The sequence below is a fragment of the Loxodonta africana genome, chromosome 23, assembly GCF_030014295.1.
Source record: "Loxodonta africana isolate mLoxAfr1 chromosome 23, mLoxAfr1.hap2, whole genome shotgun sequence".
NCBI classification, from domain to species: domain Eukaryota; kingdom Metazoa; phylum Chordata; class Mammalia; order Proboscidea; family Elephantidae; genus Loxodonta; species Loxodonta africana.
Window position 1 is genome coordinate 11,337,867 of NC_087364.1, and position 72,089 is coordinate 11,409,955.

Genomic DNA, 72,089 nt, shown 5'->3' on the forward strand with positions numbered 1-72,089 from the left:
TTATTTTCAAGAAAAATGTCATAATCACAGGATGTAGTGGCTAATGCCACAGGAATTTCTCGCCTTCTTCAGATATTCTGCCTACGTAAGCATCCATGATCCAGGGGCGGAGCCGAAACCTCTATAAGCCCATTTAAATATACAATACTTGATTTTACATTTTGTATGTATGTAATTAATGTATATGTGTGTGCCTAAGATTTGAGAGAGAGAGAAATAGTGATTTCCAAAATGAAATTATTCCATTTTCTTCTTTGCTTCATAAATACATATACAGTATCTATGACATAAACTAACCAGTTGGGGTAAATTGAAACACACCTCAAAAACAGCCACAAGCATCTACCTATGTAGGAATCTACAGCAGGTGGATGCTAAACCTCCTGTTCCTGTGTCTTAACAAACAGACCACCTGATGGATTAAGTGGAAGCTATAAAAATAAGCCGGCTTGCTGAAGGCTGAAGGAAGTAATAGTAACAGTTCTCCATACCAACTGCTCATGATGAGTAAGAAGAGAAAACTAAAGCTATTGGGCAGCTCCTCCCTGGAGTTAGCATCTCCCGTGGTGTGGCTAGTCATCCATACTAAAATAAAACTAAACAAAAAGGCCTAAGTAATTCTAATATGTAGCCAAAGTGGATGGTCACTAGTCTAGAATCTCTTCTTATTAAGTTGTTTCTTCTCTTTTCCAGATGTGACTTGAAATGAAGGGAAGTGGAAAGGTCAAGGTGGACAAATGTAGTATTTTTGTTTGTTGTGGCTGTTTTCTTTCTCCCTTACTTTCCTCTAAACCTGAATGATTCCTGATCTCAGAAGAGACAGTAAAGAAAATGGAAGTAAAAGGGAAAAGAAGTAAAATAGAGAAAAATGGTAAGTGAAAAAGAAAAAACAGTGTGCATCTACTGAAAGTTATATAGAAAAGAAAGCCCGTATATTTACCTTATGTCATAGAAAAAATAATGCAACCAGAAGTTGTCACTTTCTACCATCAAGTCAGGAAATTTTAAAAGAATTGATAATATCTAGTTTGGGTGAGGGAATGGGGAAATGGGAATTTAAACACTATGGGTTGGAACATGAATTGTTAATCCTTTATCCTGGCAATTTAGTGGCATCCACCAACTGCAAAATCCGCTTTCTCTGTAGTCCACCAGCTCTGTTTCTGAAAGGTCTGCCCTACAGAAACACCTCTCCATGTGCGCAAACACGTGTGCATAAAATACTCAACAGAACATTATCTCTAAATGAAAAAAAAAAAAAGAAAAACACTTGAAGCAACTCAAGTATCTATCAATATCAGAATAATTAAATAAATTGTCATACATTACTTCCATGGAATATTTTATAATCCATTATTAAAAATGAGATAACTTCATATGTAGTGCCGATAAAGATGGCTAAAATATAGAATTGGGGAAAATTATAAATTACAAGTTAATGCATACCATATGTTGTACTTGCCTAACATAAAATCTGCGTATATGTATATGTGTTTTATTGTGTATGCGTGTGTATTTATTTATGAACACACACACATATATAAATATAAATTTAGGTAAAATTGATTGGAAGGATGCACTCTGAAATGACAAAAAGTGGCTACCTCTGGGAAGGTCTAAGGGATTAGAGAGTGTATAATGGAGGATTTCAAGGGCAGTGGTAGTCCAGTGGTAGATCCACCCCTTCCGTGTGGGAGACCCAGATTGGATTCTTGCCCAACACACCTCAGAGCGCGACCACCACCCATCTCCTAGTGGAGCTTTACGTGTTGCTATGCTATGGAGCAGGTTTCAGTGGCACTTCTAGATTAAGATGGACTAGGAAGAAAAGCTTTGCAATCTACTTCTGAAGAATCAGTCAGTGAAAACCCTTTGAATCACAAGCTCACTGTACGTGGAGTCACCATGAGTCAGGGGCCTGACTCAATGGCAGCTAACAACATTCATGTACGACCTAAGTAATTAAAAAAAAGAAAGAAAGAAAAGTAAAAGCCTTCAAAGTTTAACTGTGACAAAATGTTTGTTTCTACCTTCCCTCACTGGGGTTAAGAAATTGTGTATTTGAACCGCCTAGGTTTCAGGGGTTACAGTTCCACATCACTTGCGGTAGGATCAATTAGCAATGCCTGTATATAGCCCATTGAAACGCTGGTGTGGTAGTGGTTAAGTGCTGCAGCTGCTAACCAAAAGGTCAGCAGTTCAAATCTGCCAGGTGCTCCCTGGAAACCCTGTGGGGCAGTTCTACTCTGTCCTATATAGGGTCACTATGAGTTCGAATCGACTCGACGGCACTGGATTTTGTATATAGCCCTGGCAGAGCAGTGGTTAAGAGCTCAGCGGCTAACCAACAGGCTGGCGACTGGAATCCACCTTGGAAACCCCATGGGGCAGTTCTGCTTTGTCATCTAGGGTCACTACAAGTTGGCATCAACTGCAGGGCAACAAGTTTGGTTTTTCGGTTTTGGTATATAGTTACCATGCCCTTTTTATGCTACGATTATGCAAATTTGATGTAACTATGACCAACTTTTCTGCTCCTTTTCTAAAAAAAATTAAGTGTTGTTTCATCAATTTCCTAATTTGCACTTCTTGCTTATGAATGTAATTCTGTTATTGCTGCCTACACAGAGAAAGTTGTCAAATAATTCTCTGGAAAATGTTTATAATTTCAAGCTTTTTGCACTTTTTGCATTTTTGCATTGTTTCTTTCTTCTAATTGTACATGTTCTCATGGTTGCTCTTCCATTATTATAATTGCTAGTCAGTAAAAGAAACAGAGAAACATCACATTATCCAATATCATCTTCCCATGTCTATTCCATTTGTATTCAGTGTTCTGAAAGGGACTGTTTATAGACAGCTCCACATTGAAATGAGCTTTGAAAGGAGTAAGTTTGTAAATGTTCATCATCTGGAAGGCATTTATTGAGCACCTTCCATATATATACATATGTTCTAATTGTTCCATGAAGGTTTTGAGTAAAGAAGCTCAATCTCTGACCTCAAGCAAGTTTCAATTCACTGAAAGACATAACATTACTGATAACTAAGAGGCAACCCTTTACTGAAATGTAATTGTTATTTACTTAAAAAATATTCCCTGCTCTCTCATGTGCTGCTAGACTCTCAGGATAAATCAGGGAGCAAAACAGAACAAGGACAACAACAACAAAAAAAAATCTGCATTCATGGAGCTCATGTTGTGCTGGGAAAGACAGACTATAAGAAATAAATAAATAGTAATAATATTTACATTGAGTAATACGTTGTTGTTAGGTGCCATCGAGTCAGTTCTGACTCATAGCAACCCTATGCCCGACAGACTGAAACACTGCCCGCTCCTGCGCCATCCTTACAATCGTTGTTATGCTTCAGCTAATTGTTGCAGCCACTGTGTCAATCTACCTTGTTGAGGGTCTTCCTCTTTTCTGCTGACCCTGTACTCTGCCAAGCATGATGTCCTTCTCCAGGGACTGATCCCTCCTGACAACATGTCCAAAGTATGTAAGACGTAGCCTCACCATCCTTGCCTCTAAGGAGCATTCTGACCGCACTTCTTCCAAGACAGATTTGTTTGTTCTTTCGGCAGCCCATGGTATATTCAATATTCTTCGCCAACACCACAATATAAGGCATCAACTCTTCTTTGGTCTTCCTTATTAATTGTCCAGCTTTTACATGCATATGATGTAATTGAACATACCATGGCTTGGGTCAGGTGCACCTTAGTCTTTGGGGTGACATCTTTGCTCTTCAACACTTTGAAGAGGTCCTTCGCAGCAGATTTGCCCAGTGCAGTGCGTGTTTTGATTTCTTGACTGCTGCTTCCATGGCTGTTGCTTGTGGATCCAAGTAAAATGAAATCCTTGACAACTTCAATCTTTTCTCCATTTATCATGATGTTGCTGATTGGTCCACTTGTGAGGATTTTTGTTTTCTTTATGTTGAGGTGTAATCCATACTGAAGGCTGTGGTCTTTGATCTTCATTAGTACACGCTTCAAGTCCTTTTCACTTTCAGCAAGCAAGGTTGTGTCATCTGGATAACGCAGGCTGTTAATGAGTCTTCCTCCAATCCTGATGCCCCGTTCTTCTTCATATAGTCCAGCTTCTCGGATTATTTGTTCAACATACAGTTTAAATAGGCATGGTGAAAGAATACAACCCTGACACACACCTTTCTTGACTTTAAACCAATCAGTATCCCCTTGTTCTGTCCAAACAACTGCCTCTTGATTTATGTATAGGTTCCTCATGAGCACAATTAAGTGTTCTGGAATTCCCATTCTTTGCAATGTTATCCATAGTTTGTTATGACCCACACAGTCGAATGCCTCTGCATAGTCAATAAAACACAAGTAAACATCCTTCTGGTATTCTCTGCTTTCAGCCAGGATCCATCTGACATTAGCAATGATATCCCTGGTTCCACGTCCTCTTCTGAAACCGGCTTGAATTTCTGGCAGTTCCCTGGCGATATACTGCTGCAGCTGTTTTTGAATGATCTTCAGCATAATTTTGCTTGCGTATGATATTAATCATATTGTTCTATAATTTCCACATTCGGTTGGATCACCTTTCTCGGGAATAGGCATATATATGGATCTCTTCCGGTCAGTTGGCCAGGAAGCTGTCTTCCATATTTCTTGGCATAGACAAGTGAGCACCTCCAGCGATGTATCTGTTTGTCCAAAAATCTCAATTGATATTCCATCAATTCCTGGAACCTTGTTTTTTGCCAATGCCTTCAGAGCAGTTTGGACTTCTTCCTTCAGTACCATCGGTTCCTGATTATATGCCACCTCTTGAAATTGTTGGACATCGACTTATTCTTTTGGTATAATGACTCTGTGTACTCCTTCCATCTTCTTTTGATGCTTTCTGTGTCTTTTAGTATTTTCCCGATGGAATCCTTCACTATTGCAACTCTAGGCTTGGATTTTTTCTTCAGTTCTTTCAGCTTGAGAAATGCCATGTGTGTTTTTCCCTTTTGGTTTTCCATCTCCAGCTCTTTGCACATGTCATTATAATACTTTACTTTGTCTTCTCGAGAGGTCCTTTGAAATCTTCTGTTCAGTTCTTTGACTTCATCAATTCTTCCTCTTGCTTTAGGTGCTCAATGCTCAAGAGCAAGTTTCAGAGTCCCCTCTGACACCCATCTTGGTCTTTTCTTTCTGTCTTGTCTTTTTAGTGACCTCTTGCTTTCTTCTTGGATGATGTCCTTGATGTCACTCCACAACTCGTCTGCTCTGCAGTCACTAGTGTTCAATGCGTCAAATCTATTCTTGAGATGGTTTCTAAATTCAGGTGGGATATACTCAAGGTCATATTTTGGCTCTCATGGACTTGCTCTGATTTTCTTCAGTTTCAGCTTGAACTTGCATTGGAGCAATTGATGGTGTGTGTGTTTTTTTTTTTTTTTTTTTTTTTCCCACAGTCAGTCCCTGGCCTTGTTCTGACTGATGATATTGAGCTTTTCCATCGTCTCTTTCCACAGATGTAGTCAATTTGATTTCTGTGTGTTCTGTCTGGCGAGGTCCATGTGTATAGTCACGGTTTATGTTGGTGAAGGAACATATTTGCAATGAAGAAATTATTGGTCTTGCAAAATTCTATCATTTGACCTCCAGCATTGTTTCTATCGCCAAGGCCATATTTTCCAACTACTGATCCTTCTTCTTTGTTTCCAACTTTCACATTCCAATCACCAGTAATTGTCAATGCATCTTGATTTCATGTTCAATCAATTTCACATGATAATAAATGCTGCAAAATGGGGGAAAACAGTCAAGAATTCAGCGTGCAGGCAAAAAGGGGAGTTGAGATGGAGCATGGGAGTCAGTTTTAAATAGAGTGGTGAGGGTTACCCTCAATAAGAAGGGGACATTTGAGGAATCTGTGAAGTTGCTAAGGCAGTTAGCTGTGCTATCAGGAAAAGGGGTCCTAGGCTGAAGGAACACATGCGTCAAAGTCCTAGGGCAACAATATTCCTGGCATGTATGAGGAACTGGAAGAAGCCCAGTGTTCTGGGTTGTATGGAGTAAATGGTGTTGGTGGAAAATGAAGTGGGAGGGAAACAGAGGTGAGACCAGATCCTACAGGGTTTTGTAAGCCATTGCAAGGACTTAGGTGTTTACTCTGAGGAAAAGAATGATTTTAGCAAAGGATGGAGATTATCTGAATAAATGCCTAAAAGGATACTTTGGCTACTGTGCTAACAATAGACCATGAGGGAACAAGAATAAAATTAAGTAGCCTAGTCAGGAGTTGTTGGAACCCAGAAAAAGATGCTGGTGTTTAGGGCAGGGTGGTAACAGAGAAAGTGGTGAGAAGTGGTGAGATTTTGGATATATTTTGAAGATAGATTTGACAAGACTCTCTGGAGACTGGGTGAGAGATGTAAAGGAATGGGTATTGGCCAGAACAATAGGAAAGACAGAGATACCATCAACTTAGATAAAGAAAACCTTGTGTAGAGGATGGTTAATAGGGCAGATCAGGAGTCTGCATTTGGACTTAGTGAGTTTTTAATGTCTAATAAATATTTAAGCAGGCATAACATGGGGATAGTCTGGTATGTTCTTGTTGTTGATTGTTGAGTCATCTCCAACTCATGATGAACTTAACAGAGCAAAACATTGCTCAGTCCTCCATCATCCTCACAATCTTTGGTATGTTTGAGCACATCGTTGCAGCCACCTTGTCAATCTATCTCATAGAGTGTTTCTCTCGTTTCTTCTGACCCTCCTCTTTACCAAGCATGATGTCCTTTTCTAACAATTGGCATTTCCTGATGATGTATCCTGTGAAGCAGGATGAAGTCTTGCCATCCTTGCTTTTAAGGAACATTCTGACTATACTTCCTCCAAGACATATTTTTTATACAAGTCTAGAATTCAGAAGTGAGGTCTTTGTTGTAGATATAAATTTGGTATTTGCCAGCATACAAATGCTATCACAAGTCATAAGACTGGACAAATTTATCAGGAGAGCATGTGTAGCTATAGAAAGCATAAGTCCTGGGCACTCTACCATTAAAAGTGGAAGGAGAGGAGGAGGGACCAGCAAAAGAGGCTGAGAAGGAGTAAAAAGTGAAGAAGGAGAAAAACCAAAAGAGGTCAAGTGAAGAAAGTGTTTCAAAGAGGAATAAGCGATCAATTGCTTCACATTATGTACATTGGCTGAGTAACACTAAGAGTTACCCTTGCACATAGTCACATGGAGAACGCTGGTAACTTTAAGAAGAATAGTTTGGGTGGTGTCTTGGAGACACAAGCTTGGCTGGAATGAATGTAAAAGAGAATGGGAGGACTCTAGATTATTCTTTCAAGATGGTTTGCTAAACAGAGCAACAAAATCATGAGAAGATAACTGAAAAGGAAATTTGGGCCAAGTGACTGATATTTTAAAGATGTGTTTCTATGATTCAGTAAAGAGGGAAAGAATGATTCTGAAGAGAGAAGGTAGAAGTCCTAGAACAATGCCCTTGAATTAAGAAAGACGAAATTGGCTCCAGAGCACAAGTAGAGGGATTTGCATTGGATAGGGGCAGAAGTAGTTCATCTAGTAACAGAGGGGAAAGGTTATAGGGGAGTAGCTACCTGTAGTTGAGTGGAAGTGGTGACTGGGATCTGTGGAAACCTCCTCTGATTACTTCATTTTGTCTCAGTATAGTGTATAGCAAGGTCATCAGCTGAGCCTGAGATTGGGGGAGGAGTTGGTAGAGAAGTAAACAGATGACATGATTATATACACAGAAAACCCTAAGAAATCCTCCAGAAAACTACTGAAACTAATAGAAGAGTTTGGCAGAGTCTCAGGTTATAAAATAAACATACAAAAATCACTTGGATTCCTCTACATCAACAAAAAGAACACCGAAGAGGAAATAACCAAATCAATACCATTCACAGTAGCCCCGAAGAAGATAAGATACTTAGGAATAAATCTTACCAAGGATGTAAAAGACCTATACAAAGAAAACTACAAAGCTCTACTACAAGAAATTCAAAAGGACATACTTAAGTGGAAAAACATACCCTGCTCATGGATAGGAAGACTTAACATAGTAAAAATGTCTATTCTACCAAAAGCCATCTATACATTTAATACACTTCCGATCCAAATTCCAATGTCATATTTTACGGGGATAGAGAAACAAATCACCAATTTCATATGGAAGGGAAAGAAGCCCCGGATAAGCAAAGCACTACTGAAAAAGAAGAAGTGGGAGGCCTCACCTTACCTGACTTCAGAACCTACTATACAGCCACAGTAGTCAAAACAGCCTGGTATTGGTACAACAACAGACACGTAGACCAATGGAACAGAATTGAGAACCCAGACATAGATCCATCCACGTATGAGCAGCTGATATTTGACAAAGGACCAGTGTCAATTAACTGGGGAAAAGATAGCCTTTTTAACAAATGGTGCTGGCATAACTGGATATCCATTTGCAAAAAAATGAAACAGGACCCATACCTCACACCATGCACAAAAACTAACTCCAAGTGGATCAAAGACCTAAACATAAAGACTAAAACGATAAAGATCATGGAAGAAAAAATTGGGACAACCCTAGGAGCCCTAATACAAGGTATAAACAGAATACAAAACATTACCAAAAATGATGAAGAGAAACCCGATAACTGGGAGCTCCTAAAAATCAAACACCTATGCTCATCTAAAGACTTCTCCAAAGGAGTAAAAAGACCACCTACAGACTGGGAAAGAATTTTCAGCTATGACATCTCTGACCAGCGCCTGATCTCTAAAATCTACATGATTCTGTTAAAACTCAACCACAAAAAGACAAACAACCCAATCAAGAAGTGGGCAAAGGATATGAACACACATTTCACTAAAGAAGATATTCAGGCAGCCAACAGATACATGAGAAAATGCTCTCGATCATTAGCCATTAGAGAAATGCAAATTAAAACTACGATGAGATTCCATCTCACACCAGCAAGGCTGGCATTAATCCAAAAAACACAAAATAATAAATGTTGGAGAGGCTGCGGAGAGATTGGAACTCTCATACACTGCTGGTGGGGATGTAAAATGGTACAACCACTTTGGAAATCTATCTGGCGTTATCTTAAACAGTTAGAAATAGAACTACCATACAACCCGGAAATCCCACTCCTGGGAATATACCCTAGAGATACAAGAGCCTTCATACAAACAGATATATGCACACCCATGTTTATTGCAGCTCTGTTTACAATAGCAAAAAGTTGGGAGCAACCAAGGTGTCCATCTACGGATGAATGGGTAAATAAATTGTGGTATATTCACACAATGGAATACTACGCATCGATAAAGAACAGTGACGAATCTCTGAAACATTTCATAACATGGAGGAACCTGGAAGGCATTATGCTGAGCGAAATTAGTCAGAGGCAAAAGGACAAATATTGTATAAGACCACTATTATAAGATCTTGAGAAATAGTAAACCTGAGAAGAACACATACTTTTGTGGTTACGAGGCGGGGAGGGAGGGAGGGTGGGAGAGGGTTTTTTATTGATTAATCAGTAGGTAAGAACTGCTTTAGGTGAAGGGAAAGACAACACTCAATACATGGAAGGTCAGCTCAATTGGACTGGACCAAAAGCAAAGAAGTTTCAGGGATAAAATGAATGCTTCAAAGGTCAGCGGAGCAAGTGCGGGGGTCTGGGGAACATGGTTTGCGGGGACTTCTAAGTCAATTGGCAAAATAATTCTATTATGAAATCATTCTGCATCCCACTTTGAAATGTGGCGTCTGGGGTCTTAAATGCTAACAAGCGGCCATCTAAGATGCAGCAATTGGTCTCAACCCACCTGGAGCAAAGGAAAATGAAGAACACCAAGGCCATACGACAACTAAGAGCCCAAGAGACAGAAAGGGCCACATGAACCAGAGACCTACATCATCCTGAGACCAGAAGAACTAGTTGGTGCCCGGCCACAATCGATGACTGCCCTGACGGGGAGCACAGCAGAGGACCCCTGAGGGAGCAGGAAATCAGTGGGATACAGACCCCAAATTCTCATAAAAAGACCAAACTTAATGGTCTGACTGAGACTGGAGGAATCCCGGCGGCCATGCTCCCCAGACCTTCAGTTGACACAGGACAGGAACCATCCCCGAAGACAACTCATCAGAAATGAAAGGGACTGGTTAGCGGGTGGGAGAGAGACGCTGGTGAAAAGTGAGCTAATGATATCAGGTGGACACTCGAGATTGTGTTGGCAACTCTTGTCTGGAGGGGGGATGGGAGGATAGAGAGAGAGGGAAGCCGGCAAAATTGTCAAGAAAGGAGAGACTGAAAGGGCTGACTCAAGAGGGGGGAGAGCAAGTGGGAGTAGGGAGTGAGATGTATGTAAACTTATACGTGACAGACTGATTGGATTGTAAACGTTCACTTGAAGCTTAATAAAAGTTATTTAAAAAAAAAAAGATATGAAAGAGTAGTCTAGGTCAGTTGAAAGGGTGAGTCAATGTACTAAGGATGTAGAGTAAGACTGTCAAGTAGCACTAAAGGCTCACTTGAGGCTTGTGGTTATGGATTTAAAGTAAGACCAATCAAGAGAATGTGTATTTTACATTGGCCATGTTAAATCACATGAGAAAAATCACATATTATGAACAGGGCTGAATTTAACTAAGGTTGTGGGTTTTTTGTTTGTTTGTTTGTTTGTTTGTGGTTTAGCTATGCTATCATGGAGAAGAATGAGATTGTTCTTGTTAAGAATGAGAGTCCTTACTACTCATGGAAGTTGAGGGTGGATGGAACAAAGTAAGTATAGTGAAATAGACACATAAAGATAACTCACACAAACATAAACAATGTGTAAAAATGTATAGGGTAGATTTTTTTAAAAAGTTAGACTCAAAGTGATTTCTCTGTTTACAATGTATTGCATCCCACAAGTTTCCATGGCTCAAAATCTTATGAAACATCTCCTTTGCAAGCATCTTCAGTGTCTGTGATACAATCTTTCCATTATAGCCAAAGGCGGTAAGTCTTCAGTTTTTGAAAATTGATTTTGTTTTGGAAACAGTGAGTCTTTTGTAGCCAAATCTATTGAGTTAGGTGTATGATCAAGGTAGATAATTCTACTTGGGGTCCCAAATGAGGTGTGATAGCAAACTAACGAGACTTATTTCCTTCAATGACTCATAAACCGACTCTGAATAAAATTCCAAAGGAAAAGTTGCATAATTTATAATTAGGGTCAACATAATCAAGAAATGGAAAAAACTTCTGGGAAGAGGGAGTTTTAAATCCAGTTTACCAGGAGGATGGAAAGGTAATGGATTGGCAGACATAAGGAATGACCTGAACAGGTAATGCTTACATTTTAACTTTAAATTTTTTATGTTGTTTGCATGCATCACCTTTCATCCTTAAAATAAATGTGTAAAGTAGGTAGAATAAAATCTCTGCAGTATAGAGAACTTTCTATTCCCTCACTATTCCTATAAATGAGGAAACCAGAGTCTCAGAATCAGAATTTAAGAAAGTTGTCCAAAACGGTGGTTAAGAGATTGGCTGCTAACCAAAAGGTCAGTAGTTCGAATCCACCATACACTCCTTGGAAACTCTGTGGGGTAGTTCTCCTCTGTCCTATAGGGTTGCTATGAGTTGGAATCAACCTGACAGCAACAGGCCTGGTTTTTTGGTTTTGTTTTTCCAAAATTACAGAAATAATGAGAAAAAAATAATGACTAAAACCGATGTTTCCTGTTCCTAATGCAGAGTGCTCTCTCCCAAACAGGCATGGTCCTCAAAATTTCACAGAGAAGGAAGCGAGACCTAGAAAAGCTGGATATCAGAATTCTTTTTTCTTGACTTCCAGCTGCCATTTGTTTTAACACGTGTACAGAGAGTGGAAAGCAAACCATTTTCCTCAGTGAAGGTTCTAGACCAGTGCTTCTCAACTGGGAAGGATTTTGCCTCCTGGGTGATATTTGGAGACATTTTTGGCTATCCCAACTGAGGCAGAGGGGAGGTTTGCTACTGGAATCTAGTGTGTAGAGGCCAAGGAAGCTGCTAATCACCCTCCAATGTGCAAAGAAGGTCTTGCAACAAAAAATGTTCTGGCCTCAACCGTCAATAGTGTTGAGTCTGAAGAACATCAGATAAAAAAGAAACAAGTAACCGACATATCTGGGTACAGAAAGATACTATATAAATAGTTTTTATGTATATAGTCCTTATGTATCACATTTTGGAAACTAGGCGATATTAGAGGAATTTGATCCCGAGGTGCTGAGTTATCAAGAGCTATTTAAGCATGAATACATTTGTAAATTTTTCTCTGAATATCATAGGAACTACCATCCCTAAGTAACTCATTATGTGTAGTTATTTTTCAAAGAACACATTTAAACTCTGGAAATTAGCCTTCCTGAGTATAATGACATTCTCATTTAGACTGTAAACAGCCGGGCCAAGGTGTGAAGAAGGACCTTGATGGTGGCAACACCCACAGCAGACTGGAGTGAGGAAAGGATAAAGGCAGACAGATCCATTAGGAGAATAAATGGGTCTAAAGATGCTACCAAGAAGAATAGCCTCATTTGAAAAAGTCAGAGGCCCCAATGAGACACAATTTTGTCAAGCATCTCATTCAGAAATCAGAGAAATTATCAATATAGATGAAATCCCAAACCTGAGGAATATTAAAATTATCTGCATCACCAATAGCTTCTTAAATTGAAGTTTGACATAGTTTTCATCAAATTGCTCTTTTAAGTATATTAAGAAATATTTTCGGTAGAAACTTAAAAATATAATGAGAATTTAAATGCCAAAAGAATAATTGTAGGTGCTGACATTTAATATTTTGAAATTTTATTTTCTATTCATTAAAGAGACCTTTTTGGTGCCTTCCTTCCTTCTACTATTTTAGTTAATTTTCAACTTATGGATCTTTATTGCTGTTGGTATCATTAGTCCTATATTTCACAAATGGGATATATTTATATATGAAAACAGCAGCAAGAAAATTTGTTGCCCAAAGTTATATTTTAGAACTCACCAGATTGCATGGCTATTGAAAAGTGATTTTCCCCTCCCCTTGTAGTACGTACGTGCAGTTTTTATTTTCCAAGGGGAAACACCTGCAACCAATTGATGAACCGCTGCCTGTGGATCCAACTGTCACCGAGGCTGTGCAGTGGCAACAGGCTCATTAACATGACAGGGATGTGCCTGCAATTTGCATCTGTATGATGCAAACTGTGAGCATATACATTATTGCCTTCACAGACCATTTTTCCAAAAAGGCAAGCCAGACTTTCAGAACTAGATGTCCTGACCCTTATCAAATAAATACCACCATTTGGTTGATGACTAAGACACACTGATATACCCCTTCTTTGTCAGCTAACTGTAATTTTCCATTTCCTTTGCCCCAAAATAAGAGCAGAAAAAACTTCACTGCATCTTGCAAAAGGTACTGGATCTAAGCATCTGCTCAATTCAGGTATTGCTTTCAACAATATCCTTCATTGGGACAGCAGGTATATGCCCTCTGAGGCAATTTCTGATTTAAAAAAATGAGAGAAATGGAGAAGAGAAAAAAGGATTCATCCTGTAATGTTATGACAAGTCCTATAATTGTGTACAATTGCTATTTCCACAAAGCTCCACAATGTACTTTATATTCAAATATCTCCTACTTCCTATGTATCTCCATACCATTGTTGAACATGAAATAATAGAATTTTTGTTCTTATATGTGACTTACAAGATCATCCTGTATAGCCCATTCATTTTCAGAAGAGGAGACAGGGCCTACGGCTTATGAGAATTTCCAAAGTTCACTCAACCAGTTAATGATGGTTGTAACTTCAATCCAGGTCTCCCTCACCCCTACCCACCCCCCCCAAAAAAATAGGCACTGAAACAAATCTCAGAATTGTTTGTTTTGTGCAATGGCGCAGCTGAAAATCTGACTAAATGACAAGAATTTTCTGATGTGCTTAGTCTGGGAAATTATACAACATCGCATATACCTAGTCAATACATATTAAATGCCCAATAACCATGGAATGAGCTGAAAAGCTTGCATTACCTTCAAAGGATTTTCTTTTCAATGAGTACACTTTTATTAAGTACTATTTTGTCTCTGGCATCTTGCTTAACCATAAGTATGCCATGATGAATACAACAGAATCCCTCACCTCGAGGAACTTGTAGACTAGTGTGGAGACCATGGAGTCCTGGTGGTGCAGTGGTTAAGACCTTGACTGCTGACCAAAAGGTTGGCAGTTCAAATCCACCAGCAAACCCCTGGGAACCCTACAGAGCAGTTCTCTGTCTTATGGGGTTGCTATGAGCCTGAATAGACTAGACAACAACGGTTTCGTGGAAACCATATGAAAAAATGCAGCTGCAAGGAAAAAGAAGGATGTGATAGGTACAGTAGGGACAGAAGGAAGGGATGTTCAGATAAGTCTGAGGAGAAGTCTTCACAGGTACACCAATGATAATGTTAATGTATTTTAATAGCCTTAAATTTATTTATTTTTTCTAATTTACTACTCTGCCTCAAGGTACGTGATGTAGGTTTCCAGAGTTAGGCTCTCTCTACAAGAGATATTATTAGGACCACGTGGCACATTGGCTTTTTTTCTCTTTGTTCATCATGTTAGACACAAGAATTGAAATACTTCTCTCATTCACATTCTCCAAATTCCTGGTAGTATTTGCAGAAAAAGCCTTCCCTGTTCTACGGGAAAGACTAACTCTTACTGTTGTCAAAAATATGGATCATCAATACCTTTTATGAAGGAACAGATAGAGAAGAAGGAGATAAAGAGAAGGAAGTGCCTCTGAAGGGAGGGAGGATGACGGGGGGGATTTGAGGAAATGTGGACAAAATGCTGGGAGGTAAGTCAGGGAAGTTGCTTTAAAGGAAGAGGGGCCCACTGTGAGATCCAAGGAAGGATAACCACTGTTTGGATGCCCAGGAACCTCATGAGAACTGAGTCACTTTATTTATCCATGAGATCCTTTCTTACTTCTGCTCCCAGGGACCAAGAAACTCACAACTCTTTAGCCATTAGTGAAGACTTTCGTTTGTCGATCTCTGCCATCTCACTTGTAACCACACGCTAGGAGGACACCAGTCCATGCCTTAAGAGTTTGCTTCAAGACAGTAGAATTTACTGGTATGGACAGACCTATTCCCCAACTTGAGCATCACACATAACAAATGCCTAGGTCACTGTAAACCAAGCTAAAGGGGTAAACCCTGGACACCTTGCAGGGTAGTGAGGAGGGAAGCCTAACTCACATGCGTAGAGGGCAGTGGTAGTTCAGTGTTAGAATTCTTGCCTTCCATGCGGGAGGCTTGGATTTGATTGCCCAACGAATGCACCTCACGCACGGCCACCACCCATTTGTCAGTGGGGGTGTTGCTGTGATGCTGAACAGGTTTCAGTGGAGCATCCAGTCTAAGACAAACTAGGAAGGAAGGCCTGACTATATACCTCTGAAAATCAGCCAGTGAAAACCCTATGGATCAAAATGGTCTGATATGAAACCAATCATAAGGATGATGAAGGATGGGGCAGTATTTTGGCCCAATGTGTATGGGGTCCCATGAGCTGGAGGCTGACTCTTTGGCAGCTAACAATAACACCCATATTTATGCTTTGGCCAAAGGTATGAAGGTCAGAGTTTGGGTTCAACCAATTGGTGGCCTATAAATATGAGTTATGGGAAAACCTGTACTCTCCATAGGCTATGAAAATGGAAAGTGCTTTAATAACTCACTATGCCTCCTGAGAGTGCATACATTTAATATGTAGCACCCTGAAATGTCATTCAGGATTAGGCTGAAAGTCCTCCTCGTGTCTATTATTGCCCATGAAAGTATTTTTTAAAGATGTCACATTCACTGCTACTGGGTAAGTTATGGCATAATACTATCTATGCCCTTTTGGAATTCTAAAATGTAATTTCTGAGTCATTGGCATTGGATTCTCTAAGAAAAAAACACTCAAAAAGGGAAATATTAACATGGAAAATATGCTACCTGGGTCGTCATTCCTTGGCATAGCTGTGTAGTTCTGTGTTGAAAGATTGTCTCCTAGGAAAGGAATTAAAACTTCATTGAATTGCTATACTAATCCAGAATCTACTAAAGAACCTGAGCACAAAAAGAATATGACAAGTAGCTCCCATAGCCAGAGCTTGAAACAGCAACATTCTGCTTCTTTTTTTCTATGTTCAGTTAAGGATTTTGTGATAAGGTGCTAAGGACTAGGTGTTGCATCTGCTTTGTAAGGAAATCTTGTTGTTTTTGGAGACAGACTTGTGAATTCAGCATAATTAGAGATGCCACCTTTGGCAAGTTTTCTTTAGAATTTCTAAGTCTCAATCTAATCATCTGAAAACTGATAATATCTATGCTGAAGATAATTGTGAGAAAGAAAAAATATATATGTATATACGTTGTTGTTGTTGCTGTTGTTAGGGGCCAGCTGTCAAGTCGGTTCTGACTCATAGTGACCCTATGTACAGCAGAATGTAACACTGCCCGGTCCTGCGCCATCCTAATAATCGTTGTTATGCTTCAGCCCATTGTTGCAGCCACTGTGTCAATCCATCTCACTAAGAGTCTTCCTCTTTTTCGCTGGCGCTCTACTTTACCAAGCATGATGCACTTCCCCAGGGGCTGAACCCTCCTGATAACATGTCCAAAGATGAAGTCTAGTCGTTCTTGCTTCTAAGAAGCATTCTGGTTGTACTTCTTCCAAGACAGATTTGTTCATTCTTTTGGCAGTACATGGTATATTCAATATTTTTCTCCAACACCAAAATTCAAAGGCATCGATTCTTCCTTGGTCTTCCTTAGTCATCGTCAAGCTTTCGCATCCATGAGAGGCAACTGAATAAGTCATTGGTCTTGTAAAATTCTATCATGCTATCTCTGGCATCGTTTCTATCACCAAGATCATATTTTCCAACTACCAATTCTTCTTGTCTCCAACTTCCACATTCCAATCACCAGTAATTATCAATGCATCCTGATTGCATGTTTGATCAATTTCAGACTGTAGAAGTTGGTAAAAGTCTTCAATTTCTTCATCTTTGGCATTAGTGGTTGGTGCGTAAATTTGAATAATAGTTCTATTAACTGGTTTTCCTTGTAGGTGCACAAATATTATCCTATCACTGACAGCATTGTACCACAGGATAGATCTTGAAATGTTCTTTTTGATGATGAATGCAATGCCGTTCCTCTTGAAGTTATCTTTCCTGGCATAGTAGACCATATGATTGTCTGATTCCAAATGGCCAATACCAGTCCATTTCAGCTCACTAATGCCTAGTATATTGACGTTTACGTGGTGCTTCGTTTCATTTTTTGACAATTTCCAATTTCTTGGAGTCATACTTCCTACATTCCACACTCTGATTACTAATGGATGTTTGCAGCTGTTTCTTCTCATTTTGAGTCTTGCCACATCAGCAAATGAAGGTTCCAAGAGCTTGACCCCATCCACATCATTAAGGTCGACTCTGCTTTGAGGAGGCAGCCCTTCCCCAATGGTATTTTGAGTGTCTTCCAACCTGAGGGGCTCATTCTTCCAGCACTATATCAGACAATGCTTCACTGCTGATCATGAGGTTTTCACTGGCTAATGTTTTTCAGAAGTAGACTGCCGAGTCCTTCTTCCTAGTCTGTCTTAGTCTGGAAGCTCAGCTGAAACCTGCCCGCCATAGGTGACCCCGCTGGTATTTGAATACCGGTGGCATAGCTTCCAACATCACTGCAATATGCAAGCCTCCACAATATGACAAAATGACACACATGTGGGGTGTGTATATATATATATGGAAACCCTGGTGGCATAGTGGTTAAGAGCCATGTCACTTAACCAAGAGGTCGGCAGTTCGAATCTCCCAGGCGCTCCTTGGAAACTCTACAGGGCAGCTCTACTCTGTCCTATACGGTCACTATGAGTTGGAATCCATTCTACGGCAGTGGGTTTGGTTTTAGTTTATATATATATAACTACAGCTTTGATGGCAACGGGTATATATATAATGATGGATCTAGCTATATACTCAGTAATGACACTTTTTTTCCCCACTGTTACTACATTTGCTGTTATCTCCAACCCCTTTCATATTTATTACTTCCCCCTGCTAACAAATGCAGGGTCTGGAAATAGGAGCCAGTTCTTCTCAATCATTGATTCTATTCCATGCCAACATTTATCACATGGGACTGTAATCACTTGTTTATTGGCCCCTCCACTAAGTTGGGAGCTCTTTGTGGATGAGGATCACATTTATTCTGTTTTTCCCCATCCCCCACAGTGACTGGTCCTTAATAGGCACTCAAGTAAGGTATGCTTGCTAAAACTGAAATTAAATAACTAAATGAGTGAGTGATTGAATCAATCAATAAATAAAAAGAAATAAGTACCTTAGGCTTGGTTCATAACCGTGTCAATAAGCTATTCAAGAATGATTCAAATGCAAAGATATAAGGAATCTGTGAGAGTCTCTTGTCTCTAGATAGTCTCAAGTAAGATGTGTCATTTCAGTCCTTGGAAGGAGTCAGAGCCCTCACAAGGCTTCAAATGCCTGCAGAGGTCAAACTCAAACCAAAACCAAACCTGTTGCCATTGAGTCGATTCTGACTTGTCATGACCAGATAGGGCAGAGTGGAACTGCCCCATACGGTTTCCAAGGAGAGGCTGCTGAATTCCAACTGCCAACTTTTGGTTAGCACAGAACTTTTAACCACTACGCCATCAGGGTTTCTACTTTCTAAATAGGCTTTCTAATTTTTTATTTAATTTTACATTGTCTTAGTTTTCTAGTGCTGTTGTAACAGAAATACAACAAGTGGTAGGCATTAAAGAACATAAATGTATTTTCTCTCAGTTTAGGAGGCTAGAAGCTTGAATTCAGGGTGTGGTTCTAGAAGGAGGTCCTTTTGTCTATTTCAGCTTCTAGTGCCCATTGCTTTTGAGTCGATTCCAGCTCATAGTGACCTTATAGGGCAGAGTAGAACTGCTCCATAGAGTTTCCAAGGAGCTCCTGGTGGGGCCGAACTGACAACCTTTTGGTTAGCAGCCGTAGCACTTAACCACTAAGCCACCAGGGTTTCCAAAGCTGCCAGCAATCCTTAGAGTACAGGGGCTTTTAGCTTCCTCTGTCTCGGTCCTCAGATTGCCTGTCTTCCCCCTGGGTGTGTCTGTGTGTATTCTGGTCTTTTTATAATTCAGAAGTGATTAGGTTTAGGACCCACCTTACCCTGATATGACCTCATTAATATAACAAAAGAAAAACTCTATTTCTAAACAGGATCACATCCACAGGTACAAAAGCCAGGAATTCAACACACACGCACGTATCTATATGTGTAACTATCAATCTATCTATCTATCTATCTATCATCTATCTATCATCTCTCTATCATCTATCTATCTATATTGGCAGGGGAAGTAGAATTCAATCCATAATATACATGTACTTTTTATTTTTCAAACATCAGGCAGCCAAGCTCAGTACATTTGTAGGGTCTGGCTCCATTATGATAAAACATAAATGGTCAGATACAAAGCTCAGATTAAGACCAGAAGACATGAGAAGGCCATATTGATGTTCCCACAGGCTCAGAGGAAAACTCAATTGTATGCTAGAACCTCAAAATATTTGACTTTGTCTCCATCCCTTCTTGTGTTTCTACACAACACCTCTGTGAAAAAATACTCATTGATTTTGACATAGCTGCAATACAGATACAAAACAGCATGTAGCACCAGGGATCCTTAGGGGAAGGGAAGAAGTAAGATGGTTAACAACGCCGACAGGGAAGGAAGGTTTTATCTCAAATGAGATGCTTGTGTAAGACAATGTGCCTTTTACAACCTTTCTTTTCTCCTCGTGTTTTATTAGAGATCAGAAGGAAAGAGAATTTGTAAGTGAGAGTTTCCTTTGTTCATTGGCTTATTTTATGGCTCTTTTCTTTAGCTAAGTGCCCAGGGCTCAGATTAGAGGATAAAGTGCTGGACTTGGAGTCAGAAGGTCTGGGTCCAGCCCTCAGCTTTGTGAACCTGGTTGATTGAACCAGTTGACATCAGAGATACTCAGTGTCATTGTCTAAAAAATGAGGTAAGGATAGATATCTTTCCCATTGCTGTACACTATACCCTAACCAAACCAGTTGCCTTTGAGTGGATTTTAATTCATAGCAATCATATAGGACAGAGTAGAACTGCCCCACAGGGTTTCCAAGGCTGTAATCTTTTCAGAAGCATGCTGCCACATCTTTCTCTCATGGAGCAGCTAGCTGGTGGGTTCGAACTGCCAGTCTTTTGGTTAGCTGCTGAGGGCATAACCATTGCGCCATCAGGGCTCTTGTGTATTCCACCTGTGGTTTCTAAATTCCATTTTTGTCTTTTTAACATTAACTGCAATTAAAAAAAAAATAGGAAAAAAAAATCAAGCATGTGTGTGTATGTATGTTTGTTTTATAAGTGTATTACTGTTTTAATATATCATGTATTTTACACATAAAAAGAAACTGGAAACTTCTGAAAGCTGACCTGAAAATGAAAGAAGCTATCATGTTTTCTTCCTATACCACTGTCCGCTGCGACATGCGGCCATTATTCTGGAGACAATCCTCTGGAGGTAAGAAATCATTTATGTTTCTCTAAGTGTGGCTTTTTTTCTAGAATCTTGGTAGGCAAGGTACAGCCCGTGGATGGGCAACCTCAGTATTACCTATTAGAAATGCCATCTCAGGTCCTACGCACACCTGCTGAATCCGAATCTGCATTTTAATAAGTTCCCCCAGGTACACACTGATTTACAGCAGTTTTCTTGAAGTATGCTCCCTTCATTTGACTGTAGAAAGGTTGTTTGCCTACCGTTCAAGAGCACACAGGTGTTAAAGAGTCTGTGGATCTTTCGGTGACCATCTCCCACCCCCTGCGCAGAGTTAGATACTTTTGCATTTCAGATCCCAAATGTCTCTCTTTGGCTCCAGTGCACTGACATCTTTTGCATGCTCAGGAGACTCAAAGCTCTTGATGGCAGACTTTATCTTGATAGTAGCTGGCAGTGTTCTTCATTCTCAGGAATATTTGTTAAAATAGAAATTCTGCAGTTTGTTACCAGAATCAACTGAGACAACGTTTGTGAGAAGACGTCATGTATTTATTCATTCATTCAGGAAGCGTACTTTGAACAACCTCTAAAGATGCTAGCAGACCTTCCAGGCATGTGCTGCATAGAAGGCTAGGGTATCTATCACCCTACCTTAGGGACGTCACAATCTAAAGTGTAAGGAGTTTTAATTTTCATTCTCCTTCCTTTGTCATCATTGTCCCTGCTCCAGCATCAGCATTTGAGAGAGTAGTAATCATTCTGTGAGGGCTCGGGTGTCCACTCTTGAGACAGCTGTCGGACCAGATTGGCAGGTACCTCATCCAGGAAAACCAGGCTCTTGGTTTCCCCAGGATCTCACCAAAGCTCACCATGTCCCAGGTTTCTGTTCTTCTTTCCTTGGGCCCTTTCGCTTGGGGTCCAGCTCTTTGTTCTTCACTGAACTATTTCAGATTATAAAATAAATAGAAACTTATTTAGATTTTCCACAGTGAACCCAATAAATTAATCCAAAAGAATGGCTAAATAAGATTTTTAAACAATGTATAAGAGAGAGAGACGGCTCTGCACAGATATTACCATTCTTTTCATTTGATAGATCTCTGGTTCGTTGGTATTTATATCTTGGCCCAATGAAATTGCCTCTAATTACCAAATATTTAAAAAAAAAAAAAAAAAAAAGCTTAAAATTACTTCTGTCCCAGTACTACAGTGTGAAATTTCAGAGCACCTGGTATCATGGCCCAAATGAAAACTAGAAGCCCAGAAGCCCAGAAAAAATCTTCTAAATTACAGACTACACCATATTTGGTGGGCCATCTGTCATGATAGAAGAATTAATCTCTAAATAAACACATTTAGTTAGTTCCCGTAGCTCAAAGTGATGTACGCACCTTGCCAGCTGCCCAGTTCCAACTAAAAAGATTTTTACCCTCTGGTTACAAATATATAGGAACTGAAGCATGGCGGGGGAGGGGGGGACCTCTCCTATGAACCCTCATTCCCTTATGATGCAATGTGAATTTAGAGTCCTTTAGTCACCAGTCCTTGTAATAGCACCTTTAATCACTTCTATCTCAGCTAGGTCTGTCATATGCAGTGTCCAGCACCCCAGATAACTTTTCTTTAAGACTTTGCCTACCATCCATAATTTTAACTCAATATATTTAAAGTACTTATTGATAGATTGACTTTTAGCCTATTACGGCCATAGCTTCTTTCTTTGACTAATTTTGAAGTCACTTGAGTTGTAACATAGAAGTGTTGAGTACACAGCTCTACGTGAACCACTCTCTGGAACTGTGCAGTGCACAACCTACTGTACCTTCCCTGGCTGACTCATTTTTGCTCTGTCTCTCAATTTGGCCTTCATACTTCAAATTTCAGCCTCATTGATTTAAACCATGTCTGTCTAATTTAAATGTGTAGGCTGTTTTTATAGCTAAAGTATAAATCTTGGAAGAAACACTAGTTTCCTAATGGGAATGTTTAACCAAGATAGCAGGAATGGTATCACTACAAGTACCAGTAAAAGAAGCCAGCAGAGAATGAAGCAGAGTGGCGCACTCATTAATTTCCCAGCCTCTGACAGCCAAGATTCAGATCCAGCTCAGAGAGTAAGGCCAAAAGCCATATCAATCCAAGCTATGAATGTTTAGCATAGTGAAATGGAATGTCACAAGGCCACTGAAGGATTGGGCTGCTCCACCATCATGTTGACCTTGAAGCAACAAAATAGAAATGTTAATTACCATTTGGATTGTCATTCTGTAATGATGTCTTTATTATGGTAATTATTAAATTTTAAATAGACACGTGAAATCAGATCCTTAGCAGATTCCACTGTTTGTGTTTGTAAAGATACCTACTCTAAATGTGTCTCTGAGAGTAAAATTTATATAGTAATTTATTTTGGACTAGTTTCATAATAAGTAGAGTGCATAAAGAAGCCCAAAATATAATGTGAAGAAGCTATACTCTTAGTGCTTGCCTTGCACAGGCAGGTTGCTATAAAAGCTGTCCCAAGCAGCCACCAGAGTACTGGGATGAGAATTCTACCCTGTGGGTGTTATGAACTTTTAGCCTGATCCAGTCACGCACAGGAGACACTAACACGGTGTTGTTGGCAATAGTGAAAACCATTTTAATTACTCACAGAGAACAGACAGCATACAACAGGAAAAGTTCCATCAGAGCAGTCCTCCCTGGCTCAAAAGCTGTAGGGGTGGGATGGAAAACTTCCAAACATTCTCCAGTTCTTTCGTCATGGACAAAGGACCCCGAAGATCTTTCCCAGCCTTGTTTTATACTCCAGGGATTGTGTATTTCACTACAGAGATGACAATGAAAATTTTCCCACCTGATCACCTGAAGAAGGGGCTTGTCAGTCTAGGGGGTGCCAGCCCAGAATTGTTAGCCTGGAATTGTATCTCTTTAGCTCTGCTGCTTATTTAGACAAACCATTAGGCTTCAGAGAGAGAAACACCCAAAAACCAACCCACTGCCATTGGGTAGATTCTGACACAAAACAACCCTATAGGACAGAGTAGAACTGTTCCATAAGTTTCCAAGGCTGTAATCTTTATGGAAGCAGACAGCCACATCTCACTCCCTCAGAAAGGCTGGTGAGTTCCAACCACCAACTTTTTGGTTAGCAGCTGAGGGCTTAACCATTGCACCCTTAACCAGATGGAGAGGTACCCAAAATGATGCCCAAAGATGTTGGAGGTGGGGAGGAAAAGGAGTCATTATAGCCATTTGAGAGGTCTGAAGGTTTGCCTCCTCTTGGCACTTTTGTTTAAATTCCATGTCATGGTATAGTTTTAATAAAGAATATTTACGACAACTTATACTTGAAAATAAATAAAGGATATGCGAGGAAGGAAGTGCAAACATATTTAAATAAAGACAGTATATCTCTAAAAATTTATTCCATATATTTATTTTTTCCACCGAGTGGCATAGTTCTTAGGAAATAGAAACTGCAATAAATGACTGAATGAAACATGTCTATGTTTTTCTTTAAAGACTCGCATAAGGTTATAATAAAACGTATGTCAAAATTTTAAACATTTGACAATAGAACTGGGGACTAACTAAATATGATCCCTGAAATTCTATTATTTTAATTTTACAAACAAATGAAATAAATAACAAAATCATATTCTTTGGTTACTATATCCATGTATTTACACATTACGCATTTTTTCCTTACATACATGTATCAAAAATTTATACATATTCATGCCTCCACAGACATAAAGGGTATAGGTTTATTTTATGAGTTTTGTAATAAAAAAGATTATGATTTGAGTATTTATCCGCCAGTTCCCAGTTGAATGGTCTTGGGAAAATTTTAATATCAGTTTCCTTGGCTGTAAAATGTGAATAATGAAATCTGTCTTATAGATGAATGAAGGTATGTAAAGTTCAAAGCCCAGAGCAAATCTCACCTCTCTGCATGTAGGCTTGGCCTAGGCTGGAGGGTGGAGATCTGAAAAATGTAGGCAAACAATCTCTTTGTTTGCACACACATTCTCCCCAAATTTTCACTGTGTGCTTCCCTCTTACTCTTTCAGGTTTTATTTCCTCTGGTGCTGAAGGACTTGTGTGGTTCAATCTTTTCTTAATTAAAATCCCAAACTTGGGTTTGGGCTAGGAAGGGTAAAGTTAAGCAGGCCTCACAGCTTATTTTACTCCAGAGATATATGGACCTAATTAATGTAGAGGAAAAAAAATGTGAAGAGTTTCCTATATTGGTATTTTAAACCAAAAAGCCAGTTTAAAACAAGTGTCATCTGCGTGTGGGTGGTAGGTCACTGTCCCCGTTATGAATGTGACTGACTCAAGGATCTCACTAGGAGGGCCATCCAATCAGGCACAGGATTCAGCTTGGCGAGAGTGCCTGTTCTATTTTAATAACTTCTCAAACAGCTGGGATTATGACAAATTATGATAACATTACAAAGAATGGGAATTCCAGAGTACTTAACTGTGCCCATGATGAACCTGTATATAGACCAAGAGGCAGTTCTAAAAGAACAAGGGGCTACTGAACGGTTTAAAACCAGGAAAGGTGTGCATCAGGGTTGTACCCTTTCGCCACACTTATTCACACTGTATGCTGAGAAAATAATCCAAGAAACTGGACTATGTGAGGAAGAATGTAGCATCAGGATTGGAGGCAAACTCATTAACAAAGTACGATACGCAGATGACTCAAACCTTGCTTGCAGAAAGCAAGAGGACTTGAAGCACTTATAGATGAAGGTAAAAGACTACAGCCTTTGATATGAATTACTCCTGAACATGGAGAAAACAAAACTCCTCACAACTGGGCCCATAAACAATATCTTGATAAATGGTGAAGAAATTGAAATTGTCAAGGATTTTATTCTACTTGAATCAACAATCAATGCCCATGGAAGCAACAGTCAAAAAACCAAATGACATATTGCATCGGGCAAATCTGCGGCAAAAGACCTCTTTAAAATCTTAAAAATCAAAGATGTCACATTGATGACTAAGTTGTGCCTGACCCAAGCCATGGTACTCTCAATTATCTCATATGCATGGGAAAGATGGACAATGAAAAAGGAAGACTGAAGATTTGACATATTCGAATTGTAGTGTTGGTGAAGAATACTGAATATACCATAGACTGCCAGAAGGAGGAACAAATCAATCTTGGAGGAGGTATAGCCAGAATGTTCCTTAGAAGCAAGGGAGGTGAGATTTCTTCTAGCTTACTTTGGACACGTCATCCGAAGGGACCAATCCCTGGAGGAGGATGTCATGCTTGGTAACATAGAGAGGGAGTCCCTCAATAAGATGGATTGACATAGTGGCTTCAAAAATAGTCTCAAGCATAGTAATGATTGTGAAGATGGTGCAGGACAGGGCAACATTTCATTTTGTTATACACAAGGTTGCTGTGGGTTGGAGCCAACTCAATGGCACTTAGCAATAACAACAACAATACTATATCATTTTTTCAGAATTTTTGTGTACTGTATTAACACTATTTTAATTATTCCTGAAGATATAATAGGATAAAACAGATCTTATTTGACTTAAATAAGATGATAAGGTACTAACACAAAGCAAATATATGAAATTTTACATTAACACTGAATGTCTCCTACATACACATATATATTGTCTCATTTAACACTCAGAATTAACTAATACTAATTAGTACAATCTGATACTAATTACTAGTTAAATGCCTTCAGTTAATCAGTACTAACTGATACTAGTTCGTGTCAGTTAACTAATACTCAGATATTATTACCTCACTTTTTACCAATGAAAAAATACTCCAAAAGAAGGAAACCACCTTTTGTTAGACATAAAGTTGGTAACTGATAGTTTTCTCCCAGCTCTAAGTATTATGCTGGTCACTATCTTTCCATCCCCATCGCTATTTTCTTCATTCACATTCCCACAATTTCTTGCCTGGATCATTGAACCAACACCACGGCACCCTAGTTCCTAGTGTATTTCCAGTCACTCTTCTCATTTTCTCCAAAGAGTTTACATCTGTTGCAAATCACCCGAGCAACTCTCCGCCTGCAATACCACAAAAAGGAGCTCTTATATCCTGGAAGACAATTGTAAAATAATTTTCCTTTTTTTCATTTAATGATATAACCGGCATGCTATAAACAGCACGTATCTGATGTATCCAAAGTGATGAGCCAGGACATTTATATACACCTGTAAAACTATCACCTTTATCAAGATGCTAAACATGTTCATCATCCCCAAAAGTTTCCACGTGCCCCTTTGTCCTCCATCTCTCCCGCCATTCATCTCTGGGCAACCACTGATCAACTTTCTGACACTATGAGTTAGTTTGTGTGTGTGTGTGTGTGTGTGTGTGTGTGTGTGTGCGCACTATAGGCAAAAGTTTACAGAGCTAATTAGTTTCTCATTAAACAATTAATACACAAATTGTTTTGTGACATTGGTTGTCAACCCCACGATGTGTCAACACTCTCGCCTTCTCTAACTCAGTTTTCTCATTTCCATTTGTCCAGTTTTCCTGTTCTTTCCTGCCTTCTCATCTTTGCTTTTGGTCTGGTGTGCCCATTTAGTCTCATACACATGGTTGAACTACATGTGTTATTGTTTGTTTTATAGTCCTGTCTAATCTTTGGCTGAAGGGTGACCTTCAAGACTGACTTCAGTACTGAGTTAAGCGGGTCTCCGGAGGCTATACTCTTGGAATTTCTCTAGTGTCTGTCAAAGCAGTAAGTCTGTCTTTCTCTGTAAGTTTGAATTTTTTTCCACATTTTTCTCCTACTCTGTCCAGGGCCCTCTATTATGATCCCTGTCAGAGCAGTCTGTGATGGCAGCTGGGTACCATCCAGTTGTTCTGGACTCAGTATGGTGGAGGCCGTGGTAGTTGTGGTCCATTAGTCCTTTGGACTAATCTTTCCCTTGTGTCTTTGGTTTTCTTCATTCTCCTTTGCTCCAGATGGGATGGGACAATTAGTTTTATTTTTTTAGAAATGTGTGTGTGTGCATGTGCATGTGTGTAAATATATATATATATATTCACATATATATATACCAAAAACCCAAACCGATTGCCATTGAGTTGATTCTGACTCATAGCGACTCTGTAGGACACAGTAGGACTGCCTACTAGGGTTTCCAGGGAGTGGCTGGTGGATTCGAACTGCCACTCTTTTGGTTAACAGCCAAAGCTCTTAACCTCTGTGCCACTAGGGTTCCATATATATAACTGGTGGCACAGTGGTTAAGAGCTTGGCTGTTAAAAGGCCAGCAGTTCAAATCCAGCAGCCGCTCCTTGGAAACCCTGTGAGGCAGTCCCACTCTGTCTTATAGGGTCACTAAGAGTTGGAATTGACTCGAGGGCAATGGGTTTGGGTTTGTGTGTGTGTGTATCATAATGTATGCTTTGTTACTTTTTCTTGCTTCTTTCCCTCAGCATAATATGGAGTGCACCCACATTGTTGAGTGTACCAGTAGTTTGTTCCTTCTCTTTATTGAGTAGTATTCCATAGAATACATAAACCACAATCTGTTTATCCATTTACTTGTTGACAGACTTTCACTTTGTTTCCAGTTTGACGCTGGTGCAAACAAAGTACCATGAGTAATCACGTACAAGTCCTCGTATGAGCATATATTTTGGTAAATACCTAGTAAGACGGCTGGGTCATATAATAGCTGTGTATTTAATTTTTAAGAAAAGGTAAACTGTTTTCCAAAATGCTTGTACCATTTTACATTCCCACCAGCAAGGCACATCATCATCACCTCTTCATTTTAGACTTCTAACCTCCAGGATGGTGAGACAATAAATTTCTGTTGTTTTAAGCCATCCAGTTTGTGGTGCTTTGCTGCAGCATCCCTAAGAAACATCATGGCGCCTTTGTCAAATTTTGTTGGCCATGCATGTGTGAGTTGTTCTGAACTCTATGTTCTTCCACTGATTTGTTTGTCAAAATCTACTCCAACATAATAGTGTATTAATCACTTATTAATTCACTATGCAATTAGCCTTGACATCAAATAGTATAAGATTTCCACCTTTGTTTTTCTTAACCAAAGATGCTTTGGAGAGTCCCTGATGGAGTGGGAGAAACGTGGGATGCAGAACTCAGATTTTAGTGAAAACATCAGACTTGATAGTCTGACCAAGACTGTAGAGACCCCAGAAGACATGGCCCCTGGACTCCACGTTAGCCCAGAACTAAAACCATTCCTGAAGCCAATTCTTCAGACAAAGATTAGACTGGACTATAAGACATAAAATGATACTGGTGAAGATTGTGCTTATTGGCTCAAGTAGATACATGAGCCTAAATGGGCAGCTCCTGTCTGGAGGTGAGAAGAGAATGCAGACAGAGACAGGAGCTGGTTGAATGGACATGGGAAATATAGAGTGAAGAGGAAGAGTGTGTTGTCACATTGTAGGGAGAGTAACTAGGGTGGCGTGACAATGTATGTATAAGTTTTTGTATGAGAAACTAACTTGAATTGTAAATGTTTGCGTAAAGCACAATAATAAATAAATAAAAGATGTTTTGGCTATTTTAGGTCGTTTGTATTTTTGTCTGAATTTTAACATCAGCTTGCCAATTTCTACAAATAGCCTACTGTAATTTTGACTGAGATTGTGTTGAATTTATCAATTGGATAAAAATAAAATATTTGGTAGCATGTCTTATAATTTATGAACGTAATATATTTTCTTGTTTATTTAGGTCTTCTTTAATTTTTCTCAGAAATATTTTGAGTTTTTAGAATGGAAGTTTTATACATCTTTTGTAAAATTTATCTGCAAATAGTTAATATTTTGATACTCTTTTAAATGGCATTTTTTAAATTTTAATTTCCAGTTGTTTGTCACTAGTTTGTAGAAATATAATTGATTTTTACATAAAGAAAAAAAAATTACCTTTTATTCTATAATTTACTAATCTTACTTATTATTGCTAATATTTTTTCTAGATTCTGTTAGATATTCAACATAAGCAATCATGTCATTTGTGAGTAATGAGGCTTTGAATTTTCCCTTTCCAACCTGGATTTATTTTATTCATTATTCTTACCTCACTGCACTGATTAGAACCGTCACTACAATATTGAATAGAAATGGTGGGAGTGGACATCCTGGCCTTGTCCTGAACTTAGGGTGATAGCATTCAGTCTTTTACTCTGAAGCATGCTATCAGTAGGTTTTGATCACATGATTTTTCTTTTTAGTATATATTAATCTAGTAAATAATAATGATTGTTTGAATGGTAAACCAACTTTGCATTCCTAAACACCTCTTTATCATTACGGACATTGTACATTATTTTTTATATATTGTCAGGTTATATTTGCTAAAATTTTGTTTAAAATTTTAGAATTCCTCTGTCTTTGTTCACGAGGGATATTGGTCTGTAGTTTTATTTACTTGTGATGTCTCTTTCAGGTATTTGCTCTAGGGTAGGCTGGTGACAGAGAAGGAGTTGGAAAGTGCTAGCTATACTTCAATTTTTTTCAGAGAGTTTATATAGAATTAGTATTCATTCTTCCTAATATATTTGGTAGAATCCACTAGTGACACCATCTTCATAAGTTTTCCACGTGCACTTGACATGTGTCTCCATTTAACATATTCAAGCATTCCTATACCTTTTTGAGTACATGGAATATACTTGCAATAGGTGTTTTAATGTCCTTATCTACTAATTATACCATCCATGTCATATGTGCGTCAGTTTCTGTTGATTATTTTTTCTTTTTATTGAGTCTTATTTTTCTGCTTCTTGGCATGCCTCATAATTTTATTTTGTTTATTTTTATTGAATATCATTGCAAATTTTATCATGTTGGATTGTGGATATACTTGCGTGTATGTTTTGTCTAGGGCACAGAATAGGTAGTTTACTTGGAAATAGTATGATTCTTCTGGGGTTTGCTTTTAAGCTTAGTTAGGCAGCAACAGAGCAATATTCTGTCAAGTGCTAATTTTGTCCCAGTTCTAAGGCAACAATTTTCTAAGTACTCTGCCTCACATCCCATTACAAGATTTTTCACTCTGGCTGGCGGGCACAGGAATAATCCCCTGTTTTGCATAAACTCTGGGCACTATTCATTCGTGTTCTGGTGCTTCTTTGCCCAGGCCTGGGGTCATTTTCTCATATTCATATGCATATTCATATGCTAATCAGTACATCTGAAGACTGGAGGGAACCTGCTACATCCATCCAGAGCTCTTCCTTGTCCAGCTACTTTCCCTTTGGCACCCTGCCTATAAACACCAGCCACCTTGCCCTCTCTGAACTTCCAGACCCATCTTCTCAACTTGAGGAAAATCCTTCCCTGGATTTCTTTTCCTTGCCTGCAGCCTGAAAACCCTTTCCTGACAGAAAATGGAACAACCGTAAGGCTCACCTTTTTGCTTCCCCTCTCTAGGATCACTGCCATATGCTGTCTAATCATCTGAAAACTGCTGTTGAGCATATTTTGTAAGGCTTTTTATTTATTTCAAGTGGGGAAATAAATCCAGACACTGTTACTTCATCAAGGCCAAATGGTAAACACTTAAGCATTGCATTTTAGGCTTGTATTGATTTTATTCTTTGTATCTCCACAGGGTTACCTCTCACCAAACTCCAATTGGTAACTGTTTCTCCAGAGCTAAGGAACTACTCATAGTTTCCTAAATGCTCCATGCTCTTTCTCTGTGCCGTTACATACACCGGTTCCTCTGTAAGCTGCGCCCTCTTCACCTTTATAAATCCCTCATCCTGCAAGATGAGTTTCAGCTGCTATCTCTTCCCGAAAAACCTCCCTGTCCTTCCATAAAAATCAGCATTTCTCTTACGTGTACCCCATTATGTTGCTTATCTCTATTAATTTGTCTTCCCCACTACTAACCAAAAGGTCAGCAGTTTGAATCCACCAGCTGCTCCTTGGAAACTCTGTGGGGCAGTTCTACTCTGTCCTATAGGGTTGCTATGAGTCAGAATCAATTCGACTGCAAAGAGTTGTTTTTGTTTTTAACTAGATTGTGAGCTATTTGAGATCAGGAACTCTGCCTTATTCTTCCTTGCTCTTCCAAAATCTATTCATAATAGAACTCCATAAGTTAAAGGAATGAGTGACTGAATGCTTATACCTACCAAGTCCATTTCTCTGCCTACTTTGGCAAAGCTATTTCTGTACTTCACTGGAGTTCCATGATACTATAGCTTTAATTGGGAAAAATATTTTAGTAAGATGTTAAGAAATCAGAGTCATTTAAGCTCTACAAAATGAACTAAATTTACATTTAATACTTATGTATGTTTTTTTTATATTTAAAATTTACATGAAAGGACAGTGAAGAAATAATATTGTCCTGGAGTTTATTTGTGCTTACAGGGTAGCTATGAATCAGAATGGACTCAATGGCAAAAGGTTTGGTTTGGTTTATAGGCAATTCAACTCTATTTTGATAGAGTAAAAAATAGATAATAATGGAAAGGGAAAGACAGAAATATTTATACAAAGAAGAAGGAAATTAACCTCTTTGAATGTCTTTAATATTTCAGTTTATAAGTATTTATCATGGTAATTCTTCCAAAAAAATGTTTTTGTTTCATTCCATTGTGGGGCCAACAAGTCTTTTGACACTGAAATATACTTTAGGGTACTCCGTATTATTCCATGGCAATAAAACAGTTTGTACATCAAGCTGTGTAATTCCAACAGAGCACACAGAGATGGTAAATCAAGCTTAAGTATCCTTCTTCCTTTAAAGATCTTACCTGTAAGCTTATCTCGTTTAATCATTTTGTTGTTTTTTTTCTTTTTATGCTTCAAATTTTTAAAGCTTTCACCCTTCTACTTTGTATCCTCCTTATTGTTACAGGGCTCAGAACAGGAAGAAGGCATCATAACAAAATGGCATTTTCAAAGCCATTCAGTTCAACCACCTTATTTTACAGATAAGAACAGGGAGACACAGAAAGACTAAATTACACAAAGCTCCACAAAGGTGGAGAAAGCAAAATATGATGGCATATGTACTTGGCACTTTTGCTGATTACTTTAAAGAGTACTTATTGGAGTTACGAATCTTCCACATTTTCGTGTTGATCACTTCCCTTACACTGAGAAGAAGTCTCAGACCTGAAACTGTGAAAGATCGAGTGTTTATGGAGTCAGCCAGGGCCCTCAGTACTTTACCCACATGATCTCATTTAATTCTCACAACAGTCCTATGACGAATGTGGGAGCTGGACTGAGAGAAATAAAGTAATTCACCCAGATTTAATAAACTAATAACATTCAAGGGTGAGAGGAAAGCCCAGATCTGACTGAGCCCAAATTCTTTCCATTCTACCCCAATCCCTCCATGATCTCCTCTAAAGGAACTAGCAATCTTGAATGAGAAAGAGAAAGTGGAAGAAAAATAAGTGGACTATATCTTGATGTTTGCCCTGTTGTTAGTTTTTTGGTGTATCTTTGCAGCCCTGGTGGCACAATGGTTAAGAACTATGGCTGCTAACCAAAATGTCAGCAGTTTGAATCCACCAACTGCTCCTTGGAAATGCTATGGGGCAGTTCTACTCTGTCCTCTACAGTCAGATGAGTCGAAATCAACTGGACAGCAACAGGTTTGTCTGGCACACTGAGCTGACTTTCCCAAGAGCAAAGATTAGGTTTCATACAACCTCGTGCTTTATGGAAGATAACAAAGGTCTGGCACATAGTAATAATTCAATATAAACCAAAACCAAACCAAATCAGTTGCCATCAAGTTGATTCCGACTCATAATATAAATCTTGTAATTAATAGCATAAGTGTAAAAATGTATATACATTTGCAATCAATTTTATAATCAATTATGAATAATTGTAAATGTATAATATGAATTTCTACACATTTTTGACTTGGAAATAAAAAACTATATCTCTAAAATGACCTAACATTCTCTCGTTTTTAAAAAGACCTGCAGAAATAAATTTATTTCTGATCATATTCATACACTACCATTTTAGAGTACAATAATCTGAGATAAATTAGTATACATAAAAATTTGTTCCATGTTACTTCTGCACTGACAGGCAAGATTTTCTCCAAATAAAACTCCATTCTTAGTTTAGGGTCAAAGAACACTTCTTCTTGCTGATTATTTCTGCACACAAGTGCTCATGCCCACTGTGTCCTTGTCTCTGCTTCAGACACAACAGATACAATCTCATCTAGATAATGTCCCCATTTTTTGTGGTCATGTTTTTACTTTCAAGTATCCACCCCCTCCCACTCTTTCTGCGTGACTTAGACATATTTTGCATCTCAAACATAATTATGCTTTTATAGTTTGGTGTGCTAGTTCTAGAATTCCAGCCAACTTTTTATTTCTTTGTGAATTGTGACTGGTCTAGTAATATGCACACACCTGTGGTGAGCCAGTGACCCATTTGTCCACTTAACAATATATTTGACAATAAATGTAAATACAGCTATGCAGGTCAGTGTTTGAGGGAGGGCAGTGCAGTTATTAGAACAAGGGAGTTATGTTTCCTTTACAGCTACACTGATTACCCAAGCCTTTGTAGACCCAGGGCTGCATCATTGCATTGTTGAATATGTGTATAAGCAATTCAGAGAGGACTTAAATTTTTTTAACGTTCCTTCTTTTTCAATGAAATCAAGGTGTATATGATTCTTAAATGCTACTACTATCGAGTTTGAAATTGAGAGCCTGTTCTGGGTCAAGTTCAGTTTGGTATTTCATGGTACTGGAAAAGAAAATGAACTTTCATAAAAGAAGAGAATTCCAGTCTCTGTTAATGGCTTGCAAAGTGCCAGCACGCAAAGGTCTTACATAAAATCTAAAAGATAAATTTAACTGATGTGTTTTCCAGTTAAACATTAGCTTTCACATGGATTCTGAGACTCTAATGTTTCACAAGAATGAGTTTGTAACTGAAACACACAGTATTTAAAACAGGTGGAGGCCATGCATGGCTCCCCTTGGAAGTTCAATGCCATAGCAAATAATATAATTTATTGGGCAAATCAAGACTTGCAATTATTACTGCATAATTTTTTTTTTTTAAGGCATTTAGGTAGTGCTTCTGATTTTCATAATAAGTGGTATCACAGTCAGGCTGTTTCACAGATATCTTTTCTTCTACAATAAAGTCTCATTTCATTGAAATATATCCAAGATCAGACAGTAAACCTGGATATCAAACATGCGACAGTATAGTGCCAAAGTCTTGTGCTCATCAATTTACAAGGGAGATGCTTTAAAAGCATGTTTCAATCCAAATAAATGTTCCATGCATAAAATAGAAATTGCTTCCTTGAAAGATTTGTATCCATGACACTGAACAGAGTAGTCTCTGTTTGCTTTCTTCAATGGGGAAGCTATGGTCAACAAGCAACTCATAATAAGAGTGCTAATGTCAAAGAATCATGACGTTGTAGTAAAGATGACTGAAGAAATGCATGGAGCAGTGGCCCAGCCCCTGAGGGCACTCAAGTTTCCATAATATTGTGATTCAAAATACTTAGTGTTCACAGTCACTGTTCTCTATCATTTAAGATGAAGGACCCAGGTCCATCATGCAAGGAACTTATTATTTAAGAGGTCAGAAAGTAAAAATTAATGTATATTTAACACGAATGTGTTCTGTTATCATTCCCCTACTATGTGTTGGGTTCTTTGTAAAACTGTGTGATGAGGAAAGATTGTAGAAATCTTAATGGAGATGAAAAATCAGGTTAAGCTTCCTGGAGGAAAAGCAGGTGAAATAATGATGGAATATTTTAAAGGAAAATGCAGAAACTAGCTGAGAACCCTCTTTAAAATTGTGAACATCTGGCTACAAAGAGGATATTCTAGGCCACAGAGAATGAGTAAAAAGGACATGGGGTTGGGGGCCATATAACCTCCTTTAACTTCACGAGGGGGGAGAACCATTATCAGTACGAACAGCTCAAGGCTGATTCTTATGAGGCGGAGGTCAAAACTTTTTACCAATTCAGGTGTCAGCCACCCCTCCCATGGCACTCTCTACCTTTCTGCTGGGTTTCATAATCTGTTGTGATGGCCACACAGAACTCAAAGACAATACTCACAACTATGGCATTTATTAGGGAAGTAACAGGTTACGATTCAGGATCAGAAATGATTCAGAATATAGTTCTTCGATAAGGACAGCTTTTTCTAGACTGTGCCCACAGGCAGGACTTTCTCTGGCCCTCGGCCTCTTGGCTCCCTCAGCCTGACATCTGCCTTGCTTGGGTAACTGTTACAAAGCTCTTTATCTCTGCCAATAAATGCCCAGAGGCACTCTACTCCACCAAGAAGCCTCGGCCTGAAGGCACTCAACTCTCTCTCTCCGTGGGTCAGCAAGCCTAGCTCCACCAACAAGTGCCTGGAGTCACCCCAGTCGTCCAAGGTGCCTCCTGCTCAAAGGAACTCAGTTCTCTCACTCCGTGGGTTTGCATGCCCACTGTAGCCACCTTGCTCAGTGGACCAGGCAGCCCACTGCACTCTCTCGTGCTGATCTCCTGGTTCTGCTGCTTCTGCTGCCACCATTTCCCTGTCTCTAGTGTCACTATGAGTCGGAATTGACTCGACAGCCGTGGGTTTGGTTTTTTTTGCTTGAGCCATCTCTGGGATTACAGCTCTGTCTGTCTCCTGAATTCAGGAGGTTCTCAACTCAGGGATTCTGGGGCCAAAGGACACTCTCCACTCCCATCTCTTCTTTGTGCTGGTAGTGGGGATCCCCCTGTTTACCTCTAAGTCTAGAAGGATGGCAAACTGACCAATCCCTTCATTAGGGTTTCATATACCTTATTTGCATGCTACCACCCCCCACAAGGGTGCCATATACCTTATTTGCATTATTAGCAAGCTATCCAATCCCTTTGGTGGGCTGAAATCACCTCATTTGCATAGTTCCACCCAGTCATCTGGCAGGAGTTACAAGACCATGGTGAGAAAGACCATACAACTGCAAGCACTCCATCTTATATACAATGGTTGTTCAATGGCACAGGCTTTGTAACATTGCTACCTGAAGCAATCTTTCAGCCACCTATTTACAAAGATGTTGCTCAGGAAATAATTTTATGTTGATAAAGAGTGGGAATTTCATCCTTGCAAAAAACCTTTAAGAAAAAAAACAAACTTTACCAGTGAGAAAAATTCTACTTAGGTGGACTTTGCTCCTTGGCGAAATACTATGTACTCTCTTCTCCAACACCATAAGGCTACCGAGATTGCAGAGGCGGATTAATTAATGCAGAGTAACCAGTGAAAATGTGTACATCCCTGAGCCTCTGTCCTTGGCACCTTCAAGTGTATGCCTCTGCTACACCTTCTACAGTTACCACCCTCAGCTGGGCCAATGAAATGGGCCATATTATCCCACTACTGAGCCTCCCTTCCAGGCCACAGTTTAATTCTTAGGCCAGATACCAGCTCTTTTCAAGAGACAAAAGTCCTCATCTATCCTGGCCCTTGTAGTCATCTTTGTATTGTTTTCAGCAGCACTACATTTCTCCCCATCCCATATTTATTCCTTCCCTCCACACTCTCACATAGTGCCCTCTGGAACTTCTACTCTGTGATCAGACATTTGGCTGTATCTTTGATCCCCTTGCACAATGTTCCTTCCATTTCCCTTGTCTTACAGAAAATCTGTTTGTTCTCTGAAGATAACATTTCTCTTCAGCTCTCTCATGTGAAGGCTGTTTATTCTTTTTTTGAGGATGGGAGATAGGAACAGAGTTCTTGCCTCCATAACCTTCTACGCTTTGGGCCTGTTTCTCCTCACTTTGCAAAAATCCCTTTTTTCTTTGAACTTACTGCCATCCTACTCAGCCACCTTCTCAGCCTCTTCACTACTGTCATCCACACACCTCCAGGATAATCTCTCTCATTCAGCGATCATACCTCCATGTGGCTCATGGTCTTCTCTGCACATTTCCCCTGCCTGTGAACCCAGACCGCATCAGCATGTATAAGAAGATGCACTTAACACCCTGGCCTTCAAGTTTAATGACTTTCTAAACTAAAATTTTCTTCTCATCATTCTATCATAATTATCTCTCCCACTATCATGAAAGAAATGGCTCTTTGTCCAAATCAGCAATCAAAATATTCCACTTCTCAGCTACACTGTTCTATAGTTCTTACATAAGGAGCCCTAGTGGTGCAACTGTTAAGCACTTGGCTGCTAACTGAAAAGGTTGGCAGTTTGAACCCAACCAGCAACTCCACAGGAGGAAGACCTGATGATCTGTTTCTGTAAAGGTTACAGCCTAGAAAACCCTATGGGTCAGTTCTACTCTGTCACATGGGGTTGCTATGAGTGGGCAATGGCCCATCAGCGCCCAACAACATTATCTTACATGCACTACCTAGTACCTCCGCAGAAACTGCTTCAGTCTCACTGAGACCATTATTCCCTTCTGCTTTCTCTCTATCTAACGCTGATTGTCGTGGCATCCTTTTCACCCAAGTAGTGCGCCATTTAAATCATGCATTTGTAAATATTCTAAACTCATTTCCTTCTTAAGTTTTTCAAGCCCTAAGTTAGGTTTGTGTTCCCAGACAGCTGAGTTTTATTAGATAAAATTATACAACTGAGAAGATTATTATCTTAATGAGTTTAGGTTCATCGCAAACCAAAAGCCAAACCCGTAGCTGTGGAGTCCATTCTGACTTCTAGTGACCCTATAGGACAGAGTAGAACTGCCCCATAGTGTTTCCGAGGAGTGGCTGGTGTATTCGAACTGCCAACCTTTTGGTTGGCAGCTGAACTCTTAAGCATTAAGCCGCCAGGGCTCTGGCCTTTTAATACTGCCCAATAATTTCACTTTAGTCCTTTAAACAGCTCTCACTCCCATGCTACACAAATATTTAAATCAATACTTATCCATTCTCATCAAACTTTTAGCTTTTCCCCCTAACCCTTTCTCAGGAGATGATATTATATTCCGATTCGCTAAGAATTGCAAACTATCACTTGGTAATTCTCTCAACTGTCCATCGTTAGATCTACAAACCACCATTGTCTATACCCAACTTCTTCAGTGGAGAAAATGTTCTTCCCACCAAAGCTTATTCTTTCTATAGGTGCTCTCCTCAGAAAATCTATGCTATCAGTTCTGCAGATTCTCTCCTCTACCTTCGACCTTCTTCTTTGTAGAATTCAGTTCTTATCATTTCACAATCAAATATGCACCGGTTCACTACCAAATTGAAACAACAGCAAATATATCCTCAGACATTATAAACCATTCTAACTACTAGTTCCTCTCTCTTCATAGCCAAGCTTCTGTAAAGTTTGTTTGATACATGCTATTTCTTCTTTATCTCATTCATTTGTCCTTTTACTCAAGTAAGACTTACACCCCCACCACTCAACAAAACCTTTCTAAAGTCACCAGTGACCTCTCTGTTACCATATATATTGAACAATGTTTATTAATCATTTTATTTGAGTTGTTGGTATTATAAAAGTTCACCACTTTCTCTTTGGTGAAACATTCTCTTGTTTTCTATGACATACGATCCTGACATTCCTTCTATCCCTTATGCTCCAGTTCATAGGGTGGAATCTGGGCTCTGCTGTGCACAGTAGGAGGAAGCCAGGTCTGAAGAAAAGGTGGCTAATACAGGCCGAGTATTTTTCTTTGTAATATTACCACCAGGCTGCATATAAGAGAGTGAGAGTTACTTGTTCAGGGCCATAAAACTACTAGAATGAGTGTATAAAACATGTTCTCATCTGTAGCTTGAAATAGAAGAAATGTCATAGAAAAATATCTTTTATTGCCTCACGGGTAAATATTTCACAGAAGGAAAAGAGGTTAAAAAAAAAAATCCTCAAACAGTGGACAATAGTATGAACTTGAAAGGCCAAGAACCTGTATAGAGAAGTAGTCATGGGAAGGAGAGGAAGTAAGTAGATTTTAGAGACATTAGGAATAAAACAACTGGTCTCAGCAACTGGTTAAATATGGGAAGCACAATGCACATCACATGTTCAGTCAATTCAGAAAGCTACTTTTCTGAATCATAAAGCACAATCACTGTTTTACTGAGCGCCTTCTCATTAAATTCTTATTCTCTAAGTTAATCTAGTGGCCAGACTCTATATTAACTCTCAGTTCTACAGATGGCTTGGAGGCCTATAAACAATTACAGAAGTTGAGTCCTCTAGCATTGAATACATGGATTAATGTTTCAGCAAACTAATTAAGGTAGAAGAGTTTTGAGCCAAAATGTTACCCTAAGGTTTTTTAGGAATAGGTCAGAAAAACTCATCAAAATCTTTGCTTATGAACTTGTAATCAAAGGTAATTTCAGGGTAGATAATAGAGATCAAATGAAAAAAGTTAACACCCTTGAAGTAAACTTATCGCTGCTGATAGATAAGTGAGATAGAGACCTTGAGGGCCCAGACTACTCCAGGGTATCCACTCAATACCCCAAGAAGATGGGACCACAGCCTTAAACCACCAAATGGCAGACTAGTTAATTGAAAGAATAGATGTAATATCCCAAGTTATGACCGGAGAAATGACAAAGCAAAGATCTTGAGAAAAATATGACATCTGGGATGACTTTAGCTTAATCATTATCATGAAGCTCAATCTATTCAGGTTTATGCTGTACACAAATTAAAAACTCAAAACACATTCCAAGGAGATCTAAAGGTTTTGAAAAATAAAATCCCAAATTACATAGGAAATCACAATGTCAAGGGCTCTAGATGGTGGCTTCATCACACACACCATGCTGCCACGCCTACAGCAAAGAACTCAGAAACCAAGTGAAACAGATACAGATTACAGTCTAGGATCCCAGAACAACAAACAGAAGGATGAATAATTAGATAGAACACTGAAGGGAAGGAGAAACTGAATGAAAACAGGAAACGAGGAGACTTATGAACCATAAGCAATCCGCCCATCAGCCTGCTACAGTATGGCCATCTTGAGACAATGTGAGTAGCACTCCATGGTAAGGAGCACAGGAAGGAACTTCACAGAATTCCCAATTGAAGACAGGTATGCTATGTAGATAAACCCAGAACAAAGCAAGGTGAGCAGAACATGAATTGGATCTACGGAGGGGAAGTGCAGGAAGGTGGGTGAGAGACCTAGGGATCCAGGTGACCATAGATCAGGAGGGGAGCCAGAAAATAGGGACAGAACTATTCACAAGCAGCAGTGCCTGCTCATTTGGGTGGGTGGTGCTCACAGAGTGGAGGATCCTTGGAGTAGCAGCTAGAGATTCCTCACCGGCCAGACACTAGACAGCCCACCTTCCTTGCATTTGCCCTGGGTCAAGCCTTGATCACTCTGCATGGAGTGCCCTGGGGCCCACCAGAGAATGGGGGAGCATGCTCCCTCTCCTCCTCTGTACCCCTTCCAGTGACCAGAATGGTGCTCCCTCATCCCCTACCTGGCAATTTGTGGTGCACACTCCAGTGCCATTGGACCAGCAACCGGAGGCTTACAATTACCCCGCCTACCTCTGTGCCACTGTGTCCACCCGTCAATCCACAGCATGCACTCCCACCATCAGACCAGCTACCAGAGGCCACTGCCACACCCTCCTGGTGACCACCAGTGCAAGTTTCCACTTCCTTCCCAGTGACCAGTTTTCCCATGCATATGAGGCGACTGAAAACACCACGGCTTGGGTCAGGTGCACCTTGGTCCTCAAAGTGACATCTCTGCTTTTTAACACTTTAAAGAGGCCTTTTGCATCAGATTTGCCCAATGCAGTATGTCGGACTGGTAGCTGTCTTACAAATTTCTTGGCATAGACGAGTGAGTGTTTCTAGCTTTGCAACCTTTTGTTGAAACATCTCAATTGGTATTCTGTCAGTTCTGGGAGTCTTGTTTCTCACCAATGTCTTCAGTGCAGCTTGGACTTCTTTTTGTATCATAAGTTTGTGAAAGTAAACCAATTCTTTTTGGGACAGTGACTCTGGCATTTTCCATCTTCTTTTGATGCTTTCTGTGTCGTTCAATATTTTACCCATAGACTTCTTCAATAGAAATGCCTAGTGTGTTCTTCCCTTTTGGTTTTCTAACTCCAAGTCTTTGCACATTTCATTGCAATACTTTGCTTTGTTTTCTTGAGGTGTCCTTTGTAATTTTCTGTTTAGCACTTTTATGTGATAATTTCTTCTTTTCACTTTAACTATTCTGTGTTCAAGAGCAAGTATTAGAGTCTCTTCTCACATCCATTTTGTTCTTTCTTTTTAATAACCTTTTGCTTTCTTCATGTATAAATGATATTCTTGATGTCATCCCACGACTTGTCTGGTGTTCAGTGATTAGTGATCAATGCATCAAATCTATCCTTGAGATGGTCTCTAAATTCAAGTGGGATATACTCAAGTTCATACTTTGGTTTTCATTGACTTTTTAAAATTTTTCTTCAGTTTCAACTTGAACTTTTATATGAACAATTGATCTTCTCTTTCATAGTTGGCCACTGACCTTGTTCTGACTAATGATATTGAGCTTCTCCATTGTCTCCTTCCACAAATGTAGTCAATTTGATTCTTGTGTATTCTATTGTCATGGATTGAATTATGACCCCTCCCCCCCAAAAATTGTGTGTATCAACTTGGTTAGGTCATGATTCCCAGTATTATGTGGTTGTCCTCCATTTTGTGATTGTAATTTTATATTGAGATGATTAGGATGGGATTTTAATACCACCCTTACTCAGGTCACCTTCTTGATCCAATGTAAAGGCAGTTTTCCTGGGGTGTGGCCTGCACCACCTTTTATCTCTTAATAAAGGAAAGAAAAGCAAATAGAGAGTTGGGGACTTCATACCACCAAGAGAGCAGCGCCAAGAGCAGAGCGCTTCCTTTGGACATGGGGTCCTTTTGCCTGAGAAGCTCCTTGATGAGGGGGAGATTGAAGACAAGGACATTCCTCCAGAGCCAATAGAGAAAGCCTTCCTCTGGAGCTGATGCACTGAATTTGGACTTGTAAACTACTAGACTGTGAGAAAATAAACATCTCTTGGCTAAAGCCATCCACTTGTGGTATTTCTGTTATGGCAGAACTAGAAGACTAAAACATCTATTCAGTGAGGTTCACATGTATAGTCACCATCTGTGTTGTTGAGAAAAGGTGTTTCCAGTGAATAGGTCATTGGTCTTGCAAAATTCTATCATGCACTCTCCGGCATCATTTCTATTACTAAAGCCATATTTTCCAACTACTTATCCTTCTTCTTTGTTTTCAGCTTTCATATTCCAATCACCAGTAATTATCAAGGAATCTTGATTTCATATTTGATCAATTTTAAACTGCAGAAGCCATGACTCATCTGTCAGCTTGTTGTACTGTGGTGGCTTGTGTGTTGCTGTGGTGCTGGAAGCTATGCCACCAGTGTTGCAAATACCAGCAGGGTCACCCATGGAGGACAAGGTTCAGCTGAGCTTCCAGTCTAAGATAGATTAGGAAGAATGACCTGGCAATTCACTTCTAAAAAAACTGGCCAGTGAAAACCTTATGAATAGTGGTGGAACATAGTCTGATATAGTGCCATAAGATGAGTCCCTCAGGTTGGAAGGCACTCAGAATGCAACTGGGGAAGAGCTGCCTTCTCAAAGTAGAGTTTACCTTAATGACATCAACAGAGTCAGTCTTTGGAGACCTTCATTTGCTAATGTGACACAACTTAAAATTAGAAGAAACAGCTGCAAATATTGATTAATAATAGTAAGGTGGAATGTAGAAGGTATGAATCTAGGAAAACTGGATGTCATCAAAAATGAAATGGACCAATACCTTAGGTATTAGTGAGCTGAAATCGAGTGGCATTGGCCATTTTGAATAAGATAATCATATAGCCTACTATGCCAGCAATGATGATTTGAGGAGGAATGGCATTGCATTTATCATCAGAAAGAACACTTCAAGACCTATCCTGAAGTACAATGCTGTCAGTGATAGGGTAATATCCACATGTCTACGAGGAAGACCAGTTAATATGACTATTATTCAGATTTACACACCAACTTCTAATGCCAAAGGTGAAGAAATGAAAGATTTTTACCAACTTCTGAAGTCAGAAATTAAGCCAGCATGCAATCAATATGCATTTATAATTACTGGGATTGTTTTATTGGGTTAAAAGGCAGGGGACCATAGTCTTGGTGGACATATTGGTCAATTGGAGTAACATAGTTCACAAATATAATATTCTACATCACAGTTTGGTGAGTAGTGTCTGAGGTCTTAAAATCTTGCAAGTGGCTGTGTAAGATCTATTGGTCTCTACTCATATGGAGTAAAAGAAATGAAGGAAATCAAAGGCTCAAAGGAGAAACGAGTCCACAGGACTAATAGCCCACATGAACCACAGCCTCTTCTAACATGAGCCCAGAAGAGCTAATTGATGCCTGGCTACCACTACTGACTATTCTGACCAGGGACAAAGTAGAAGGTATGGGAAAGAATAGGAGAAAAATGTAGAACAATATGCAAATTCCTTTAAAAAGGCCAGATTTACTGGAAGGATAGAGACTGGAGGAAAACCGGGGACTATCGCCCTAATACTCCCTTTGACCTTGGAACTGAAGCTATTTCTGCAGGTCACCTTTAAGCCAAATAATAGACCAAACCCAAAAAAACAAAGCTGTTGCTCTCATGTCAATTTTGACTCATAGCGACACTATAGGACAGAGTAGAACTGCCCCATAAATTTTCCCATAAACAACATCATCTGTGAATATGAGGCCAAATGGTCAATATTTGCCCCAAAGCAGAGAAGGCAAGGAGAGAAAAGGAAGCTAGATCAATGGAAACACAACAAACAAAATGGAAATAATGAGAATGCTGATACATTGTGAAAATTGTTACTGATGCCACAGAACAATATGTATAAAAATTGTTAAAAGGAAACCTAATTTTCCAAGTTAACTTTTACCTAAAACTCAATAAAATATTATTTTTTAAAAATCATGATGTCAAGTTATAATAATGATGAAACTAATAAAAGAGCCTTCTGCTGTTTGAAAAGGGTTGCAAAATGTTGTACTATAAAAGCAAATGTAAAATACTATTTAGAACATCAAAATGGCTATGATAATTGTGCTCAGGTCTTTGCTGTTGTGTCTGGATTAATATTCCCAGAGAAAATACCTGCATTGCTATTATATGTGTGCAATTTTTAGCATCGTGTCATCTTTTTATAACTAGAATGACAAGTTTCTGCTGAAATCTCTTTGTAATACACTTACACACTTTCCACCTATGACTTTCTCTTGAGCTTGTCTGTCAGCATGCCATCCTTCCTGCAGTGACCAATAGCAATGTGTCTGGATCTCTGCAAACTTTTTTTTCTTTTCATGGTGACACACCACAACTGATGGCTTTGATCAAACTTGTGATCAGATAGTACTAGGGTAGATCCTGGTGCTATGCATAGGTACTTATCATGATGGAGCTGACAAGAAGTGTGTAGCTTTTTGTCCTATTAGATTAATTCAGCCAGCCTAACTAAATGGTGTCCCATGAGACTCTTGTGCCCTCTGTCCCTCTATGGGTGGTGGTTCCTGTTCTCTCTTACTAGACTTTAGTGTAGTGTGGTTCTTGACACCATCTACCCCATGTCTGTCAACTAAACTGCAGCAGATGTGGCCCTAATCTCTTCCATGTGGAGGGAAATGTCATTTATAAGTATACTGGGTACTTCCGCACCTTATGCAGCAGCAGCTGGAGACTTTAATTGTCTCCAAACAAAATGCACACAATACGGGTGTGAAATTACAGAAGGTTGCATTAAGTCCCCAGTTCTGGCACCTCATTAAACACTTTGCAAAGCATTCTCCATTAAAAAAAGGGGGTGTGGTATGGGGGACACATGCAAGTATTCCAGTGTATGAATACATAATCTTAAAATATTCTGATGAATATTCATATACAATTCCTCCTAATTTTACTCACTTCAGTCAGAGAGAAAAAAAATTGTGAGGTTAGAACAAAAGACTTCAGAGCAAAATGAAAATATCTAATACCAAATGTCTTAGCAAGAATGATGCTGTTTGTTTGCAGTCTTGAGTTCCAAAAGTGACTTCTTCTGGAAAAAAGGTCATCATACCTCTTTAAAAACGCAAGTTCTCAACTCTCGGAGGTCAGCTCAGCACATAAAACAAGGACCAAAAATATTGTCAAGTTAATGTGAGTTTTGTCTTAGTGGAGCTTAGGTTGTGGAAATGGTACAATGCAAACATGCAAGTAATGTATGATGATTCTGCTCTACGCAATTGATCAGAGAGAGAGAATGATAGAAAATATGCTGGTGACTCTTCCTGCCATTTCACTTAGGAAAGGCATGTCTTCAGTAAGGGTGAGATAGGAGACGGAATCTGTTGACGCCCCAGCTGATCCTTTCTCTCTGTCTCTTAAATTATAAGCAGTTCACCACCCAATGGTCATTAAACACAAGCCAATCACTCAAGAAAGGGGGATCTGAAGTAATTTTGGAGGAAAACCATTATATAATCATATGATTATATGATCACCACCTATATGGCACCTTCCTAGGGAATTGTAAATAATTTTATCTGTATGCAATTTTTCCTTGAAGTGTTGATTTTAAACCCCAATTGTCACAGAAGATGAACTCTACTCTGTAGTACAGTTGGTTTATCATGATCTTGGCTAAAACTGAATTCCTAGCCAACATGAAGGAAGGCTGACCACACAGCTCCTTAAAGCTTCATTGGACATATTTTCTGAATGACCTGAATTGGCTGATTTTATGATTTTTGTATTTTTATTAGTTTTGTAAATCATAGAAGTAATATTCTTCTTTCAAAATTTAGAAATCACAAAAAGAACTTACACAGACAAAGAAGTTAAGACTATTAGCATTTTGGTGCATCTATTTTCAATATAGGGGCCCTGGTAGTGAATAGTTAAACCGCTTAACTGCTAACTAAAAGGTTGCCAGTTCGAAACCACCAGCAACTCCATAGGAGAAAGATGTGACAGTCTGCTTCCTTAAAGATTTACAGCCTTGGAAACCCTATGAGGCAGTTCTACTCTGTCCTATTGGGTCGCTGTGAGTCAGAATTTTTTTTCAGTGTGATAATATATCTCATCTATTATTTTATATCCTCATTTTCATGCAATAGTGTAATTTGAAATTTTTCTATGTTAAAAAATACTTCTACAAAATGTGACTTTAATGGGTCAGTTATTAGTCCATCATAAGAACACAACACTTTATTTAAACAATCTCTTTTTCTGCTACTTTTAGGATAGTTAGCATTTTTTATAATTTTATTCAAAATGATAAAATAAAGACATAAGCTGATGTATCATTAAAAGAAAATAACTTCTGGTTATTTCTTTAGGATGAATTCCTAGAAATACAATTGCTAGGTGGCAGAGAATGAGCACTATCTAGCTATTGATTTGAATTACCGATACCTTCCAGAAAGTTTAAGTAAATTTAAATTCACAACAGCAGTTTATTCAAGTGTCCCTTTTTCGTCATTCTCATCAACTATGGACATCTTAATTAATTTAAATCACTACACCCTCAGGATCTTGACCATCTGTCTTGATTAAATTTTTTATAGAAAGACAATCTCTTTTACACTCAAACTAATCAAAACCGTTTAATCACTGTAACAAAAATATCAAAATCTCAGTGACTTAGCATGATAGATGTTTACTTCTTGTTAATACACCAGTTCAGTGGAGGTGTTAGGTGGGCAGCCTTCCACACAGTCATTCAGTGATTCTAGGCTCTTTCTACCTTATAACTAAACCACCCAGTAGGCCTTATGAGAAATGTCATTTATAAGGCCATTTTGAGGGAATCCATGTGGAGCCTTTCTGCTAGATTCTCTGTATCTGGCCAGCATTCATGTGAAACGAAAAATCATACCTGGGAAATGTTAATGGCCAAGGCCAAGAAGTGGCTCACCACTCCAGTCCCCATATTGCATTGGCTAGAACTCAGCCTTGAAGACATACTCGGCTTTAAGGCAGCCTGGCACACACTCTAGCTGTAAGCCCAGGGGCAAAAGCAACAGAGTTAGTGAATATCTGACCTCCTCTGCTGTGAATTGTAATATTTGTTTTTATTTTAATGTAAACAGACAGTGTCTATCTTTTAAGAAGAAAATTTGGTCCATTCACATTTAGAGTAATTATTGATATACACATGATTGTACGTCAATCTATATTTTATTCCCTCAGGTTGCTGTCTACTTGTGTTTTCTTTTCTATTTACTATTTGACAATGTCTGGAGACATTTTTAGTTTTTTATTTCATTTTTCCATCATTAATTTAGAAGTGCTACTCTACCTTTCTATTCCAGTAATGGTATCTATACCATGTATATAGGACTCAACGAGATTATTTGTGAACAGGATGACCTCTAGTTCCACACCATGGCTTTCTAAATCATCCACTTCACTGCCACCATCATATGGCAAAACCTTTAGAATACCTTTATTTTCTTTCTCCTATCCACCTTCCCTTTTCCCTTCATGAGATCTCTGAAATACTTTTATCTCCTTATGGCCACTTCCTCCTACTCAGATTTTGATGAAAAGTTCAGAAACTTTCAGCATTTTTATGAAAAAATAAACTTTTGTTTTAAGAGTTATTATATACACGTTTTCAGTAAATTCTTAGCTCTTATGTTTTAATTACATCATAGATTGCTGGATAAATTGATGTATATGGCAAGATTCAGTCTTCACTAATGTTTTCTCTCTTCCTTTAGCTTTATCATCTTGAGGTCTCTGTTTTGGTTAATGTTTTTTTACAAATACTTTCCTCAAATCAGGTCCTAGGGTAAAAAAGTCTTAGCTAGAAGTAGAATTTTTACATTGCAATCTTTTGCTTTCAAATTACAGATTCTATACAATGTCACTTCTTTTAGTCTGTAGTCTTACAGATAAAGAATCCAATTTCAATATTTTCATTTTCTTTCCTTTGTGGGAAACTTGTTCTTTTATGTTTGGAAGAAAGTTCATCAACCAGGGCACTCTGGACTTATTGAGATGAACATTTCCTTGTTATACACTGTAGGATATTTATTTGAATTCCTTGCCTCTCCCATTACATCCCAGTAGCAGACCACAGTTGTGACAACCAAAAGTGTCTCCAGACATTGTCAAATGTACCCTGGGGGTCAAAATATCCCCCAATTGATAACTACAGGGCTAGATGTTTGAAATATATGTTTATTGAAGAGTTTGAAAAATTTTATCCGAGTGAACCTAATTATCTGGAGTTTTTTGAAATTTGCTTATACATCCTTCAATGCAGGTGAGTTATTTTAAAAATTATCTTGTCCTCTGTGGAGCTCTGGTGGCACAGTGGTTAAGAGCTATGGCTGCTAGCCAAAAGCTCAGCAGTTCAAATCCACCAGTCAGTCCTTGGAAACCCTCTGAAGCAGTTAGGGTAGCTATGAGACAGAATCAACTCAATAGCAATGAGTTTCTATGGGTAGTAGCTTCAGGTAGGCGCTCAGACTCAGGTTGAAGCCCTCAAGGACTTCTGTTCTGTGATCTCCCGCATACACCCAAACACAAAAACATGGAAGCTTCAGCCTTAAGACTCAATCCATTTTGACCTTTGTGGGATTAATAAATCTCAGATGGTCCACATAAAGTCAAACTTGTCTTTCTCCCTGGGCAAGCATAGACCTCAAAACACCAAACCAACACCAGTGCATTTCACCATCTCCTAGAATCTCACCAAAACCAGTAGCCCCAGTCAGCAGCCACTTGTTCTAAGAAAGACAAATAGCTTCAGAAAGAGTAGAAAAGAGTGAGAAAGTTGTGTTCAGGTTGCCATGTTCTCAGAGTCACCTTCAGAATTTAGCTTAAAAAATTTCCTCTTGAAAATCTTAAAAAGTGTGGGAAAAGTTGGGAAAGGCCAGAGAAAGAGTATTATGTGATGAACAGTACTCCAATTTAAATGACTGTACAATAAAATAAAGCACAAAAAAAGAAATAGTTTTCAGTTAATGCAGAATATTTTTAAACTCCACAAAAATCAACAGTGATTTTTAAGCCAATAAGAAAAAATAAGGCCTTAAAAATGCCTTCAAAAGTTTGTATCTCTATATTAACACAAAAAGAATCCACTGACACCGTACACCATGAAAATATATATACAGAGAGAGAACCAGGGATAAAAATGTACCGTTATAAAGTAGAATAAGATCAATGAACCACCCATGTAAAGAAACCTCTTGCTAAGGAATGTCTTTCAGGGGTAATAAGTCAAAAACATTCAAATAGGACCTAAACCAAAGCAGAACGCTCTCATAATATAAATGCATGTGTAAATACAAGAGGGAAACCCTGGTGGCACAGTGGTTAAGAGCTATGGCTGCTAACCAAAAGGTCAACAGTTCTAATCTACCAGGCACTCCTTGGAAACCCTATGGGGCAGTTCTAATCTGTCCTCTAGGGTGGCTATAAGTTGGAATCGACTTGACAGCAATGCGTTTCATTTTTTCTTAAGTACAAAAATGAAAAACATGGTGCATTTCTGTGATAATCAGATCTACTTTGAAAAATTGGGAGGGGAAAAAAAAAGAACCCAGTCAAAGAGCCAAAGGGGTTTTATAAGTAATAATCTTTGGCATGTCTTTATCCTTTTAGTATAAATTTCAAGTTTTCAAACGATCAAGAAAACATCTGCATTAAATTCCAGACTAGATTTTTTTTTTTAAATACCTCTAGCAGCCACTGCTATCTTCAAATAAACAAGAAATAAGCAATAAATGAGTAGAACTTGCACAGTGGCAGAAAGGAACAGTGGAACGTTCAACTGGCATATTGTCACAGCTTGAAGAGAATGAGATAGTGAACATCTATATGAGAGAAAATGTCATTTCCTCATCTCCTCAGGAAATGGGATATTACTGCAGAACTGTTAGAACCCATACACAAAGAAAGTTAACTTCAGCAAAGTTCCTCACTGAAAACCTGAGAAAAATCACAGAAAAAGTATAAAAAGTGGCAGGATGAAAATACTGATATAATTTAAGCCAATTTTTCCATTTTTTCAATAATCTTTCCTGATCATAGACATTAGTTAAACCAAACTCATTGTCGTCGAGTCGCTTCTAACTCACAGCAACCCTATAGGACAGGGTAGAACTGCCCCATAGGGTTTCCAAGGAACAGCTGGTAGATTCGAACTGCTGACCTTTTGGTTAGAAGCCTGAGCTCTTAACCACTGCACCACCAGGCCTCCAGATATTAGTTAGTAAATATAAAGTAGATTGGAACAGGTAGAATTCTGTAGCAACTCCTCCAATCAACTCCTCCTCAAGAACAGATAACTCTCTCCCACTGGAAGTTCAAATATGGTGGTGGGTCACAAAAAAAAAAAAAAAAAAAGATAGAAGAGGAACTAGCTGGGGACCTTGTTCAAAAGCAACCCTAGGCTCCTGGAGTTTCTGATAGAATAGGTCAGAGGAAGAACTCCAGAATCTGCATTTCAAAAGCTATCCTAATGAAATTCTGATACATGCCACAACATGGATGAATCTTTAAAACATTATGCCGATTGTATGATTTCATTAATATGAAATACATCAACTAGGCAATTGTATAGAGATTAAAGTCTAATAATGGTTATCAGGAGCAGGAGGAGTGGAATAAGGTTTTTGTTTTGGAGATGGAAAATTGGTGATGATTGCACAACGTATTGAGTAGTCATTTTATCAAGCAGTACATGTGAAAAATGTTGAGTTGGCAATGTTGTGCTCTCTGTATTATCACAACAATAAGAAAAATAATAATAAAAGTTATTCTAAGTGATACTTAGAACAGGTGGTTCACAGATATCTTTGGAAAGCACTGTTGAAGTTGTTGAGAGACACAGAAAGCCATGCATTTGTCTTTACTAAGTGTGGTGTTAGGAAATTGATTCCTTCCATTGGATTTCCTTTGATCTGTAAAACATCGGTCTGAAGACTACACAGTTTCCTTGGATATACGCAGAGATTCAGTTATTACCAAGGAGCCCTGGTGGCGCAGTGGTTAAAGCGATTGACTGCTAACTGAAAGGTTGGTTGTTCAAAACCACTAGCCTATCCAAGGGAGAAACATGTGGCTATCTACTTCCACAGAGATTTACAGCCTTGGAAACCTTATGGTGTCGCTGTGAGTCAGAATTGACTCTGTGGCAGTGGTTTTGGTTTTTGTTCACATATTACCACTGATTCTCTGCTGTGTGCCACAGGCAAGACCAGAGGTGGCCTGAGAAATAGAAACTTTGACCACAAGATCCATTCATACATTTCTTCCTTACTGGGAAGATAAAGTGTGCAGAGGAACATAAAATTCAAAATCAAATTACTTTGTCAGCAACTCTGGCTTGTATCAGAAGCTGGGGAGGAGGCAAGTCACCAGGGAAAAAGATAGAGACCTTGCCATGATCTTCTCCTCTCTCGTCTGGAGAAAGTTACAATTAGCTTGCTTGTTTTAGTCATTTCAACAAACATTATCAGCTAACTAATGTGCGATGCTTTCACAGATGTCATCTCATGAACTACAGAGATCAGTGCAGGTGGTGAAACAGTACAAAGTTGTGAGGTCTTGAGCAAGTGAGTTAATCCTTAAGTTCATCATGTGTAAAATGGCAATAACAACACTTTCCCACACATTGATTTTCTGGAGATTAGAGACGATACAAATAAAGTGCCAAACACAGCAGTGAACAAATTTTATAAGTTGTTGTTTTTGTTTTTGTTCTTGTGACTATTGCTATTATTAACAACTCTGCCATATGAATAATGAAATTAGGGCAGTGAATGACCATTCTAGGCCTGTCATCAGAGGATGATAGAGGATTAATTTAGGCTAAGCTTTCCCAACTCCCACACTTGTGCTCTGCCCAAAAGTCATGCAGATTGTCTTTGAGGAAATGTTTTAAAAGTATCTATCAATATTAGTTTCATCAGCATACAGAACATAGCATTACTAACTATGACATTCAGGTAGAATATTATGTAGAATCTACTTTCTGTCTGTCAATTTGTCGTATTGTAGTGGCTTGTGTGTTGCTCTGATGCTGGCAGCTATGCCACAAGTATTTAAAATGCAACAGGGTCACCCATGGTGGACAAGTTTCTGGAGAGCTACCAGACTAGGAGGAAGGACCTGGTGACCTACATCTGAAAAAAATTAACCAGTGAACACCTTATGCATAGCAGCAGAAATTTATCTGATATAGGGCTAGAAGATGAGCCTTAGGTTGGAGGGCATTTAAAATAGGACTGGGGAAGAGCTGCCCTCTCCAAAGTAGAGTTGACCTTAATGACATGGATGGAGTCAAGCTTTTGGGACATTCACTTGCTGATGAGGCATGACTCAAAATGAGAAGAAACAGCTGAAAGCATCCAGTAGTAACTGGAAAGTGGGACATACAAAGTATGAATTCAGGAAAATTGGGAGTCATCAAAAATGAAATGGAACACTTAAAGACCCACAGTCTAAGCATAAGTGAGTTGAAATGGGCTGGTATTGGCCATTTTGAATCAGACAATCATATGGTCTACTATGCCAAGAATGGAAATTGAAGAGGAATGGTGTCACATCCATCCTAAAAAAAAAAAATTCAGGATCTATCCTGAAGTACAACACTGTCAGTGGTAGGATAATATCCATACGCTTACAAAGAAGACCAGTTAAAACAACGGTATGATGTACATATAGTACATCAAACAGTAATGCCAAAAAAAGAAAAAATTGAAGAATTTTATCAACTTCTGCAGTCTGAAATTGATCAAACATCCAATTAAGATGCATTGAAAATTACCATTGATTGGCATGTGAAATTTTAGAACAAAGAAAAAGAATCAGTAGTTGGAAAAGATTGCCTGGTGAAAGAAATGATGTCAGAGATCACATGATAGAATTTTGCAAGACCAATGATTTAGTCATTGGAAATACCTATTTTCAAAAACACAAACAATGACCATACACATGGACCTCACCAGATGGAATACACAGAAATCAAATCCGCTACTCCTGTGGAAAGAGACAATGGAGAAGCTCAATATCATCAGTCAGAACAAGGCTAGGGTCTGACTGTAGAACAGACCATCAATTGCTCATAGGCAAATTCAGGGTGAAGCTGAAGAAAATTAAAACAAGCCCACAGGAGCCAAAGGATGACCTTGAGTATACCCCATCTCAATTTAGTGACCATTGCAAGAATAGATTTGACACACTGAATACTAATGACCTAAGACTACACAAGTTATAGGATATCATCAAGGACATCATACATGAAGAAAGGAAAAGGCGATTACAAAGACAAGAAAGAAAGAAAAAAAAAGATCAAAATGGATGTCAGAAAAGATTCTGAAACTTGCTCTTGAACTTAGACTAGCTAAAGCAGATGAAAGAAATGGTGAAGTAAAAGTGCTGAAGAGAAGAATTCAAAGAGCAGCTCAAGAAAACAAAGTAAAATATTACAATGAAAAACGCAAAGGTTTGAAGACTCTCGGCATTTTTCAAACTGAAAGAAGTGAAAAAAAATTTAAGCCTTGAGCTGCTATATTGAAGAATTCTATGAGCAAAATATTGAACGGTGCAGGGAGCATCAAAAGAAGATGGAAAAACACACAGGATCACTGTAGCAGAAAGCACTAGTATATGGTCAAACATTTCAGGAGGTAGGATATGATCAAGAACAGGTGGTACTGAAGGAAGAAATCCAAGCTGCCCTGAAGGCATTGGCTTCAAACAAGCCTCCAGGAATTGAGAAAATACCAATTGAGGTGCTTCAACAAACTGATGCAAAGCTGCAAGTACTCACTTAACTATGCCAAGAAATTTGGAAGACAGCTACGTGGCAACTGACAGGAAGAGAGCCGTATTGGTGCACATTCCAATGAAAGGTGATCCAACAGAATATAGAAATTCTTGGAAAATATCATTAATAACACATGCAAGCAAAGTTTTGTTAAAGATACTTAAAAAACAGTTGCAGCAGTACATCAGCAGGGAACTGCCAGAAATTCAAGCCAGATTCAGAAAAGAATGTGGAATGAGAGATATCATTGCTGAAGTCAGATTGGTCTTAGCTAAAGCAGAGAAACCCTGGTGGCATAGTGGTTAAGAGCTACGACTGCTAACCAAAGGGTCTGCAGTTCGAATCCACCAGGAGCTCCTTGGAAACTCTCTGGGGCAGTTCTACTCTGTCCTATAGGGTTGCTGTGAGTCGGAATCGACTCGATGGCACTGGGTTTCTGGGTAAAGCAGAGAATACTAGAAAGATGTTTACCTGTGTTTTACTGACTATGCAAAGGCGTTCAACTGTGTGGATCATAACAAATTATGGATATCATTGCGAAGCATGGGAACTCCAGGACACTTGATAACGCTCATGAGGAACCTGTACATAAACGAAGAGGTAGTCATTCGAACAGAACAAGGGTATATTGAGAGGTTTAAAATCAGAAAAGTTGTGCATCAGCATTGCATCCTTTCACCATACTTATTTAATGTGTATGCCTAGCAAATAATCTCCCACGTGTCTGTCAGTTTGTTTTACTATGGGGGCTTGAGTATTGCTGTGATGCTGGAAGCTATGCCACCAGTATCCAGATACCAGCAGGGTCACCCATAGAGGACAGGTTTCAGCTGAGCTTCTAGACTAAGACCGACTAGGAAGAAGGACAGAGCAGTCTACTTCTGAAAAGCATTAGCCAGCGAAAACCTTATGAATAGCAGTGGAACATTGTCTGATATAGTGCTGTAAAATGAGCCCCCCAGGTTGGAAGGCACTCAAAAGATGACTGGGGAAGAGCTGCCTCCTCAAAGTAGAGTTGACCTTAATGACGTGGATGGAGTAAAGCTTTCGGGACCTTCATTTGCTGATGTGGCATGACTCAAAATGAGAAGAAACAGCTGCAAACATCCATTAATAATCAGAACCTGGAATGTGCGAAGTATGAATCTAGGAAAACTAGGAATCATCAAAAATGAAATGGAATGCATAAACATCAATATCCTAGGCATTAGTGAGCTGAAATGGACTGGTATTGGCCATTTGGAATTAGACAATCATATAGTCTACTATGCTGGGAATGACAACTTGAAGAGGAATGGTATCACATTCACCGTCAAAAAGAGCATTTCAAGATCTATCCTTAAGTACAACGCTGTCAACGATAGGATAATATCCATACGCCTACAAGGAAGACCAGTTAATAAGACTATTATTCAAATTTACACACCAACCACTAGGGCCAAAGACGAAGAAACAGAAGATTTTTATCAGCTGCTGCAGTCTGAAATTGATCGAACATGCAATCAAGATGCATTGATAATTACTGGTGACTGGGTGGAATGCAAAAGTTGGAAACAAAGGAGAAGGATCAGTAGTTGGAAAATATGGCCTTGGTGATAGAAACAAAGCTGGAGATCAAATGATAGGATTTTGCAAGACCAATTACTTCTCATTGCAAATACCTTCTTTCACCAACATAAATGGTGACTATACACATGGACCTCGCCAGATGGAACACACAGAAATCAAATTGGCTACATCTGTGGAAAGAGACGATGGAAAAGCTCAATATCATCAGTCAGAAAAGGACAGGAGCCGACTGTGGAACAGACCATCAATTGCTCATATTCAAGTTCAAGCTGAAACTGAAGAAAATCAGAGCAAGTCCACCAGAGCCAAAATATGACCTTGAGTATATCCCACCTGAATTTAGAGACCATCTCAAGAATAGATTTGATGCATTGAACACTAGTAACCAAAGACCAGACGAGTTGTGGAATGACATCAAGGACATCATCTATGAAGAAAAGAAGAGGTCACTGAAAAGACAGGAAAGAAAGAAAAGATCAAGATGGATGCCAGAAGAGACTCTGAAACTTGCTCTTAAACATTGAGCAGCTAAAGCAAAAGGAAGAATTGATGAAGTAAAAGAACTGAACAGAAGATTTCAAAGGGCTTCTCAAGAAGACAAAGTATTATAACGACATGTGCAAAGAGCTGGGGATGGAAAACCAAAAAGGAAGAACACACTCAGTGTTTTTCAAGCTGAAAGAACTGAAGAAAAAATTCAAGCCTAGAGTTGCAATAGAGAAGGATTCCATGGGGAAAATATTAAACGACATAGGAAGCATCAAAAGAAGATGGAAGGAATACACAGAGTCATTATACCAAAAAGAATTAGTCGATGTTCAATCATTTTAAGAGGTGGCATATGATCAGGAACCGATGGTACTGAAGGAAGAAGTCCAAGCAGCTCTGAAGGCATTGGTGAAAAACAAGGCTCCAGGAGTTGATGGAATATCAATTGAGATATTTCAACAAACAGATGCAGTGCTGGAGGTGTTCACTCATCTGTGCCAAGAAATATGGAAGACAGCTTCCTGGCCAACTGACTGGAAGAAATCCATATTTATGCCTATTCCCAAGAAAGGTGATCCAACTGAATGTGGAAATTATAGAACAGTATCATTAATATCACACACAAGCAAAATTTTGCTGAAGATCATTCAAAACAGCTGCAGCAGTATATCGACAGGGAATTGCCAGAAATTCAGGCTGGTTTCAGAAGAAGATGTGGAACCAGGGATATCATTGCTGATGTCAGATGGATCCTGACAAAAGCAGAGAATACCAGAAGGATGTTTACCTGTGTTTTATTGACTATGCAAAGGCATTTGATTGTGTGGATCATAAGAAATTATGGATAAGATCTCAAAGAATGGGAATTCCAGAACACTTAATTGTGCTCATGAGGAACTTTTACGTAGTTTTTTTTTTTTTAGAGGCAGTTGTTTGGACAGAACAAGGGGATACTGATTGGTTTAAAGTCAGGAAAGATGTGCATCAGGGTTGTATTCTTTCACCATACCTATTCAATCTGTATGCTGAGCCCATAATTTGAGAAGCTGGACTATATGACAAAGAGTGGGGCATCAGGATTGGAGGAAGACTCATTAACAACCTGCGTTATGCAGATGACACAACCTTGCTTGCTGAAAGTGAAGAGGACTTGAAGCACTTACTAAGGAAGATCAAAGACCACAGCCTTCAGTATGGATTGCACCTCAACATAAAGAAACAAAAATCCTCACAACTGGACCAATGAGCAACATTATGATAAACAGAGAAAAGATTGAAGTTGTCAAGGATTTCATTTTACTTGAATCCACAATCAACAGCCATGGAAGCAGCAGTCAAGAAATCAAAAGACGCATTGTGTTGGATAAATCTGCTGCAAAGGACCTCTTCAAAGTGTTGAAGAGCAAAGATGTCACCCTGAAGACTAAGGTGCGCCTGACCCAAGCCATGGTATTTTCAATCACATCTTATGCATGTGAAAGCTGGACAATGAACAAGGAAGACCGAAGAAGAACTGATGCCTTTGAATTATAGTGTTGGCGAAGAATATTGAATATATCATGGACTGCCAGAAGAATGAACAAGTCTGTCTTAGAAGAAGTACACCCAGAATGCTCCTTAGAGGCAGGATGGTGAGACTGCATCCTTCATGCTTTGGACAGGTTGTCAGGAGGGATCAGCCCCTGGAGAACGACATCATGCTTGGCAGAGTGCAGGGTCAGCAGAGAAGAAGAAAACCCTCAACGAGGTGGATTGACAGTGGCTGCAACAATAAGCTCAAGCATAGCAATGACTGTATGGCTGAGGACCAGGCGGTGTTTCGTTCTGTTGTGCATGGGGTCACCATGAGTCAAAACCGACTCGAGGGCACCTAACAACAACAACAAGCAAATAATCCCAGAAGTTGGACTATATGAAGAAGAATGCAACGTGAGGATTGAAGGAAGGCTCATTAACCACCTGCATTATTCAGATGACACAACATCGCTGAAAGTAAAGAGGACTTGAAGCCCTTATTGATGAAGATCAAAGACCACAGCCTTCTGTATGGATTATACCTCAACATAAAGAAAACAAAAATCCTCATAACTGGACCAATAAGCCACATCATGATAAACAGAGAAAAGATTGAAATTGTCAACAATTTCATTTTACTTGGATCCACAATCAAGGCCCACTAAAACAGCAGTCAAGAAATCACCCTAAGTCCCTATCAACAGATGAATGGATAAACAAAAGTATGCTATGTTTTCCATACGGAGAAGGACATCATGCTTGGGAAAGTAGCGGGTCCATGTTAAAGAGGAAGACCATCAATGAGATGGATTGACACAGTGGCTACAAAAAGGGGCTCAAACATAGCTATCATTGTGAGAATGGCACAGGACGGGGCAAAGTTTCATCTTGTTATACGTAGGGTCACTATGTGTTGGCACCGACTCAAGGGCACTAACAAGGACATTATGTAAACTGGATTTCCCAGGAGGTGCAAAGAGTTAGTGCACTTAGCTGCTAACCAAAATGTTGAAGGTCCAGGTCCACTGAAAGGTGCTTCAGAAGGAATGACTGGCAAGCTACTTTCAAAAAATCAGCCATGGAAAATCCTGTGGAGCACAGTTCTACTCTGGCATACATGGGGACACTATTAGTAGGAATCGGCTCAATGGCAGTTTGTGTTATTATGTAGACTAAAAGGAAAGTAAATGATCCAAAGGATTAGGGGGATTTTGAAGGGGAAATCAGGTTTTAGAAGCACAAAAAGCTGCATCATGATTTGACATTGTCTCAGTCATATAGCGCTGCTATAACAAAAATACCACAGTGGATGGCTTTGACAAACAGAAATTTATTTTCTCACAGTTTAGGAGGTTAGAAGTTCAAATCCAGGGCGCTAACTCCAGGGGAAGCCTTTCTCTCCGTCAGCTCTGAGGAAGGTCTTTGTCTCTTCAGCTTCTGTTTCCAGATTCCTTAGAGACGTCCATGTGGATTGACGTTTATTTTCCCCCATCTCAGCTGGTTTAATCTGTCTTTTTTATCTAGCAGGAGATGGATTCAAGACACACCCTATGCTAATTCTGTCTCGTTAACATAACAGAGACAACCCATTCTCAAATAGCACTATAACCACAGGCATACAAGTTAGGGTTTACAACACATATTTTGTGGGGACACAATTCGACCCAAAAGGGACATCGAGAACAAGCATGGGTCTGGGCCTCATTGGCAGAGGTCAGTCAACACTAGTTATTTTGTGGTTGTTTATTTTCCTCAGCCAGCTTTAATTTTCCTAATTTCTTTTAGAGATTTTTGATTGTATGGGTTTTTGCTCTGTGCGGTTGACTCAACTTCTTGGTAGACAAAAATATAACAATATTAGCCTTAGAAAAATGCAGGAGTCGGTCAGGTAGGAAAAATAAAGTTTTTCTACTCTGTTTCCAGCACACCCAGCTTCATAAAATTGCTCTATATGTAGGGCTACAGAACGCCAAATCCCCATTAGGCAATGAAATAAACTTGCCAGCTGGGCTGACCTTTCTTCAAAGGTCTACCGTAGGGACGTTACTGGTGGTATGCAAGGAGAAAAACAAGCATTTTCCTCAAAAGTAGATAGTTCCATACTAAGAATCCTCCCAGAGCGGAGTGTCTAGGCATTACCTGCTAGTTTTATTTCCCGAGGCTCAACTTAGCACAAATGAATTAGAACTCATCAATTAAAAAAAGGAGGGGAGAGGAAGAACAGGGAAAACCTATTAAACATTCATAGACACAAATTTGCAGAAATTATGAAGATGAGCCACCCTAAAGAAGTACTCAGCACTTTTATGCCACCCACATGCATTCTTCAAATTATGCAAATGAATTTAATAAATTCAGAAGTCATTTAAAATGTACATAACTCCACCACCCTATCTCCCCAGCTATGCATCTCTCCGGGCACACATTTACTCATTTCCCTGTTAATCAGGAAAGGTAACTTTTTTAGCCTCCCAGGGTTTAGAAAACAGAGAGCTTCCCTTAAACCAGAGCAAAAGGCATCTTCCACTGAAGTATCATGGGAAACCAAAATTAATTGCCCTTCCACTTAAAAGTTCATAGTGAAAAACAATAATTGAAGATGATTTCCCTCCATAGAACAGGGGAGACTTGGCTGTAAAGATATATACTCAAATTGCCCCACCATCTAGTTTCAAAGCTTTGCAAAAGGAAACAATCTAAAAATATATAAAAATATATTTAGTTTGTAATGCCTTTTAGAAGAAAAGATAAAAAAGAAAGAAGCAAAAATGAAGGGGGAAAGGATAGTGGAAGGAAGGAAGGAAGGAAGGAAGGAAGGAAGGAAGGAAGGAAGGAAGGAAGGAAGGAAGGAAGGAAGGAAGGAAGGAAGGAAGGAAGGAAGGAAGGAAGGAAGGAAGGAAGGAAGGAAGGAAGGAAGGAAGGAAGGAAGGAAGGAAGGAGAAAAAAGAAAAGATTGTACAATCTCACTAATTTGGACTAGACATTATCAAAGTTACTTTAAATTAGTGTTTACATACCAGGTATTTATAAAGAAATATATTTTAATTACTTTTATGTATTATAAAATATCGGATGACTTTGGAATTCAAACCGCGATTTTCCATATTTTAAAACATAATTGCAGCAATTAGCATGAGTTTGCAACAGCGTGATCCACTTCTGTAGAACTCTTTTCACAAAGAAGTGAAACATGCCTGTGCCTTCATTTATATTATCATTTTCTTGAGTATAAGTGTCCTCATTTCACACAGAGTGCAGAGGTCAATGTTATCCTGCTCTGCCCAGTTATCATAAAACCCCAATTAGCAGAGTTCAAATCCGTCGCCTAGTGCTGTATGATCTATTCACAGTACTGTCAATACAGAACTTGAGTTATATATGTCCTAGGTATGATTTACAATAGTGGTCAAAACTTTCATTACAGTGGCCCATAAAATATTAGCTTATAGTCACTGGAATGCAGTTTTCATCATTTTCTGCATATGACCATAGATCAGGATTGTGAGCACAGCATCACACTGGAGAAAGTAAAATGCAGTTAAGCAAAAATGGCATGGTTAATGCCCTTTGGGAGATCATATTTAAAATGGAAATATAAGCTTACCCCTGAGAAAGGACAAGAGGAAATGGGTTTAAATTTATAGAGAGATGGAGCAAAGCTTTTCTTCTCCTGCTCTTACCTCCCCGACATACTCACAAGGTTGCTAACTTCCAGATGAACCAGAGAATAAAGTGAAATACAAAAACAAAAATTACCTGGAGGTACATGACCTTACCCTGATGTGTAAAAAAAAAGAGGATTTCACATATGTCTTATGTTTCCTTCTTCATCAAGATTTTTTTAAATCTTGCACCAAGAGAAGGCAAAAACAAAAGATCCATTATCTACTATTTAAAACAAAATTGGGAAATTAATTGTTAATAATGGTTGGAATACTCTGTTGGAGGTCAGGGTAATAGATCCCCAGATATTGTCAAAATGAAGACAACTGTTTATTTGTTTGGAATGGCACTCCAACAGTTTTGCAATCACCCCGTAATTGGCTTCCAGATCCCAGTTTCATCTCCATCTCTCCAAGTGAAATCATCAAACCAAACCAGACCAAATTGCTTCCAACAGAATTTGCTTGAAATGTTCTCAGCTTGTCACAGAGCCAGACAAGATACCTAATATAGGGAAAACAACAACAGCAACAACCAACAAACACGTGGTAATGGCTTACGTAGAAAGATCATAGGCTAGATGGCAGCTCAGGTCCACCAATTTTACCACTATCTGTGAGTCGGAATCAAATGGAAGGCAACGGGTTTGGTTTTTTTGGTGGTAACTTAAAAAAGTTTCTTAGTTATTTCTTAAAAATTTCCCCTGATCTAAGTAAAATTTGGTATTATTTTTGAAGATTAAAGATAATGGATGTAAGCTACTTAATGGTAGTCATACAGCAAAGAAAAAAAAAATAGTGAAAATGATGAGTCAGAATAAGCTTTTAGGAGACCTATACAGACAAAAATAGAAGAAAAATAGTAAAGGTTAATAATCTGAAGGGGGAAAGGAGTCAGAGAAATCAAGTGTGAGAAGGTTAAAGACAAACCACACTTAGATAAAGCACATAATATAAAGGGGATGAAAACCAAGAAAAAAATAATAACTTTTACGTTAGATTAGAAGTAAATCCTTAATATTTCTGTATGTTTTATATTTATATTTCTTGTGAAGATCTTGTTGCTCCAACCAAGAACTGAGGAACATATTTTACGTTTCTTTTTTATTTCCACTTGACCCAGCACCTGAAATGTCCGCAATAAATATGCAGTCTACATAGTGGTTGAAAAGAACCACAAAGGCACATAAAATCATGCAGTTTTAAGTGGGGCCTTTTTTTTTTTTTTTTAAAAGAAAAGTAGAAGAAACAACAAGCAGAGAGACACTGACTTTTTCCTAGACAGGGAAAAAAAAAACAGATAGACGAATCTAGTAGCTGAGAGGCAGGTTTGAAATTCACAGTTTACATGAAAGAGTTTAAAGAAGAGGCTGAAGTAGGTAAACGCTAAGGACATGAGCTTGGAATTGAGACAGACCTGGGGTCTAAACTCAGCTTCATGGGCAAGTTGAAAGAATACTTCTCTAAGCCTCAATTTCATGAATGCTAAGTTGGGCTTACTAATATCCCAGTTATGGGAGATCGTGAGGTTAAAAGAACATATTTTCACATGCTTATTGGTCATTTGTGCATCTTCTTTGGACAAATGTCTATCCAAGAAGATATTGGGACAGGAAAACTAGAGTACTGAAAGTGGAACAAGCAGAACACAATTAATGAGAATGCTGACACAGTGTGAAAGATGTAACTAATGTCATTGACCAATATGTGTGGAAATTGTCAAAGGGGAACCTAACTTGTGTAAACTTTTACCAAAAACACAATAAAATATTATTCAGAAAAATGTCTATCCAAATCCTTTGCTCATTTTTAGATGGGCTGTTTTTGTTGTTGTTGCTTTTTTATAGGAGTTCTTTATATATTCTGATATTAAACCCTTATCAAATATACGATTTGGAAATACTTTCTCCAATTCTGTAAGCTGTCTTTTCACTTTCTTGATAATGTCTTTTAATACACAAACACTTTAAAGTTTGATGCCATCCTATTTGTCTATTTTTCATTTTGTCACTTCCGATTTTGATGTCATATCTAAGAATCCAGAAACCCTGGTGGCATAGTGGTTAAGTGCTATGGCTGCTAACCAAAGGGTCGGCAGTTTGAATCTGCCAGGCGCGGCTTGGAAACTCTATGGGGCAGTTCTACTCTGTCCTATAGGGTCGCTATGAGTCGGAATCGACTTGATGGCGCTGGGCTTGGTTTTTTTTTTTTTTTTTTTTTTTGGTTTTATCTAAGAATCCACTGTCAAACCCAAGATCTTGCAGATTTACCCCTAAATTTTTTTTTTAAGAGCTTTATGTTTTTCAGGTCTTATATTTAGGTCATTCATCTACTTGGAGTTAATTTTTTGTATATGTTGTGAGGTAGGGGCTCAACTTCTTTCCTTTGCAGTTGGAAGTCCAGTTGTCCTCTCACCATTTGTTTACAAGACTGTTCTTTACCCTTTGAATGGTCTTGTCGCTCTTGTCAAAAAATCAATTGGTCATAGATTTATGGGTTTATTTCTAGACTCTCAATTGTATTACTTTGGTGTGTATATATTCATATATATCTCCATAAGCCAATATCACTACTGTAGCTTTTTATTAAGTTTTGAAATCTGGAAGGTGAGTCCTCCAATTTTGTTCTTCTTTGTTAATACTGTTTTGCTTGGGGCCTCTTCTAATTCCGTTTGAATTTGAGGAATTGGCTTTTCAATTTCTGAAAAAATAGCTGCTAAAATTTTGATAGGGACTGTGCTTGAGTCCATATATTGCTTTGCATAATACTGACATCGTAACAATATTAAGACTTCAATCCACGAACATGGGGTGTTTGCCCTGTAGGGTCTCTATGAGTCAGAATTGACTCGATGGCAATGGGTTTTTAAGTGCATTCAGCAAATGTTTTGTGGTTTTTGTTGTGAAAAGATTGTTCACCTCCTTAGTTAAATATTTTCCTAGATATTTTTTGTTTTAGATGTTATTGTAAATGGGATCCCATTCTTAATTTCCTCCTTGAATTGTTCATTGCTTGTGTGTAGAAATCCAACTGATTTTTGTGTGTTGATCTCATATCTAGCAAATTTTTCTGAATGCATTTATTATTAGTTTGCTTGTGGATCCTTTGGAATACAGACAGTTTTATTTCTTATTTTTTATTTGAATGCTATTTTATTTTTCTCCACAATTTCTCTGGCTAGAGTTTCCAGTGTAATGTTGGAAAGCAGAGGTAAAAGGGGGTAAGCAGGGATATCCTTGTCTTTTTCCTGATCATAGCAGAAAAATTTTCAGTCTTTCACCAGAGTATAATGTTAGCTGTGAGTTTTTCACAAATATACTTTACCATATTGAAAATTTTACCTTCTATTTCTAGTTTATTGAGTGCTTTATTTTTTTTCTTTATCATGAAGGAGTATTGAATATCATCAGTGCCTTTTCTGCATCAATTAAATGATCGTGTGCTTTTTTTCTTCATTCAATTAATATGGAGTGTAACATTAATTTATTTTCTTATGCTGAATCACCCTTGCCTTTCTGAAATAAATCTTACTTGGTCATACATGGTGTATAGCACTTTTAGTATGCTGGTGGATATGGAATGTGAACATTTTGTTGAGGATTTTTGGATATATATTGATAAGGAATTGTTGTTAGTTCCTGTTGAATCTGTTCCGATCATAGTGACCCTATGCATAACAGAATGAAACGTTGCCTGGTCCTGCAATCATTGTGAGGAATATTGGTCTACCATTTTCTTTTCTTGTGATGACTTTATCTGGCTTTGGCCTCATACAATGAGTTAGAAAGTGTCCCTATTTCTTTTATATTTTAGAAGAGTTGGTATTAATGTTTCTTTAGCTGTGATGGAATCTACCTGCGAGGTTGCCAAGCTGAGGAGGATGTGGTGCACAGGCAAGTAAAAAGTCCATAAGCTTTCCTACCATTTTAAAGTTGCCTTTTCCTTGGTTCAGCATTTGCTTGGTTGCTCTACGCCTTTGTCTGTTGAGTTCTGACACTGTTGGTTCTTATAGTTTCAGCTTGTTTTTTGATGTTTCCGGAGAAGACAAGACTATGGAATTTGTTACTTTCTTCTCTTGCTGACCTTACTCTCCCTCTCATAAGCAAATGTCCAAAGAGATCAAATTTATTGTATTTTAAATATAACTTTATTAGATCTTTCTGTTTTCTCTTGCGTTTTTCTATTTGTATTACAAGCTTTATGCACAAATAAATTGAGCAATGATAATATTTGTTGCTATAAAACTCAACATGAGTAGAACAGGGAAATAGTTTGAAAATAGCAAAAGATTTGTCATTGTTTCTTTGTTTTTGTCACAAATTTTGTTAAAGTGTATGATTATCGATTATTCATTTTCTTAAGTGTTGATCTACACTATTGATAAACCCTCCTGTGCTGTGACTTTTTAATATGAGAACAAACACACTCACTAACTTGAGCCTCCTTGCATGATATTTTGCATCCACACACATCTTGTTAACTAGGGAAAAGCATTGTTTGAACTCTGCTACCTAGGCACCCACTTTTCAAATACTATTTTTTTTTTTAATTGATGTTGTTCAAAGTCATCAATATGCTACTATTATATTTGAACAAAAAGAGAACAGTTTACTTATTTCAGAGACTTTGTAAGCAATGTTTGGTGCACAATATACTCTAGAGACTTTACAACGAAACAGGAAAGTTTTATTCATGGAAAGAATAAAAAAATAAAACTTTTTAAAATGTCGATAGGCAAATTGTCGTAAACAAGAAATGGCTTTGAAATCTTCAGTCTAGCCTAACCCAGACAGGCAAGACTCATGCTGAGCCAAGAATCTGGTAATTAAGGAGAGGGAGACCTTTGGTCTTTTGGGTAAGAATTATTCCCACTATTGAAACACCCATGCTAGAGATACTTGAACCAGGATAAACTTTAGGTGTGGGTGGGGAAAGTCTTGTGTAAGAAGGATCTTCTTGTTTATTGTTGTGATCTTTAGTATTATCCTATGAATAGAGGTTAATGAGAGAAGATAAATTAAGAGCATTTATCTCCACCAGTTTGTTAAAACAACCTCCTTGCCATTAAGTCCATTCTGATGGAGGAACTCAGAGGATCAAGGTCTGACCAGAATGTGTGTTCACTGAGGAAAGAAGCTAATGGGTTCCCTGCTCCACTCTTAGTGCCTAGCCCAGAGATCGAAATATGGTAAATTGCCAATGTGTATTTGTTGCTAAAAAAGTGACAATAGAAAGGATAGACAGAGACCTGCAAATTTCTACTGAAAAGGGCCAGAAAGTAAATATTTTAGGCTTTTCAGTCCATACAGTCTGTTGCAGCAACTCAACTCTGCCCATGTAGTGTGAGAGCAGTCAAAGAAAACGCATGAAAGAATGGGCGTAGTTGTGTTCCAATAAAACGTTATTTACATAAAACAGGCTGCAGGCCCAATTTGGCCCATGGACCATGCTTTGATGACCTCTGGCTTAACATAGAAATGACCGGTCACCTAGGCTGGATCAGTCTAAAAACAATTTAGGATAGTGTTTAGAAAGCAACAAGGTCAGGGTCACGACTGAAATTAAGGGCTAATGCATCAGAGCTCCGTGGAAGCAAACACAAGGGTAACTCCCAACAAACGTTCCTCTAACACTATCTCTAAAGCTGTCAGAGGCAGATTCAGGACGGCGTGAGTCTCCTGCCAACGGAGGACAGAGACTTTTCCAAAATCATTCTTCAGTGACCTGGATGACTGGCTTTCTAGTCAGTGTAATCAGTTAATTGATAGATAATAAGAAATTGGAGAATGGGATAAATCCAAGGTATTAACATACCTGTTGCTGTCAGGTCGATTCCAATTCATAGCAACCATAGCAGAGTAGAACTGTCTCATAGGGTTTCCAGGGAGCAGCTGGTGGATTTGAAATGCTGACCTTTTGGTTAGCAGATGAACTCTTAATCACCGTGCCAGCAGGGTCCCAATATAATCTCTGTTATATTTAATATATTATACCCTCAGCAATTCTCCAGAAAGAACAAAAAGGAGTACTAATGAAGGTGATGGAAAAGGAATTTCATTTTACAAGCAATTATCATGTGTTAAGATCTGAGGCATTGTATGTACATGCCTGTCTATCTGCACTGCATTTGCAGACAGGCTGGGCCTCAAACTTCCAGACAGTCATGAGAGGGCTAGAAATGGGGCACATACACCCAGTGGCATCAACCATTCCATGGATACTACGCTCATCTGTGATCAAGCTGCACACACGAGACACACAGTGTTGGCAAAGTGAAAGCCGTTGTTATTTATAGGAAGGAAACAGTAAATGATAATAACAGATTCTCAAAGGGGAAACATTTACCCTTCCCCAAATTACCCATGTCCATCTGTGATGGTTAACATGGTGTGTCAACTTGGCTGGCCATGATTCTCAGTGTTTGTATGTGATCATCCCCATGATGGGACCTGCTGTGAGTAGCCAATCAGTTGAAAGGAGCTTTCTTGGGCTTGTAGGCTGCATCTGAATATAAGTGGACATTCTGGCTTTTGCCCTTCTGGATCCTGCAGCTGCCTCTTGTTCATCTGACCTCTGGCTCTCAGGACTTGAGCTAGCAGCTTACCTACCAATCTTGGGATTCATAGATCTTCACAGCCTGTGAGCAAGAGTTCTGCTCTCTGACCTGGCGATCTTGGGTTCACCAGCACCTGTGGCTACGTGAATCAAGAAAAGCCTCTATCTTGATCCAAGGACTTGGGACATTTCAGCTCTACGATCACATGAGCTATTTCCTTGATAAAAATCTCTCTCTCTTTCTCTCTCTGTATGTATATTATACATTTTACTCCTTTTGCTTCTCTAGAGAACCCAGCCTAAGACACCATCTTATGTTGTTGGGCAAGTGTACTGTGGTTCAGGTCAGATATCAGAGGCAGTGTTTACTTCTGTATTGCCTCCGGCTGCTACCACGCTGCCTGAGGCTTCTGCTCTGCCACTGGGTCTCCCTGGCCTTTGCTGCCAGCCCCACCATGCAACCCAACCTGCCGGTCTGTCTTGACACCACATTAATCAGGCCCACACTGCCCAGGGAGGAAGGTGTGTAACCCCTACATGGGGCACACTCAAGCCTCTCTTACCCTTCACAAGCAAGTGCTACACTCCTTTAGTTCCTGCCCAGAGGTGTTTAGCTCTGCCCTGCTGTAGGAAGAATCCTGCACAGGATCCTCTAAGGCAACCCCTATGTGGGGCACACTCAGTCCTCTGACTTTCATGGGCCAGTGTTATAGCTCTCTTACCTCTGTTGTCAATACTCCTACTCAGAGGTTCTCAACTCTCACTCCATGGGGTGATAAGCCCAATGCCACAGTCTTTCATCTTCTTATATTGTCTTCAGTGCTAGCTCTTTCTTCTGGGACTAGGAGGTTCTCAACACAGAGACCTCAGGTCCTTGGTCCAAAGAACATACTCTGCTCCAGATTCTTCCTGATGATAGTAAGATCCCCCACCCTTTGTTCGGTTGGCCCTTACGTAAGCCTACTTCTTGTCAATTTCTTCAGTAAGCCCTAAAACACTCAGTTTAAATAGTAAGCTGACCAATCCCTTGCCAGATTGTGGCCCAGCCAATCATTTTGTGAAAGTTACATGATCATGGCTAGAAAGGTCACATAAAATCTATTCACATGGCTAGAAAGGTCACATAAAATCATAGCATGCATGTTAGGATTTTTTGGTGTTTGCTTTCACTCAATTCTCACTGTAACTCTGTGAGATGGATTATTATTTCCCTGTTTCAATGATAAAGCTAACATTCAGAAATATTTGGTAACTCGCCATGTTGGTGTGAGGCTGAGTGAGCCTTGAAAGCCACATCTGTCATATTTCATCATCTACACCCTTTCCATTGCTCTCCAGACTTCCCAACCAGTGAAAATATTCCTTCCTCTCACCTCCACAGTACTTAGAATTCCAAGGTAATGTGACTGAACAGCTAGACTGAGGACACCATGATGCTCCATATATGCTGATATAGAAGGTATATACAAAGAGGTGATTGATTTTTGGCTGAGGCTGGAATGATGAGAAGAAGGCAGTTGTGCAAAACCCTGGTGGATGAGTCAGAGAAAAGAGCAAGTTGAAAGCCCCAGGGCAGAAAAGTGCTTGGTCTACTTGAAGGACTTAGACATCAGCTTGCTGCAGAAAAGAAAGAAATGCAATGTGGTTGGACTATATAAGCAAGAAGAGCAGGGCATGCGATCATATTGGAATGCCTAGATCTTGTTGAATCTTACACACCATAATAAGGAGTTTGAATTTTATCCTAAGAGAAATGAGAAGTTATTAGAAGGTTCCAGATTGGAGAGTGATATGACATTAGTTAAGTTTTTAAAATATCTTTTAGACTGCTGTGTAATAAATAAATTGCAAGGCTATGAGCATAGAAGGATGGGGGGCATCGAAATGAGAGTTAGTGGGTACTTGGAGGAGAAAAGTGTTAGGATCTGAGATACATTGTTAAGAATTAGCTGATGTTTTCAATCTTGAGAATGAGAGAAAGACAGAAATCAAGGGTGATTTCCAAACGTTTGGTTTATACAGATGACACCACTTGGTAGTAAACATATTTGGGGAACGGCGAAATGCAAGGCTGAAATGTCTACTGGGCACTCAAGTGGAAAGTTCAAGTAGGCAGTTAGATATAAATTTTGGAACTCAGGAAGATGATAGATAGATGCATAGATAGATACAGATATGTTTGGAAATCAGCAACCTGGGCCTGGTCTCTGGGGAACTCAGAAATGTAATCAAGTAAAAGGGAAGAAGCCATGCTTCTGTTGGGAAAATACACCATGGCAATATGTCAATTTGTCCCAATTTAATCCATGTTTTCAAACAAAAACATGGCAGAAAAGTCGACATTTCTAGTGTCCAAAAATTTAAAACTTAGTAGATGTCTTAGTTACCCACTACTGCTATTACTGCTATATCCGAAATATCACAAGTGGATGGCTTCAACAAAGAGAAATTTATCCTCTCACAGTTTAGGAGGCTATAAGTCCCAATTCAGTGCACCAGTTCCAGGGGAAGAATTTCTCTATTTGTCAGCTCTGGGAGAAGGCATTCATCATCAGTCTTTCCCTGGGTCTAGGAGCTTCTCAGCACAGGGACCCTGAGTCCAAAGGACACACTTTGTTCCTGGCTCTTCTTTCTTAATGACAATGAGCTCTCTTCCTCTCTGCTTGATTCTCTCTTTTATATCTCAAAAGAGATTGACTCAAGATAAAACCTAATCCTGTAGATTGAGTCCTACCTCAATCCTGCCTCATTAACATCATAGAGGGTAGAATTTACAACACATAGGTTAATCACATCAGATCATAAAATGGTAGACAACCATGCAAATACTGGGATTCATGGCCTAGCCCAGTTGACACACATTTTTGGAGGATACAATTCAATCTGTAACAGTTGACAACACATGAAAACCCACAGAGCATCCCTTTACATTATGAAAGATAAGGAGCATTTAGAGTAATTTTTCTACCACTTTTAGCTTTAAGAAGCCAACACTAAATATGCTTTATTAATTTTTTACAATTATGTCAATAAAGCTTATAAAACTTAAAGAAATTTTAAAGAAGAATTACAAAAAACTAATGTAACCAAAAATTAGAAAGTCTCAACAAAGGTAAAATTCTAAGAGATAATTTGGCTTTGGGATGAAATTTTATATATTTTTATATATATATATGTATATTTTATATATATATATGTATACGTATATGTATATATGTATATGTAAATTATATATATATGTATATGTATATATGTAAATTTTATATATATATGTATATATATGTGTGTATATATATATATAAAGAGTAAATGGATTGGAAAGTAATTCAGACAGGAAGAGTAATGAACTTCAAACAAACAAAAAGATGTGGAATTTCCCAATTTGAAGTTTTTTTTTTTTTTTTAAGTAATAATAGAATGGCACTGCTTTTCTACTATAAAATATGCTTTGACTAGCCTTGAGATAGAATCTGACCCAGAAAACGGATCAATGTCCTTTTAGCCTGAATTTCTTTTATACCTAAGTCTGGACTCTTCCTGTTATGTTTTTTGATAGGCTATAGACTGAGACAAGAATTAAGATGATCTTTTACATAAATCAAAATCAAGGTATGAAAAGAAACTCAATAAGCCAACAGTACCTGATATAGTACTGAGTGATAAGAGTACTGAGAGAATAAAATACTTTTGGTTAAGCAAATCATAAAATGACAGAATACTAGTTATTAGAATATACTATTACTTTATTCCTTCATTTTCTCTTTAAGTTCTTGTTTTCTGGCATCATATATACCAGGGTTAATAAGATAAGCGTG